Source organism: Hemicordylus capensis, chromosome 1, assembly GCF_027244095.1.
Source record: "Hemicordylus capensis ecotype Gifberg chromosome 1, rHemCap1.1.pri, whole genome shotgun sequence".
Classification (NCBI taxonomy): Eukaryota; Metazoa; Chordata; class Lepidosauria; order Squamata; family Cordylidae; genus Hemicordylus; species Hemicordylus capensis.
Genome location: NC_069657.1, coordinates 272,600,670 through 272,672,758, shown reverse-complemented (window position 1 = coordinate 272,672,758; position 72,089 = coordinate 272,600,670). Strand labels below are relative to the sequence as shown.

The window sequence follows — 72,089 nt, the reverse complement described above, 5'->3', positions numbered from 1 at the left end:
CCACAGAGGTGGGTCTGGGGCAGCCCCGAACCCCCATTCTAGCCAATGGGAAAAAAAATTTTCTTCAGAAATTCACCAATAATACTAGGAGCCACCAATTGCCTTGGGATTTTTGGGGTGGAGGACACCCATGGGTGGCTACCACCCACCCCAGCTTTTTTGCCCCTAAGGGCTCCACATTGTGAGTTATGGGCAAAAATTTATTTTTTGAAAAAAATTTGTAAAAAATCAGAGGAAGGTCCAATCGACTTGAAATTTGGGTGGCAGGTAGAACACAATGTCCCCTTCAAAACCAGCCACTTTTTGTGATCCGAACCGGTTCGGTTCGGATCCGAACCGGTTCGAAACCGAACCGGACCGGGGGGGGGTGGTCTGGCAAAACCAAAACCGAACCACCCCGGTCCGGTCCGGACCCGGTTCGGACCCGAACCGAACCGGGAGAACCGGTTTTATGCACATCCCTAATGGGGGCTGCTGAAAGCATAGGATTTCCGTTTATAGAAGTAGAAACCACACTTCCAATAAGACAGTACACAGCAGCAGGGATTCGGGGTCAGGATTTGAGGGTGGTGATTGCCTGGTTTTCCTTTCCCCCATGCAGGAAGATATGCCCCTATCGCCCACACTCAATGTAATTGTGGGATTGCCCCACATGGGTCTGCCCCGATTTTTGTGTAAAGCAGAATATGGGGTGCAACTGAAAGGCCAGAAGGGTACATGGAGGACAGGAACTGCTGAACCCTGCTCCCGGAATGGTTCTCCTCCCACCCCCACAAACACACAGCGATGCTTTTGTCCCAAGAACACCTAGTGCTGGAGCCCAACTGTGGGGATGAGGAAGGGAATGCCTGGATAGATAGATTGTGGAGGGAAGAGCAATGGCCAGGGGGGAGAATTCTTGACTCCCAGCCCATCAGAGGCGTAACTATAGGGGGGGCAGGGGGGGCACGTGCCCCGGGTGCCATCTTTTCTGGTCACGTGGGGGGCACCGCCATGACAAAAAAAAATTTTAAAAAATGTTTTTAAATTTTTTGTTAATACAAATGTTTCCTGCTCAGTGCAGCAGCGCTGCAGCAGTCAAGGGAGCACGTCGGCGCCCCCTCCCCCACGAGCGGTCCCTTCCGCACCGCCCGCGCCCCCCCCACTGCTTTGCTGGCGCCTGCCGGCCAGTCAGTGGCCTGGCTTGGCGGCGGGCACTTGTGAGGAAAAACCTAAGTATAATGTAGTATGTGGGAGGGGGAGGGGGGGGCGGGGGAGTGCCATTTCAGTGCTTGCCCCAGGTGCTGTTTTCCCTAGTTACGCCTCTGCAGCCCATGCACCCCATAGCCCTTCCAACTGTACCTCCCCCTTTAGAATTCAAAGGAGAGGCAGGTCTGCTTCCATTTAAGCCTCAGTGTATTGAAGCACCACCAACAGTAATTAATAATAACTAGCTGGGCCAGGTGCAGAACATCTGTGCCTCTAGTTCTCCCCACCAGGCCGCCCACACCCACCACCATTTCTTTCCCCCGCCATCACCATTTTCACCCGCCGCCCCCACCTTCTCCCCCCTCCCACCTGCTGGTGCCATTGTTTTCCCACCCGGCCACCCACCTCTGCCACCGTTTCCTTCTTTCCTCCGCCAACAGCCGCCGCCGTTTCCTCCCTGCCCACCCACCACCCCTGCCTTCTCCGCCTGGCCGTGGCGCTGTTGTTCTCCCAGTGGGCTGGCCAACACTGCCACTAACTCCCCAGCCAACCAGCCACCACCATTTTGTTTCCCCCACCCATCCCCGTCGCTATCCTATCCGGCAGCTCTCCAATCTCTTGCGAGAGCTGCCACACTTGGGATTAGCCACGGGCATGCCTTAGCGAATTATATATAAAGATGATGATGATGATGATGATGATGATGATGAAAAATGCCACATTTATATAGTGTTCCAGAGTGTTCAAAATGCTTCACAGCCATTATCTTAGTAAACCTGAAGGCAGGACTTAGGCCAGTATTATTTGCCCCTATTGCAAATGAAGCAGGGGACTGAAGGCTGAGAGACTGTGGCCACTGAGTGAGTTCAGAGCATAGATGAAATTTGAATGGAAGAGATCCTAAATCACAGCTCAGTCACTTAACCAAGAAATAGTGCACTAGATCTCAGTGCACATGTCCATTAGGGCACTGAATTGTTTTACTAATCCAAGGAGTTCATAGTCCTAAAAGTAGCAGTACCCATTTTTCTTTCAAATGAAAAGCTGTCAAATATTCAAAGGCTGTAGTTCAACATACTGTGGGCAGGGGAGAACCACACGCATCCATTTAAAGTGCATGCATATGAACATTTTAAAAAGAAAAAGAGACGAAAGTTTGGGGCGGTATACAAATTAGATAGATAGATAGATAGATAGATAGAATTAAGATATGGCCAACATGACATGCAGCGTTATGAGCCAGGCAGCCTGACTGACTGACTTACGTTATTAGACAGTCTGCAAAATTTAAAACAATATTAAAAAGTGAACACAGATTTAAAATCCACAAAACAAAAACAATCTCATAAAACAAGTTGTCAACAACAACAACAACAACAAATATCTAAAACAAATGTGTGGGGGAACCCTGGTAAAGGGAGCAGGGAATGAAGGTAGATGGGCCACTGTCTGGGGCAGAGAACATACCGTGACACAGCTTACCACCTTGAGTGGGGTACCAGCTTCCAGACCTACTGTTAACATAGGAAGCTGCCTTCTACCTAATCCAACCATTGGTCCATCTAGCTCAATATTACACAGTCCACAGAGACTGTCAGGTCTGCAGGCAGGAATCTCTCTCAGCCCTGTCTTGGAGATGCCAGGGAGGGAACCTGGGACCTCAGATGCTCTTCCCAGAGCAGCCCCATCCCCTAAGGGGAATATCTTAGAATACTCACACATGTATTCTCCCATTCAAATGCAAACCAGGGCAGACCCTGCTTAGCAAAGGGGACAATTCGTGCTTATTACCACAAGAGCAGCTCTCTTCTCTGTTCAGCAATGGGTGTTAGATACTAAATCTTTCACATGGTGAATAAACAGATTCAAGGTCTACAGTACAAGAGGCCTTGAAATTTGAAAGCAAGCTTGCGGAGTGAACTTCATATCTTACTAACCACCAAGAGTGCAAACATTGGCACTTTATTTGATAGAATCCATAAATGCATATGAATTTGTGTCCCATGTGAATATATTGCTACTGAGCAAAGAGACACTTTTTTAAAGTGGTGATTTTCTTTATTAAGCAGAAGGAGAGCAACTGGCCCTAACCATCCCCAGCACAGCATCTCTCCAGTGGCTGTTGCTGGTGTCTATCTTATGTTTCTTTTTTAGATTGTGAGCCCATTGGGGTTAGGGAGCACTTCTATCTATCTATCTATCTATCTATCTATCTATCTATCTATCTCTATGTAGATATAGAGAGGCCTTAAAGGCCAAGTTGAAGACAGATCATCCTGGAGAGAACCTATCTATGTGGTCGCTAAGAGTCGACACTGACTATCTATGTAAACTGCTTTGGGAATTTTTGTTGAAAAGCAGTATATAAATATTCATCATATTTATATTCATAATACTGAACAGCCAAAGCCCAAAATAAAAACAGGAAAGACCAATACTATTTGTTTTAATTGTAGATTTATTTGTTTTATGACATTTGCATCCTTCCTTTCTTCCATTACAGAACTCAAGATGACAAATAAATAAATAAATAAATAAATAAATACAGGGGGTTGCCAAGCATCACTCATCCAGGCACTTACTAGACCTAAACCTGCATAGCTTTAGCAATATGTCTGTATCGTATGCTATCAGACCATGGCCTCAGTCAGGACATCTTTACCTGGGGTCTATGGACTCCCCAGGGGTCCATGGGATAGGTCCAGATGGTCCATGGAAAATCTTTGCTGCAGTGAATTTACTTTGCTTCCTGGAGAGACAAAACAAAGTTCTTGAAAACAGCTATCCAGAGAACACTTTTTCTCTCTAATTGTTACAGGAGCCCTATGCAAATGTACTATAGGAATGGGGCCAGGGCCCATGTATAATATTAATTAATTAATTAATTACATTTTATATCCTGCTCTTCCTCTAAGGAGCCCAGAGTGGTGTACCACATACTTAAGTTTCTCCTCACAACAACCCTGTGAAGTAGGTTAGGCTGAGAGAGAAGTGACTGGTCCAGAGTCACTCAGCAAGTATAATGGCTGAATGGGGATCTGAACTTGGGTCTCCCCAGTCCTCGTCCAGCACTCTAACCACTACACCATGCTGCCTCTGGGCCCAATTGATCTTGTGGAGAGTGGGCAGTCTGTAGGTGTGAAAAGGTTAAAAACTCCTGCCTTAGATGGAGATTACATTGCAGTTTGCAGTGGCTCGTATGTTTTGAATAGTTTCTGCAATAAACATTTGCAGAAATTAGACACTTGGATCAAACATTGAGGTCATTCACACAATCAAAACCTGTGTTTTACCTGGGTTTGGGAACTGTGTGTGCTCCCAACTTTTGGTTGTGTGGAAGCAAGGTAGGAGGAAAACCTCGGAAGCTTTTCATCCTACCTTGCTTCCACACTATCAGTTCTACCCAGGTTTTCCAGGTTTTTACCTTGCTTCCACACAATTGAAAATTGGGAGCACACACAGTTCCCCAACCCAGGTAGAACACAGTTTTTGGTTGTGTGAATGACCTTATTGTTTCATTGAGTCTGTTACGGTTTTTGTCTTCAAAAAGGAAACACAGATAGATCAGTTTGAAATAAGGTACTTTTGCAAATATAATCCATCATGACAGCTCAAGACCCAATTCAGGGCATGGTTAAAAAAACAAACAGAAACACACCACCATGATACAATTGGGTGGCGAGAGGCAAAGGAGAACAGGGTGCTTTACTTGTAATAGTTCTGAAGAAGAAGGAACTTCTCAGCAGATTCAGTTTGTCACGCAAAGATGAGGAACGCTGCAACTACTGAAATTCCCTGTTTGACACAACAGTCAAAAGTACAGGAGCTCTGTCCTCCTTTGCCTCTGGCCAACTTGATGTATATGTAAATATAAACACAATGTAAATGGGATGAATTAGTGGGTGGCGAAGTTCACTCTGGAAACATAAGGAGTGTACTTTACCACCTGCCTGCCCTTCTCCCTCATTACCCTTATCTCACCATTTTGACCAACCCTGAAATTAGAACTGGAAAACTGCTTGGCAAGGATAAAACTCCAGTTGAGTGGCAAATGAAGAAAGACTGGCCGAATTTGCATGTAAAATGAAACTGCGTGTCCCTTCTTCTCTGGTTTCATTAGAATGTGGGCAACTTATGTTTAGTTTAGAAATGGATCCAGTTTTCCTCCCCAAACTAAGTTAAACCTTAGGTTTTCGCTTGGTTTTGCCACCATTAACCCCATTTATGCAGTGCCAGCATTATGTCTGAACGCTGGCACCACAGTTTTCCCCTCCTGCAACTGGAGTTGAGGGAGGAAGCTCCTCCCTCGCTCTAGCTGCTATTGCTGCCAGGGCTATCCTTCAGAAAAAGAAGAAGCCCCGGCAGCCAGTTCCCCCTCCTCTCTCTAGTTAGCAAGACTGCAGAGAGGAAACTCTCTATTTTATCTGAATGCAGACGAGAGAGCGGGAGGGAGGAGAGTGCGGAACCACAAGTCCATTGGGCCTGTGGTTCTGCATTCCATCTGAAGGTGGCCACTGCAAAGGACCAGTAGACCCACTCTGACGTAATGGTTGTCACTGAAAGAATCCCCAGATCTCAATCAGTTTTTTTTAAAAATCAGCTATAAAAACATCAAAAGGCAGATTAAGCAAAAGAGTTAAATAGAATAATCGGCACAGTAGAAAAGACAATGGCTGATCTGTTGCACAGTGTTACGTGACTGGTTCCGATTGTCCCTGCTGCAGGTGTCTGTTGGCAGACTGGCACAGAAGTGTAAATATACAAATAATCAGTTTTGTAGTGTTTGAGACCACTTTACAGGCCCTAGCAATCTCGTGCATGAGTATGCAAATACTTATTGTATTTGTACAATGCAGCTTACATTGTTTCCAGTGTAAACTGGAAACAGTGCACTCCTGAAGTGCCAGCTCAGAACTTTAGTATTTGCATACACATACTCATGCACGAGACTGCCAGGGCCTGAAAACTGGTCTCAAACACTACAAAACTGATTTTTGTATATATTTTATTGAGGGGCTACATAGGTGAGGAACAGAGCCAGGGAAAGATAGTGAAGAAATGGCTTCCAAAAGGTAGCAAAGATCAATTGGGCCCAGAAACAAACTTGTGGCCAATAAAGATTAGATCATTCTGGAGTCACATGCTCTGTATGTCAAGTGCTCAGGCTGGTTCTAGGGTGAGGAGGAGGCCCTCATCAAGGTACAATCTGAGGGACCCCCACCTCACCGGGCTCTTCCCCTGTGCCTCTCTGGAGCCCTACCCAGGCCAGATTGTGACATGCTGAGGCCCTCAGCTATATCAAAAGTACAAGGCCCCATAGGATTCCAAAAAGATATTATTTAACAAAAATTAAAATCGAACTAATAAAACTTCATTTTTACTTTGCAAAGTTTTAACAAAAAAACTAGTAATCTAACAATAACAGTTCTCTTGCAATAAGCCTGTTTGCATTAGGAATACCTTTAAATTAAAGCACATTGAGGCTGTTCTCACCAGCAGCCAAGACTGGGCAAGGGCAGCTAAGATTTCTGGGGGACAGGACAATGAGTCCCCGCCAGGGGCGTAACTACTGTTAGGCAAGGGGAGGCGGCTGCCTGGGGTCCCCCAAGCCTCGAGGGGCCCCCCAGAGAGGCAAGTCACATGAGGCAAGTCACATGACTATATATTGTGAAGTGTGTGTATGTGTATCAGTGAGGGGCTCATTTTAAAATGTTGTCTCTGTGGGCCCACTCCAGCCTTGTTACGCCCCTGGTCCCAGCCTCAGAGCAATAAGCCCTTCGGCACGCTGCATGGGCCAGGGTTGATTGTGCAGCAGCGCAGAGTGTGTTCCCACCAGGACAACAATGATTGTCTGGGGGGAGGGGAAGGCAAGGCTCAGGAAGCCTTCGCCCTGCCTGCCCACCCGGTAGGTTGTGTGAATGGCCCTTCACGTAAAACTTGAAATGTAGTCGTCTTTTTGGATTCAGAGACTCTTCATAATGTAAGATCCTAAGCTGTAGCTTACTTAGTTTGTGCCTAAATCCAGCACTGTCCCTGCCCTTTTGGTGTTTTGGTGGTGTTTACCCTTTTTGTATTGGTGGTATGGGAGGTTTGGCAGGCCTGCTGTTGTGGAATGAGGGGAAAATGCCTTTTCTGAAAGCTGCTTTGTAATTACTTTGTTCTCATGGAATGGGAAAGTGTCTTTACAATCCAGTGCCTTTGTAATCGTTCCATTCTCCATTTTCCGAGATAGAAACTGCTCGAAGTTTTAGGGCGGTGGTTCAGCCGCAAAGCGCGTGAGACAGAACTCAGGTTTGCACTGGTCAAGAAATGGTTAATAGAGTCTACAAGCTGCAAGTTGTTAATTGTAGCTTGTTAAGGTCATAAATATTGCCAGCTTGGCTGAAATGTAGAAAGAGGCCCCTCTTCTAGTATCTCCTGATAGCCGAGCCTGAAAAATAACACCTCAAGGACACATCTGGCTAGAGAAAGGAAAGGGAGACAGTTTTGCTTATCAATAGGTAGTAGAAAAGGCTCGACTGAAATAGAGAAATGTTTGTCTAATTAGCAATGATTATAATATTTGTAAAATGACGGACAATGATGCTAATCAATGAAGATTGTATCCACTGAATGTAATGATGCTAAAGTATAAAAAACCTGAGACAAAGGCAGCTGCACTCAACTCTCTGGCAGGCCGTGAGGCACAGGGAGAAGCCACCAGCGCTGGTTTTGGTAAATAAAGGTGATTTTGCTTCCTTCAGTCATCCTTGTCGTCTGGTTTATGAGAACTGGGTTCTCCAGGTAACACTGTTGCTGCAGCTGTGAAGGAAGAAGCAGTGGTGTTGATGGTGCGTACTCACTAGTGCCACTAATTCCCCCCCCAATGGCCCCCAACATAATGCAGTGAGGTGACCCTATTTTGTATTGAGGGGGAAATGGTGGGCACCCTCTTTTTGGTGCCGAGGCAGATGCAAAACTAAAAAATTGCTACACTGCCAGCACTTGCCACCAAACTAAGGGGAGGGGCACCCACCCAACCATAGGCTGAGCCCAGTTCTCCCCAGGGGAGCAGGACAAACACTGGGCCTTTGCAACTGCCCAAAGGTGTCAGTTTGTGACACTGGCCCACATATGCCAGTTAATTCTCTGACACATTTTGAGCCAAGTGAAGGGTAAAGGGCAAAGTCTGCTCTCTGTTTGCATGCCCACGATTCACTCAGCATGGGGCGGATCTTGAATGAAAAGGGGAAAGCCAAACGCCTTTCTTCCTTCACTGGCAAGCCTCTGGTGCAGCCATGGAAGGCAAATACTCCCCCAAAACACACACACACACTTCACTGGCACCAGGCCTAGCAGCAGATGCTTTTTATATTGTGAACTGCCCAGGGACTTTTGAGAGAGAGAGAGAGAGAGAGAGAGAGAGAGAGAGTTCTTCATGGGTTCTTCTTCTTCAAACTCAAGGGTTGTAGCGGGCTTCTCAGCCTCCAATGATCCCTGGAAGGTGCAGGGAATGTAGATGTCACAGTCCTTCCCCCCTCCCTCTTGCCACTCCAACTCCTTCATATTACCATTAAAAGGTCCACTGACAGCAGATTTATTCAGCTCCAATTGGGAATGCATGTTTCTATTTTCAGCAGGAAGAGCCCACAGCCTGACTGTCATTCAGCTGGAAACCACATCAATTGCCCTGCTGGGCTGCACCTACAGTCTTTTTTTTTTAAAGCATGTTTTGAAAGCATTTGTTTAAACAGGAAAGGTTCTGAAATATCCATGCTCTCATTTTCCATTGCACCATAATTGTAACTGGCTGCCACCATTTTCTGCACCAAAGTTTTGTGACTGATTAAAAGATTATGATATCTGGCAGAGGCCTTAGGAGGTCAGAAGAAAGAGCTATTAGGTGGGAAATTCCCAAAACGTGCCTCTGCTATGGAGCCCAACTACATGTGTAGAAGCTTCCCCTACCCCTCCCTAGCCAAACAATTTTAGCTTCAGCCAGCAAGAGTGAGCATGGCAACAAAAGAAGAGTTGAGTGATCTTCACACTGGCCAAATTCAGACATAACAGGAAGACAGAGTTGCCTTCACCTCCACTTTCCTCATCACAAATACGAATTTGGGGAAATGGAGTTTGCAGCAGAAAGGGACCTTCAGTCGGAGTGGAGTTTCACCACTGCAAACTCCATTTTTTTCTGAGCCAATGTGATACCCGAATGCTGGCACCTCAGTTCCGGCCTCACAGAACTGGAGATGAGGGAGAAAGCTCCTCCCTCACTCTGGCCTGATTGGCTGTTTGGGCTGTCCTTCTGTCAAGAAAGGAGCCTGCTCAGCCAGCAACCCCACCTCTCTGCAGACTTGGCTCCCCCTGCTAACTGGGCAAAGAGGCACCTTTTTAATGTGGTGATTCTCTTTATTTAGCAGGGGGAGAATAACTGGCCCTATCCCAGCACAGTACCTCCAGTGACTGTTGCTGGTGTCTATCTTATGTTTCTTTTTAGACTGTGAGCCCATTGGGACAGGGATCCATCTTGGGGGCACAGAACCACAGGTCCATTAGACCCACAGTTCTGCTTTATGACTGAAGGTTACACCTGTTTTTCTAGTGGGGGGTCACTGTGGCAAAAAACAAAAACCTTAATTTGAGGGCGATCAGGGCCGTAGCAAGGTCTGAAGTGGGCCCAGAGACAAGATATTAAATTGCACCCCCCCCACCCACTGAAGCTCAGTGGGGCGTAGTGGTTAGAGTGCTGGACTAGGACCAGGGAGACCCGAGTTCAAATCCCCATTGAGCCATGAAACTAGCTGGGTGACTCTGGGCCAGTCACTTCTCTCTCAGCCTAACCTACTTCACAGGATTGTTGTGAAAGAGAAACTCAAGTATGTAGTACACCGCTCTGGGCTCCTTGGAGGAAGAGCAGGATATAAATGTAATAATTTTTTTTTAAGGTTTTGTAAATTGTGGACGATGCAAGTCATTTAATGGTACTAGAGAAAGACATGCTGTTCTGGTAGCTCCAGGTCTGAACACTCACATCAGTTTCGGAAGATGAATACAACTGAAGGAAGCCCAGGCGGGTGCGCAGCTGGGGGAGTCAGTCATGTGACTTGCCTCTGGGGGGGGCCCCAAGGCAGTTGGCCCCCAGACAACTGTCTCCCCTTGCCCTATTATACTTACGCCCCTGAGGGCCATTCTTCCCATGTGGTGACATTGACCCCTGTGCATGGCTTCACTCCCAGAGGAGCTGTGTGGAGTAGAGCATTGGCCAAAGTTTCACATAGGCCTATAAGTCAGGGAGCCACACTTAAGGTCAATTGGAGCCACCACTGGAATACTGGAATAACTCCTGCCTGCCAGATTGTCTACTGAACAGCTGTAGCCCAGCAGGCAAAAAGCTCTCTCTCTTCCAGATAGAACAAAATGCCCTGACCAAAGGTCAGCCTAGCCCAGCAGCCGATTTCACATACACCCATTTCACACTTGGTACTTGACACTCATACAATCTGTTAATAGTGTACACAGGAGCCCTCTTCAGACCTTACTCACCCCGATGGTGCTCATGCTTACAGCTGCAGAAGTACAGAGGAAGTCCCACCCAGGAGCTGTCACTCATCCCCTTCTGCCAGGCTCTCACAGTTATGATGCTATTTGTGTGAAGGTGGGGAGCACCATAACCCTGATAGCCAGCACTTCTGTGAACAGCAGCCTTGGGTGATCCAGGTTGCTGCTAATGGAAGCGCCAGCCATCACAGTTACGCTGCTTCCCCCTTCACACAAACAGCCCCATAACCATGAGTACCCGGCAGGAGGGGGTGAGTGACAGTTCCTGGGCGGGACTTCCTTCCCACTTTAGCAGCTGTAAGCATGAGCACCCAGGGGGTGAGTAGCTTCTGAAGAGGACTAGGTACAAAATGGTAGACAGATACAGTTATCCAACTGTTAATGTAGAACACAGATACAGCAGTGCACTTTCTCTCTGTTCCATGCATTTGAGGGATCGGTACCCAGATTCCCTTTTAAAATGAACACACATACCGTCATTCACACAAAAACATGTACCTGAGTACAGACATCAGGAGGCAGGTACAACATAATGTCTGAAGAGGGCTACTGTGGACAGCCGGATGCATCAGGGAAGCCCACAGGCATTTCAGTTAGCACAGCAAGGCCAACCACTGCTTTGTCCACAGAATGCAAAGGGCCTGAGGCTGTTGAGATCCCCCTCCTCCCCCCCCAACCTGCTTGCCCCCACATGACTCCAGCACAGTGATAGGTTTCCATGGTAGCCAAGACATCAAAAGCTTTTCACAGGACTCTCAGGAAGTGCTTGACCCAGCAAAAATAGATAGCCTGTTGACTCACAATTGATTTGTTCGTTTCCAGCCTCGCAAGCAACTAATAGACAGCATTTTGTTTATTAATTCATTAATAAGCACTGGAACTTAAGATTTCCAAAATGGGGCTGCCAGGTTGTAACCAGAACAGCCATGCTGGATCGGATCTAAGGCCTATTTAGTTCAGCTTCCTGTTTCCCACAGTGGCCCACTATTTTAGAGTTGCCAGGCCCCCCGGAATTCTGGGTATCACCCAGATTTTAAGCATCTCACTCAGATTGCTTAGCCCACCTGGATTTCAGCTTTCATTTTAAAAGAAGATGAAGAAACTAAGCTCTAACCTTTGTAGAAGTGGAGTTATGGAGCAAAACATGCAGTCACTATTCTGCTTAACCGCCAGACTAGGATTAAGAGAGGAAGAGCACAGGAGGCTAGCTGGGAGGATTTCACTTTCACAAGTACAGTAATCCCCTGAGGAATGTTGCCTTGTTTGTTATCAGCAGGGGATCTCTTTCAGGCAGTTGAGAAGATTGCTTGCTTTTGATGCGAATCATGACCTGCCTACCAGGTTGTGTATTTTAACCTTTCAGGACTTTCCTGGCTTTACATTCAATGCATGCCTACTTAGAAGTAAGCGTGATCTTCTCTCAAGTAAATGTATACAGAATTGCAGCCTTAAATAAAAAGCTGTGTTGTTGTTGTTGTTCTATTGCTGCTGATAATATGTCAAGGAAAATGGTCAAGCAAAGATATCTTCCCCAGCTATTGTTGGTAGATATTCAGAGTAAATACAATTCAACTGGAAAGTGCAGCTGCTAATTTGCATATGCAAATTATTTGCAAGCCAATTCACATAATATGCAAATTAGGCACCCAGGTTTGAAGAGCCAGAATATGGCAGCCCTGTACCAGATGCCTATGAGAAGCCCATAGTCAAGAGATCAGGGCATGCCCTTGCTCCCCTGCAACTAGCATTCAGAGGCCTCTGAGTCTGGAGGTGGCATATAGCTACCAAACGAGTAGCTATTTATAGACCTGTCCTCCATGAGTGCTAATGGTTGCTTCTGACATAGATGGCTCTCTGTGGCAACTCGCACCCAGAATCCTCTGCCACATCCCAGGGAATTCTTGGGCCACACTCTTAATTTGTATGGCAAATTAGCCATGCCATAAACAACTTGTAATTCTCTACTCGCTGCCACATAGGGACATCTTTGCCTCACCTTGGGCAGCCAAAATCAGTGACACTGCCTTGCCATTCCCAAACTGGGGCAGCACATTAAAGCAAACTGAGTGTGAGGCTACATTCCTCAAACTGTAAAACAACTTGCTGTCAAAGGGGAAACACCTACAGTTTCTACATTTTATATAGGAGAAGTAAGTATAGTCCACAGAAGAGGCCTTGACTGGTCTGAAGTATAGAAGTTCCTCACCCACTTTGGGCCCATGAGGCCTTCTGTATTCACATGGGAGAACTGCAGAGGTAAAGACAATCTGGCTTAGATGTAATCACGTATGAGTCACTCTCCCCAAAATGAAAGACACAGCCTGTTTTCCTTACAGCCTTGATGTACAAATAAAAGGGGAAGAAATGGCAGAACCTGCACAGCATATGCTCCTCAGACCTCAGAAGGCCCTACTAGACATTCTATGGCTAGACAGAAATCCCCACTAAGCAATGTGTCTGCTGGTGCTCCAGACATGTACTGTTAGAGCCTCCACTGTTGCATCAGACTTATTTTAGCTTTACCACAAGTACAGTAAGCAAGTTCAGGCATTTATCTTCCTCCCTCCCTCCCTCCCTCCCTCTCTCTCTCTCGTGTTCAGTCACCTGCCTGCCTTCCTGTATAATATAAAAAGCACAGCTACAGGATGCATGAGGTGCCTTCCATATTTGTCCTAGAGCTGCCAGCCCTCCACAAATGGCCTACAGTCTTCATAAACTGGCATCAGTCTCCAGACTATAGTGGAGTCAGAGGGCAGCAGCATCAATGCTGGAAGGAACCAGCCGTTGCACAATCAGTGTGGCCAGTGTTCCTCCCATTGTTGTAAATGGGAGAAACAGAGGTAACGTGAACTGCAGGATCTCTTATTCTCTCCAGTGTGCATCATGGCTGCCTTCTGCCTCTGCAGCAGCCCCAACATTGAGTGGTCCAGCTCCGTTCCAGTGCACATCACGTCAGCCATTGCACCCATTCTTAATTATTCTCAGAAGTACGGAATTATAGTTGTGCTCTTCACAAACAAAATTTCAGAAATCAGACTTACAGTAGTTCATGAAAATGAAATGTCTCAATTTCTGAAACAGTGTATTCGGATTCCATTATTTGGTTGCATACTAAGAGCAAATTTGAAGGAGGAGAGTGAAGAGCAAGGGGTTGGGGTGGGAGCAATGCAGATCATGCTACGTGTGTGCCTGAAGGGGAGAAATAAGAGGGATTTAACAGGCACACACATCTGTGTATGTGTGCAATACTCCCAATTTTAATTCATGCATTTGTTTTCAGACCCCCCCACCACCACATTCCAGGCATTTTTGAAGCAGCATCACTGAGGGAAATATGTAGCTGTATCAGAAGCATCACCATCATGCAAATGAGTCTGAAGACTACTGCGACCAAGACCTTTGGTATGTTTATAAATCTAGTGCAGGTCCTTTTCTGCACTATCGCATGGAAAAAAGATGGCACTCAAAGTCAAAAAGACACATTTATTCATCCAAGCTTTGAACTAGATCTAGTATGGGTTGTTTTTAAATTATTTTTAACATTTCAATTCTTGTTTTATTTATTATTCATTCATTCGATTTCTATACCGTCCTTCCAAAAATGGCTCAGGGTGGTTTACACAGGGAAATAACAAATAAATAAGATGGCTCCCTGTCCCCAAAGGGCCCACAATCTAAAAAGAAACATAAGATAGACACTAGCAACAGTCACTGGAGGTACTGTGCTGGGAGTGGAGAGGTTTTAATTCATGTTATTATTATAAACCACCTAGAGACATTTGGGGCAGTTTATAATATGTCAAATAAGATAAAATAAGATACAAACAAAATTATTTCAGTAGGAGTAGGATTTACAGTGTTTGAATTACAGGGGAACAAGAGAGGGCCTGGCCTTCTTAGTGACTATTTTTAGAAGGCTATGGTGGGGCATTATTTGGTTAGAAGTGGGGGGAGTAGAATTGCTATGTCCCCCGGAACTTAGGGTCACCCCCGGATTTTGGCTCCTCCATCTAGCTGCTAAATTCCAACCAGATTTACATGGATTTCAAATGCGCTGCCCGGATGCCCCGGATTTTACTCTGGATCCGATCACATAGGAAGACAAAGAAGGAGGGGCAAGTATACAAATCTGCCAAATAAATGAATTTAAAAATGCAAATTGGTTGCTGCATCTGGATTTGGGAAGCTTGAATTTGGCAACCCTGGGGGGCAGGGAAGAGTCTAGTGATGTCACTTGGATGCTGCAGCACTTCCCTGCTCTGAGGTGGGAGCTGGACTAGAAGACCTCCAAGGTCCCTTCTAACTCTAAATCCTTCTACAAACTCATTCATAGAATGAAGTCATCATGATTCTTTGAATTCATTAAAGCCCCCCTTACCCTCCTTCCCCATATTTCCAAGCACCAGGCAGGAAGCAGCTTTGATGGTGCAATTTGCTCTCTATTTTGGTTGTGGGGGGGAGAGTATATTTTAGGAGCCTCCCTTCTTCAGTTCCAATAGAAGCTGCCTGCTGCTAACACATACTTCCTCCTGTGTGAATTTATCTCTGTTATGCAGGCAACGGCCAATGTTAGCAGCTCCTTTTGAAGGTGAAGAAGGAATCCTAAAGTGTACATTACGCCTGGCAAAGAACTCATTGCTTGGCACAATTGTTTCCCCTCCTTCAAAGATGCTCCTTTTCTTCACTGTCCTATATTTAGATGTGAGTGCTGTTGGTTTACAGTAGTTCACAGGGTCTGACTAAGGCTAAATGCTAAGCCTGCCCATTTGAACTGTGTTGGAATGGATCCTGTGATGACTGGGTTGTGGAGGGTTTGCCTTAATTACCAATGTACTCATTTTCACGGGAACTTACTTGTTGGACTCCAGTGGTTTACAGTGTGAAACGGTGCGGTCAGCGCTTCCCAATGGTTTTAGATCATTTATACTGCCTGGTAGTCATGGACAGCAAGATCTTTACAGCATTGTGCAACCTGAACACTATAAAAGTGGCTGTGGGGATGACAAACATTAATCTTGCCCTTAAAAAATAAACCCATTACACACACACACACACACACAGCAAGTTGCAACCCTTTCTACATCTTGTCTTTACTGTTAAAAAAACAGGACACAGAGAGGAAATTTAACAAAAGGCATTGTGACTCTGCAGGAAAAGCCATATACGGGCAAAAACGTGTATTAAATGATGGAGCCATTTAATACAGAGGGAAAGGTGAGGCAAGGTTCTAAGAGAAGCAGGATTGCACCAGGTCTGCCCACCAGAGGCTCACTCTGAGCCAGCAGCACACAAAGCTTGCATTAGGCCAGTGCAAATAGGTCCAAACTGTCTTGTTAATCCTCCTGAAATTGGAGAAATGACTGGACTGTGCAGCTCAGGCCTAGATTGCATTGGATTGTATACGCATGGACTTTATGTAATTTGTTGCATCCTATTCATGAACATCCAGAATGCCAGGGGCAGGGCTGACACACTCCCTGTCAGCAGGGTCATGCCTCTGGTCTACTTTGGCTACAGCTTCATCCAGATTATCCCAGATGTTGCCATTTACTGCAAATGCAGAGGCCATGGCACTGCTAACTAAAGTGTTTCTGAATCTGATCCAGTACATTTTCTCATACTTTTTGGTTAGGAAGTGTCATCAGGGATTGTCTGCATAGGAGTGTCCTAGTGGGATAATTGCCTACCTTTCCCAGTGACAATTTCCTCTGATCCAGTTGGATGCCACAGCATCCAGCTCAGCACACATCCAGCCAACATGTACATGTACCTTATTAGAATTTGAATGTGCCATAATTCAAGGGATAGGCATATTTTAGTCTATATGAGACCGAAATAGGGGCGTAGCGAGGTTCCTGGTGGCCAGGAGACAAAGTTCAGCCAGGGGGCCTCTATCACGTGTGCAAAGCATGTGCATGCCCCACCTCCCCAAGTCACACACCCTGCATCTGATGTCAGATGCAAGGGGGCAGGGCAACCTAATGCAGCCAAGCCTTCCCCTCCCTGTTTCTTGAACTCACCGTTTGGTGAGCCAATACAGAGCAGAGTGGGAGGGTGGCCACCACTGTAGCCAGCAGCAGCACCGGGCCACCGTCTTCCTCTGGTGGGGTTGCCGGGGATTGGGGTGGGCAGCCCCTCATCTGGCGGCTCCTGCATGGCAGCCAGGGGATGGAGCAGCAGTGAGGCATGGTCCGCTGGGAGGAGGAAGTGCGGGGGTGGAGAAAGGAAGTCTCAGCATGCTCCTACCCATTGTCCGGGCGCTAAGCACCACATGCCCCTAGCTGCAGGGCACCAGTGCCTGTCGCAGAAAGGGCAGCAGCAGGGCATACCCCGAGCCTTGTGGGGGCCCTGACCCTTCAGGCCTGGAGACATTTGTCCCCCCTTGTCCAATGGATGCTACGCCCATGCGAGGGTAAGGGTTTCAGCCTATTAAACACTTAATGCTCCCCCACTCTTTCATCATTCTCTCATAAGCAAAATAAGAAACCTTAAATGTGGCCTTTCTGTGGTACCACAAAAACACACACACTCATATGGCATCACTGGGTGTATGTCACTTGATATCTTCTCTATAGGAGTGGGCTCACACAAGCATGCTCAACACTATATGACTGTGGCATTATGAGTGTTGACTATGAGTGTGTGAATAAGTTCAAACACCACAGAAAAGACCATATAGCTTTGGAGTACCAGTTTTTCATAGCTTATTGAAAGGCAAGCTGTGATTGGGTCAGAAGGGCCTCTTTTCAGAGGGTATTCTAAAATTGTGGTGCTGCAAGGGAAGAGGTTGCACATTTGGTTGTTCCCCAACAGGGAAAAATCCTATACCTGAAAAACAAGTACATCAGGAAAAAGGCTACTAGACTATGCAAATTCTGCACCGGCAGCTTTATATTTCTTTAGATTATTGTCTTTATTTTCATTCATTCACCCTTCTTCTCCACCAAAACGGGGGCCAAAGAGTGGGTGCATTGGGGTAGGTCACCAGATTTCACTGAGGGGGGAGGTTCCAAATAAACGGTGCCATTTCAATTATTCTGCATTTCTTTGGCGGGATAAATCAAAGGCTGATTCAGAGCAGGCAACAGGCATATCTGAAATATTCCAACCCCAATGGCTTGTGAGAGCTAAGGAATGTTGAGAGCAGAGAAAGTCTGACCTACATGACCCACTGAAAGTAATTTATTCCTAGGCCCAAAATGATAGTGGAAGAGCCATGGTGTCAAACACAGCCTGACGCATCCCTGTTTAAAGTTAAGGGTGAGAATTTAAAGCTCCCTTTGGCCATTTCAAGTGTTAAAGGGCAGAGGCAGGGAGGGGTTTCCAACCCTCCTCTGCCCTCTCAGCCCATCCCTGCGTCTATGTCTCTGTTCCTTGCCAAATCCTTTTTCTTTTAGTTGAGCTCTGATGCCAGTTTATGAGGATATAGCCACCTAATAGTGCAGCAGGGAAATGATTTGACTAGCAAGCCAGAGGTTGCCAGTTCGAATCCCCACTGGTATGTTTCCCAGACTATGGAAAACACCTCTATCAGGCAGCAGCAATATAGGAAGATGCTGAAAGGCATCATCTCATCCTACGTGGGAGGAGGCAATGGTAAACCCCTCCTGCATTCTACCAAAGAAAACCACAAGGCTCTGTGGTCGTCAGGAGTCGACACTGACTCAACAGAACACTTTAGCTTTACTAGATGCCAGAATTGAGCTCATCAAGGCGATATGTGCCTGAGAGGAGGGGCTACAGAGGGGGAAATAGCCCATTTGCTTTAAATGGCATTTCCACACCCTACCTTAGATGTGATTGGGCATTCCTTCACTTGACTAAGTTGTCACGTGTAGCTTGGGTCTTACATCTAAGGAGCTCAATTAACATTTTGGTAGCTTTAGATAAGACAAGCCTTCTTGGTGTGATATGCCTCTGTTTATCTACTGGCTTACATGTCCTGCAGCACAACACAGGCATTGCAGAACTTCCCACACTGCTCTAGGGCTCCAACAGATACAGTGATGCCTATAAGTAATTCTTCTGCCAAGACCTTTTTATTACACAAAAATAAAATAAAAATAAAATACCAGATGTTACAAGTTAAAACAAGAATACTATAAGAAAAGTATAACTAGGGGAAGGCCTGCTGGCATTTTAAAAAGTCTTCCAATTATGTTTAAAATTAGCTAGGGAAGGAGTAAGCCTAACATCAGGGGTTGGGGAGTTCCAAAGCCCTAACCCTAACCCTAACCCAGGGGCCACCACCGAGAAAGCTCGCCCTCACATTATCGACCACTGTGCTTCAGAAGGCAGCAGGACATGTGCGAAAGCCTTTCTACATGATCTCATGGACCGGGCAGAACTGTGTGGGCGTTTCCAGCTTGCAAAGGGAAACAGGGAAAACTGACTCACAGAGAAATCTTGCCTCCTTTTTCTTTTTGAAACATTTGCTGGTTTCTGCTATCAAAAGTACAAAGAGAAACTTTCACAAGACCTGTGCGTTGGTGGATGGAGAGAAGGCATAGGGGGTGGTATAAGAAGGATGGGAAAGAAGCATCGTCTTTAGAAAGAGAGAGATTTCTTAGGAAACACAAAGGTAACTGACACTTTATGAGGATTGCATTGGTCATTATTGTTCCTCTTTTGTGCCTATGAAAAACATGTTCTGATAATGTTAACATAAATCTGGAGTGAAATTTGGTTTCAGAAAAGAAAATTCTTTTGCACATGAAAGGAAATGTTGATAAAGAAAATCTACAAACAATCAATACTATAGAAAAGAATAATTCCCAGATCTCTTGTCTTGCCTACAGAATTAAAGTAATGGTTTTAAATTGTTTTAAGTGGCTTTATGTTGTAAACTGCCCAGAAACTGAAGTTTGGGACTGGTCTACAAATTTGAAATATAAAATAAATAAATGGTTATAATACCAATTATGCCTGAGTGCGCCCATGAAGTCAGCGAGGTTGTAGGGAAGGGAAGTACTGAGGGCAGTGGGTTCAGGTGTGTCACCAAGGATCCAAGCAAAAATAACAGGGCTGAATTGGTTGCAGGTCAACATTTGAAGTTTCTGGTTAATACTGTCTTTATATTTATTTATTACATTTTTATACTGCTCTATCCAGAGGCTCTGGGTGGTGTCTTGGTTGTTCTATCCAAGTGTCAGGAAACACAAAAGTCCTATCCAGAGGTTCAGCGCTCATGCTTACAGCGCTGAAAGTGGGGGGGGAAGTCCCTCCCAAGAGCTGTCACTCCCTCCCTGCAGCTGGCTGCTCACAGTTATGGTTCTGTTTGTCTGAAGCGGGAAGTGGCTGGCGCTTCCTGAGTAGCAACCTGGATCGCCCAAGGCTGCTGCTCATGGAAGTACCAGTCATCACAGTTATGGCACTTCCCCCTTCAGACAAATGGACACATCACAGCAAGCAGCCAGTTGGAGTGTCAGTGCTGGGACAGGACTTCCTCCTCACTTTCAGAGCTGTAAGCCGAACATCTGAAGAGCTAATGTGGTGCTTGACTGAAAAGCAATTCTGAAATACTAGAATAAGAGAAACATTAAGGAAGATTATCAGCTAATATTGATGCTAGAATGTGAAAGAACTGCAAGGAAGACAACCCTGATTGATGACATAGGAATGGGGTGAAATTAAAGCACACAAAAAGGGCTTTTCAGGGACAGAAAGCGGTTCTTTCAGGAATTTAGAGAAAGAGAGATTCAAACAAAGAGGCTGAATATTTATATACCACTTTTCAACAAAAGTTTCCAAAGCAGTTTACACAGAGAAATGATAGATAGATAGATAGATAGATAGATAGATAGATAGATAGATAGATAGATCCCTGTCCCCAAAGGGCTCACAATCTAAAAAGAAACATAAGATAGACATCAGCAAGTCACTGGAGATATTGTGCTGGGGGTGGATAGAGCCAGTTACTCTCCCCCTGCTAAATAAGGAGAATCACTATATTTAAAAGGTACCTCTTTGCCAAGATAGCAGGACCGTCCCTCGTTTGTTGGCTGATCTGCTTGATACCATGGAATATTCTTGAATAAGGAGTTAAGGTGGTGGACCACTGTGTGAACAGGATGCTGGACTAGATGGGCCTTGCGCCTGATCCAGCAGGGCTGTTCTTATGTTTAAGGTGCCAGCACAAAGATCCTAAGTCAGGGGAGTCAAACTGTGGCCTTCCAGCTGGTGTTGGCCTACAGGTTCAATTATCCCCTGACACAGTCGCCAATAATCAGAGATGATGGGAGTTGTAGGTGTAAGTTTGACACCCCGTTCTAACTGCTATTGAGTGGTGCAGAGAAGGAAAGAACCAATACTGTTGCAAAACTGAGTAACTGCAAGGTTGTATATGGATCAATAGTGTGTGAGAATCACATCTTTATAGGTGGGTGTGAAAGTGCGGGGGGGGGGAAGGTGAAATAGTAGTGTAAATAGGTTGTGCAGGTGGTACAGAAAAGGCATAACCAAAACAGGTTAATGAAGTTTGCAAGTCTGCAGTTTAGATAACACCACCACATTTTGCAAAACTAACACTCCAATAAACCCCATGGAGCAAAGCATTTCTTTGTTATGTTTTATGACAACCCTACATTTTAACTGTGCTTAAGCAAACTCACAAGGTGGTTGTGATGAAATAAAGAACATGAGGCAGACAGGATGGAGGAGTACGGAATTCTCGCTCAAAGATCAATCTACATATTACCTAGGATTCAGAAAAAGAGTGAGTCTGTACAGCTGGTCTTTCCAAACGTTATAGCATTACTCTGTCCACAGTTCACAGTTTTAAACAAGTTGCAGTGATCAGTTATCTGTATTGCATGCACACCCTCATCAAGAAGTTGAGCTCACACCTTATCAAGAAGTTGGCACACAACACTGCCAGTACCAGAAATGAACTACATCACAATGGCAAAGTTACAGTTGATTCCTATCCAGTGCTAATCTGCACAGCAGCAATCTTTAATCAATGAGAGCTTTTAAGTATAGAATAAAATATTCCATAGCCAACTTCAGATTAATCAGGAACATTGACAAGCAGAAACTTCAGTTCATTCAGAATTCAACAGCTAGACTGTTACAGGAGTGACGATACAGAGAATATGTGACTCTACTGTTGCACCATCTACACTGGTTCCTGATTTGTTTCCTGGTACAATTTAAGGTGCTGGTTTTCTTGCAGATAAGAAATCTTCCATTACTCATAATGCTGCCAAATTTTGTGTGGCAGCTGTCAAGATCCACCAACAGCTAACTTCTGGCTTTGTTTCCTAGATGCCACTACAAAATGGCTACTGTGTTGGTGTATATTGTATGACTAAATTCTTATCTGAATGTAGTACTATTGGTTTGCATATACGTCTGATCAATGATCGTAATAAAGCTATTCATTTATTTAATGAATAGGCTATTCATTTATTCAAGGTGCTGGTTGATACCTTTAGAGACCTAAATGGTTTAGGGCCCAAATACCTAAAGGACAACCATCTCCCTTATTTATTTATATACATTTATTTACCACTTCACCCAAATGGCTCTGGGTGGTACACAGTAATAAAAACAAAACCCACAAATCAATCATTTTTAAAACAATCAATAAATAGAAAACAATTTGAAAAACAGTTTAAAACCATTAACCATTAAAACATTTAAAACAGTTTAAATATATGAGCCTGCAAAAATGCTAAGACCTTCAGAAGAGCTTCTGTTATGGGCTCCACCATGATTAGAGGTTTGATTGGGAGTGACTCAGGAAAGAGTCTTTTCAGTGGTAGGGTCTAGGCCAGGGGCGTAGCTATAATTGAGCGAAAGGGTTCAAAGAACACGGGCCCCCAGCTCCTGAAGGCCCTCCAGATCCACCCCTCCCTATTTTCTTCATTATCTCCCTCACTCTGGGGGGCCGCCAAAGAGAGGGATGAACACGGTCCCCCTCTCGCCTAGCTACGCCCCTGGTCTAGGCTATGGAATGTGCTTCCCCTGGAAGCTCAACAGCCACCTTTATTAGCTTAGCTGCCTTTCACTGGCAGGTGAAGACACTTCTTTCAGAAAAGCCTATGGAGTCTTATTAGTTTTTCTGACCTGTCATTCTTCTGCTGCTATGAATAATTTGTGTGGGTTCTCTATAGTCTAAGTTGTGTTTTTGTTTGCTATTGTATTCTTTTATATTATCTTGCATTGATTGTTGTTCACATACTGAAGTGGTATATACGTGGTATTATTTCTTTGTTGTAAACTGCCCAGAGATGTAAGTTTGGGCGGTATAAAAATATGTTAAATAAATTTAATTAATTAATTGATCGATTGATTGATATAAATTAAATTAACAAATATAAAATAATATAAAATTAATTAAATTAATTATAATTAATTAATTAATTAATTAAATTAAAATAAAATAAGGGCTGGCTACAGTCTCCTTCTTTCCTAAGCCAATTTAAAAGCTTAAAGATGAATTTTCTTTCCTGTCTGTATCAACACTAGCAGGAGATAGTTTGTGTGTTTTTGTTTAAATCATAGGGCAATCAATACCGCAATAACTTTCTCTCTGACAATAAGAATCAGGACAAGAGAAGGTAATGGTGCTCAATACAAATCTACATGAATCTATCTTTTAGATCTGGATTTTCCATAGATGCTATTCCGCAACTTTTTTCATCATGGAAGTCAATTGGGAAAATCTCACGTTCCTAAGTTTGATTAAATGGAATGTTTAAGATTATCTTTCTTCCTAAATATGAATGGTAGCTTTTATTTATTAAACAGTAAATTAATCACACTTAGAAATGCTTTAGCCACCAGTTGACAGCTGTCATTGCAAACAAAGAGTACAAAACCATGATGCGGCAACCGGAAAGAAAAGAGAGTATCTGTTCAGCAGACCAATGGGTGGGAGACAGTATCTGGCAGCCATTAAAAACAGGGAGTCAAACTAAGCCTGAACCCCAAAACCAATTAAAAGGAGGTTTTTTCGATGAACCCAAACGGAACCCGAACTGAACCTAACATCTCTTGATTGCCTTGAATCTGAAGTGAATTCCTAAACACAAAAATGTGGTACCCAGTTCAAAACTGATTCAATAACTGGGTGATTCTTTTGAGGGCTGGTGAGTGTAGCATCTTCTTATGGCTGCATAATTGGGCATACTCACTTTGTAGATGACCTTGGTTCTTGGGCCTCTACACACACACACAAACACACACACACACACTTAGTCAGGATGTTGGTCATTGATTTCAGTTGTGCTTAGTCATAACTAACTAGTCCGGATACTTTGTAAAGACATATACATTATGCTGGCTTTTCAAACTAGGGTGAATGCACCCACACTTTGCCTTGGTCTTTCAGCTCAACATTGGGCTTTGGTGGGGGGACTTTGTCCAGGCAGAAATTTAACAGGTGTGGTTTCCCATTCACTCGCTTGAGATGCACCTGATGGATTTCTGCCTGACATTTCTGAACAAGGCACAGTGCTCCCTGCACATGCCACCTACTACTTATAAGGCTTAGTGAGTGTAGCAGCCAGACAGTGAAACACCCCCTGCAGCTTTTCACTAGTTCGATATGTCTACAACCTAACACCATAGAGCATATTCAAAACTTGATTTCTTCAGGAGAAGAGAGAATCAGACATGTGGTGCTGCTGACTAAATGACACACAGAACAGCGAGTAACAGGAGCTGCATATCTGAGCAGAGACACCTTGGAATTTTAGCCGCAGTAAATCTACCTTGTACTTTTCAGCTGATATTATGTTGAAGTTATCTGAAAGATGGGTGTCAGATGCTTGGACAGGGGGCGTAATTTCAGTGTTTGCCCTAGGCGCTATTTTCCCTAGATACACCTCTGGATGGGTCAAGCAATAGGTGGTGCTGGGGCCTCGAGCGGAGGCAGGGGTGACCAGGTTGCAATGCAGGGATTGCATCTTTACCACAATTGCTGTAGAAGAGGTGGTGGTGGTGGCTGTTGCTGCTGCTGGGCCTCCTACCCTATGCCCTTCCAAACTCTATTGCTCAGTGGACTGCCAACCCTCCAGGACTGGCCAGGGGTCTCCCCTCAAATAGGCATCAATCTCCAGTGAGTTTTCCACACCCAGCTTTTAGTTCGCATCTCCTCCGGAATGGAGGATGTGTGCGTTCACATATTGGCCAGATTTACCCCAAAGTCCCTGTGAGCTATCAGGGAGTACTCCAGACATAATTCAGGGTTTTCCTTGCACATTAGAGCAGAGCCTGATTTATGTCCAGGGTTTAAAAATCCACTTTTTTGCATTGGTTTTGGGGGGCAAATTCAAACTCGCAGTAAAGCCTCGTAGTAAATTCATGGTAAAGCTTGCTGTCTGAAAACCCTCCAGGTGACTACAGAAAGGAATCCTGGAGATTTTAATGGCTTGATATTGTAAAAAATATTGTGGGGTGTGGAATTCAGGAATACCTTCAGTCAGAGTTGGCCACCAAGTGGAGCATCTCTCTCACTTGGAATCCTGGTCGCTACTTGCCTCGGAGAATCTTCAATAAAAAGTCTATTACTAAAATGAAACACAAACTCTTTGCCTGAGGGCACCTGAGAGTATTTCTGAATTGCTGATTAATATTTTCTTTTATCTCTTCTCTTCTGCATTAGATCCATTCCAGACTTGGCTTTATTGAATAACCATAGATTTCTTATCTGCTGCCTAGAGTTAATTACTCCCCTAAGGCTGGAGTCCTCTGTTTCTCCAGAGTTTCCCCCATTCAAGCTAGTGGACTGTTTGAGAATAAATGCATTGAAAACTGGACGATCATGTGTCTTTTTTATCAAATGTGTGTCTGGATTCTTGGAGGTGTGGAATTATCTTTAATTAGCATTCTCTTTTTGTTCCCCGATCCTTTAGGGCAACATATTTCAATTTAAATTAAATGTAGAAAGAGGCTCTGCTTCTAAAACCAGAGATACAACTACATCAAGTCTCCATGTGCACCGTTTAACAACAGGATTAGTTGTGAAGAAGCTAGTTTGGGGACCTCAGAAAGCTTTTATTTTATTCTATTTTTATGCTCCACCTTTCAATCTAAAGGATCCCTACGGTGGCCTACAGCCCTATCAACATATTATGTTCAGTACCTGTACAATCTGTTGCTGGGACATCTAAGAGGTTAGGTGTCCTTTATAGACTACATAAGTAAAAGGCAGCATAGAAGAATAAACATTAACTACTCCTGCCAAACAGAGAATACTCCCAAGACAGTCACAACCCCTTCTATTTCTGATGAGAAAGGTGCCTAAACTTTTCACCATGCTCAGGCACAAGCAACACATGCACAGCAGCAGTAATATAAAGTAAGGTGTGCTGTCAAGTTGGTGTCAACTCCTGGCACCCACAGAGCCCTTGTCTTTGGTAGAATACAGGATGGGTTTACCATTGCCATCTCCCGCGCAGTATGAGATGATGCCTTGCAGCATCTTCCTATATTGCTGCTGCCCAATATAGGTGTTTCCCATAGGCTAGGAAACATACCAGTGGGGATTTGAACCAGCAACATCTGGCTTGATAATCAAGTCATTTCTCCACTGTACCATTAGGTGGCTTACACCAGTGATATACTGCAACATTTTTTTGGGCATGCATACTTGTGTTATTTTAAAAGGAGAAAAACAACAACAAGGAGAGGGGAGTTAGACGGTGCTCTGCTTCAGGCAGCAAAATGTAATGGACCAGCCCTATGTATGCCACTGTTGCCACCTTCTTTCATCTTCATGTTTCAGTTCATAAGCTGTGCATCCTATACACAAATGAGATATTATTCTACAGCTTGATTGAAATCTAGCCTCAGATCATACAGCTATCATATGTGACCAGCCTGGGAAATGACATTGTCTCATGGGAAATGTGGTGGCAGAGGGAAGGGAAGTAGTATGTGAGTAATCCAAGCCTGTGATATACTGTCTGTACTTGGAAAATTGTTTTAAAATGTGTAATCCCACAAACTCATTGAACCACAGCATCTATTATATTTCTTAAACCCTCTTTCTTTGTAGTCCAAAACATCCTGCATTGAACCATAGCCTGTTTACTTTCCAGATACAGTGGGCTGAAGATGACAGGCAATTGATTTAATTATTAAAAACTGATCTTTTTAAAAAAGGATATATTTAGATTGACAGTCCATTCCCTTTTGAAGGCTCAAGGTAGTAACAGATTAAAAATTAACCTAACCAAATAAGTTTGAATCTAGTTAGAGAAGATAAAACATACTCTTAATAACCTCTTCGCCCCTGCTAACTAGGCAGAGGCACCTTTTTAACGTGGTTATTCTCTTTTATTTAGCAGGGGGAAAGTAACTGGCCCTATCCATCCCCAGCACAGTACTTCCAGTGACTGTTGCTGGTGTCTATCTTCTGTTTCTTTTAGATTGTGAGCCCTTTGGGGACAGAGATCCATCTTATTTATTTTATTTCTCTCTGTAAACAGCTTTGGAAACTTTTTTTGAAACTCTGTATATAAATATTTGTTGTTGTGTTAAAACCCTGACCCCAGGAAGCCAGTGCAAATGGCAATGGGAATTTGCACCAGCACAGTGTTGCTTCCAGTGACCGGAAGGGTGCTTAGAGATTATGCCAAGTGTGATTCTAGACACCAATTCATTGGGCCCAGATCAGTATCTAGATGAGGGAACACTGGGAGATCCATGTAAACCATTCTGAGCTTTCTAAAGGAAAAATAGGATATACATGAATGAGAGTGTAGTGACCAGTCTCCCCTCCCTCTAAAGAGTTAACAGGAAGTGAACCCTTGTCTTGACTGACAGGCTGGTAAACTCCAGGGCTCACCCAATCAGCTCCAAGGGGGGGATTCTGGGGGAAAGAAAAGAAGTCTGGGCAGAGAGTGTGGACTAGCAGAAGGTCGGATGCCTCATGGCGGAGCTGCAGGTTGATCTCTCAGGGTGAGAGATCTGCAGGAGGCTTGTTTCTCGAGTAGGATGAGTCCAGGGGCATAGCTAGGGGAGAGGAGGCCCATGTTCACCCCTCTCTCCGGAAGCCCCTCGGAGTGAGGGAGATAAGAAAATAGGGAGGGATGGACCTGGGGGGCCTGGGTTCTTTGAACCCCTTTGCTGAATTATAGCTAAACCCCTGGATGAGTCAAGGAAAGGGGAAGCCAGGACTTTTTGTTTAGTCAGACAGTGCATCAGGAGTTTATTTTGCTTTTGTGTGTGTGCTTTACATGTCCTGAAATATCAATTCTTTGCAACTAAGTAACTAAGTTTTGGTGTATGTCACCCCAGCATCATTCAGGGAGCTTTTGAAGTATTCTTGTAACCAATTAAGTATTCTTAAGTGTATCTAAAAAGCTAAAAGCCTTAGACAGAACCCATCTGTAGTAATTGAATAAAAGTTTTTTCCCCTTGTTCTTTTTACAAGCCTCAGCAGGTTGGTTAGCCTCAGCAAAGGGGCGGGGGGGTGAGATAAGGGAGATTTCTCTGGTGCAGAACACATCTCAAAGACAGCTTGGCCAAATTAATAATTAGCTCCACATGCAGGCAAAACATGACTTTTTCTTTAGTCTTTCCTGTTAGCAAAAAGAGGGAGCCGATTTTTTCATTTGCCCATTACCCAGCTGTAGAGGGACCTTGGACTAAAGCACTTGATCCATTGGTCCAGTTCTAGGCAAGTCTTAGAGTGCTTGGTAGCAGCAGGAACCTACCAGAAATTCTGGGTTTACCCAAATCTTTTCTTAGCTTTTCTGGGTTTGGAAAGTTAAAGATTTTTAAACCAGCCAGTCTGCTTCTCACAGCCCAGGAAAGGGATGATTCAGTATTAAAGTCTCCCCCGTGCTGCAGAACTGGTTTAGACCATCAGGGAGATTATCCATTAACCTGGTCTGAGTCAGGAAAGGAAACAAATTCCGCTACCCCTAATCCACTACAGCGAGATATATGTTGCTTCTGTGATGTAGTCACTGTTAGGTCTCATGCCACTACACTGATATCTAGATCACTGGAACCACCAACAAGCACCACACCTGCTAGGAAGGAGCTGCTGCCGGCAATGGAAATCTAACCTATTATTAGATTTAGATATTATCACCATCATGGCATGATCACATGCCACACGATCTGCCCATGGAGAGAAGCAGCAATTCAACTGTTCAAATTAGTTCTCAGTAATGTGATAAGCATCCCTGGAGAAAGTAAGCACATCTTACTGCAGGAAGCCAATCACATTCTCCACAGTAAAATATGCAGCTGTCTTACACTGAGTCAGACCCTTGGTCCATCTATTGGCTCTACCCCGACTATCAATGGCTCCCCCCAGGATTCAGAGTGGGGACTTCCAAGGATTTTCAGGAACTAGATTACATTTGGTAATCTAATACTCTGTACTTGCAAATGGCTACAAAAGGAAGATACTGTGAACCTAGGCACACATTTGAAGGAAAAGTTCACAAATTTCATATTTTAAGGAATTCAGTACTCACTGCCTGGCCCTTACTGTCCCCTTACATCAGTGGCCAACATGACTTGAAACCACCCCCAAACACATATGGGCTGTAGGGATCAGATGTGCTAAGACTGCATGCTCGATCCTTGAAAGCAGAGCTGTCAGGGTACAATATCATCATCCGAACTTATTGTCCCTGCTCAGCACATGACAGTCCAAAACAGGATCAAAAGCCAATTTGCATCTGAGATCATTTATTCCACTCAAGCATCTGCTGTCATACTTGATACACAATGTTCTGACTCAAGTTGAGAGACTGATAACTGCTCAAAGAGTGGAAAATACAACCTGACTCCTCCACACCCTTGCAGGCATGCACACTTCCCTGATCTACAGATTTTAGGTTGTACTAGATTTGCTCCACAATAGGAGGAGGGGTGAAAACAAACAAAACAATTACAGGTGATTGAGGGGATGGTGATATGTATACAGGTTTTAAAGCAAACACATACAAACATCTTGACCCTGATCTCCCCCCAAACTGAATTAGATGTATCAAATCCAAAAAGAAAAAGAAACCAAAGATGTCAACTGCTAATATACATCCTGACAAGTGAAACAAAGCCCTCTTTTCATGGAAGGATCCAGCTGAGGCATGCTGCTACTTCCTTTTGAAAGGAGTATCAAAGGGGGAAAAAAATACCTGGCAGATTAACGGCAAGTACCTGCCTGTTTATGACAAACAGGCTGGATGTTAATAAGCAATTTCAACAAAGACAAAAAACTGAAGAACGTTCAGGAACACACTCACACATATACAACCCTTTTTCTCCAGCCCTAAATGCTAATCCACTGATCTCCACTTAGCTTCTGAACATCAGTTTCTGCATTTCCAGAGCATCCCTGGAAAAAAAAGCCTCGTGTTTGTTTTTGGAAGCACTGCTTGAAACCAAAGGTTGCTTGTGAGTGCCGCTGCCAGTAGCATTGATACTGCAGCAGCTTTATTAGATTTGGAGGGACTCTGGCAAAATGCTGAAGTCAATGCAACCTATGAAACAGTGAACATTTTGATCACTGTGGATTTTGTTTGGCAACACTTCTGTCTGCTTTCCCTATCTGTTGGGGATACTGCAGATGGAGAGAACTAGCAACAGCAGGGATAAACTCTTCTAAAGTGTGAGAGTTATGGCAAACTGTATACAAAGATAACCACTTCCAGAAGATGGCTGTACTGCCTGAGGGGTAGCTGTGTGCTTATTGCAGCAGAGGCAACGAGGCGGGCACCCTAAAGACTAAAGTATTGTGACATACACTTTTGTCCATGAAAGGTTATGCTGCAATAAATTGGTCCCTAAAGTGCCACAAGCCAGTCCTTTATGTTCAAGAGTCTAGACAAGACCAGCTTGTTTTTATCGTACTTGCATCTGCTGGTTTTCTTCTCATATTCAAAGCAGTTTTGGAGTTCAGCTTCAGCATCTGAGTCATAACGTCTTCCCCACAGGCCGAGGGTACTTCTATTCATGCTTGGGAAAGTGTATGGTCCCCATGGAGCTATTGACTATGGGAAATGCACAATGCCGCTCTCTACAGTTGCACCCTCTTCCTCAGAGTCTGTGTGTGACAAACTCCAACTGAAAACTAGTATGACTGTGAAAAGAGCACACTAGGCCTGTTCATCTCCATCTTCCTTGTGTATCACAACACCACTCACTAGCGGGCATAACAGACTCGATCCACTCTCAGTAATGTAGGCCAGCAATACGTTAGTGCAGAATTTATGTCTTAAGCACATGTTTATATTTTAATTTGTAGGAGATCAGTTGATCCATTCATAGATTCCTATCAAATTTCTTCCAGTTTCCAGACACATGGGGCATACCTTTAGATGCATTCTCAGTTCAGCTAAATTTTAGGAAAGCTGCTTCATAAGGTAGACCAGCCCTGCAGTATTCGCTGCCCTTACTAATTGCTTAGGACAATAAAATCATCCGAGGAGGGGCCATTGGTCAGTGGCAAAGCACGTCTTTGCACACAGGACGGCTCGTGTTCAATCTCAGGTATCTACAGCTTGAAGAATCAGGTAGCGGTTGATGGGAAAGATCTCTGTGCAAATCTTTGGAGAGTTGCTGCCCCTGAAGAGTAGGCAATACTGAGCTAGATGGACCGACCCTCTGATTTAGTAGGAGGCAGCTCTTGTCGATTTTGCTGCCCAGCTATGCACTTAACCTAGCTGCACTTCTGGATCTGTAAATTCTGATCCTTGTACATCATGTTGTTTTGACTGCTGAATTATGGAAATGCTTAGCCAAAATTTCTGATCCAGTTAGAAGCAAGGTAATTCCAGTCACCCATTCCAGGGCAGCACGTTTACATTGTCAATTATCAGCTACCGTCTTCACATAGCTGGTTGTGCTAAACAGTGTGGTTGCAAAATCTCTCACACATCTGCATGAGCTCACAGTCTGACTCAAGACTTCATTGCAGAGCAGGCGTAATTCAGTCTGGGAACAGACTTGGAGCTGCTGGATACTTATCACAAACAGGCCATGGCAAAAAGAGGTTGCACAATTTCATTTTTGGTTTATTTTTTTTTAGAGAGTCTAATCCAAAAAGCTGCCTCTTAAAGTAATGAGCTTCAGTATTACAGCTTGGGTGCAATTTTCCCATAGACATGTTTTTACAGCTGTGGTTAACATGTGACTAATGCTTACAATCAAGTAACCACATAACCACTCCTTAAAAACTGTGCAACTTCATTAGTAAGTTTGGAGCGGGTGGGTAGGGGGGAGAAATATACCTAGCAACTTCTGAAAATGTAGAATATGCTTCTCAATTACTTTTTTACTGGCTTAGCTGTGCACGTTACTATGAACATTAGGTTTGGCTATGGTTACTGATCTAAATCCAAGGTGGTTTCATTGTGTGATTTTTTTGGTCATAAAGCAAATGCCATCAAACATTAATAGGAGTAATAAAGCTAGCTCACTTCTTAAGCAGACATTCCTTCAAATAAAATTCTTTAAAAATTCAAGCTACCCCATTTGCAAGTAGACCACCCAAATCCAATCATTTTGTCTACTTGTTAAGTATAATGAGGAAAAACCTTACACACACACACACTCTAAAAGGTGCTTTAGCTCTTCAGCACTATAGTTCATAACCTTAACTATAGGGGAGAAATCTATTTCTTGGTCAATATTTGGGCATACAAAATGTAGATAAGAGGTTTGGCAAGAGTCAAAGCTAAGCCAAGAAAAACTACCAGCTCATCCCACAACTTTGTTTTATGCCCAGAAACCAGTTCAACACAGATATCCATCTTACAGGAAGTTTCCCAGACCTCTGCTGAAATGGGGGTACAGAGGAAGACATCCTCTTCTCCCAAGGTCAAGATGTGCTAAAGTAAGGTTTGTTTTACTTTTTAGGACAGATCAGTACCACCCCATTTTATGAAGCCTGTGCATACACTTTTGAGATATATGCACATGAATGCATAGAGCAAGGGAAAGGCCATGCTCTAACTGTGTACAACAGGGGCCCCTAGATCTTTGCTCTCAAGTGTGTGAGCTTTACTCCACAGAGTACATTATGGCATTCAAATAAGACATCCAGGCCTTCTGCCATGGATACAGTACTAATGATTTGGGAACATTGTGTAGGCCTGCAGTATAGCAGTGTTATGAAATTTTTGTACCACAATAAGCTGCTTGGGAAAGAGTTATCACACAATAGACATGCTTTTTTGGAGAAGTATTTCCAGTTTGGTACCGCAGGAATAAGCTGGCCAGTTCCTCTTAGCTAGAGTTCCAAAGACGCTTAGCTGTACATAAATTCCCTCCATCACATATAAACATGGTAATTTCCCCAAGTCCACACAGTAGACACTTCACAATGATGGGGTATTGCCACGAGTTACGAGTTGCAGTAGATAGAATACCGATATAGAACATGGAGTCCAGAATTCCTAACACTAAGGGAACATGGTTCTGCCCCATCCCCCTCAGCAATGATTGCATGGCAGGTTGTACTCCAAGGGGACAACCTCTGCCAAGGAGTGCAAGTCTCACCATAATAAATCCTTACTACCCAAACTTCCACAAAGTAAGCTGGTGCTTCAAGAACTCACAATGCAACATTTTCCAAGTACAGAGGAAAGGAAAAGAAAGATTGTGCCGTCAAGTTGGTGTCGACTCCTGGCAACCACAGAGTTGTGGGTTTCTTGGTAGAATACAGGAGGGGCTTACCATTGCCACCTCCCGTGCAGTATGACATGATGCCTTTCAGCACCTATCTATAATCACCGCTGCCCAATATAGGTGTTTCCCATAGTCCGGGAAACATACCAGCAGGGATGCAAACTGACAGCCTCTTGCTCCCTAGGCAAGTTGCTTCCCTGCTGCGCCATAAGTTCCCTTCTAATAAGCTTCCATATTCAACCCAATACTGACAATCACACCTTGCTTTTGGAGCTACCAGTCAGGGGTAAAAGAGGGTAATACTAGTGGGTTTACCTAAGAGACAGCATGAAGTGTTTGCTTCCTTGTTCAACGCACACCCTTCCCATTCAAACTAAATAGGCTTTTACAATTCCATGGGATTGTTAGTATAGCAGCTCTTCCCTTTCCCCATATTCTGCTTTCCCAGGGCTTTGAGCTCAGTGACTTGACTTGTTTACCATTTAGGCCCTGGAACAACAGCTTTTGTGAGCAGATGTGTACTAGCATGGCTTCCTTGTAACCAGAGGCTGTAGATGTTCTATGAGTGTGCACGCACATAAGCTCTATGCCAGCAGGACTTGCTTTCAGGTAGACATGGGTAGGGTCAGTGGGTGTGCATTTCCTCTACTGAAACCAACACATTTTTATTTATTTATTTGAAACATTTGATATACCGCCCACTCCGAAGACTCTGGGCGGTATACAAAAACACATCTACAGAATAGTCAGCTGGGCCTAGCATAGTTCTATGGCTTGGCCCCATTTGTCTAGCTATGGTTATCACCTTTTAAATACTTATTCAATTGCAGCTAAAGCCCTGCATAGTTCCAAGATTAAATTGGTTTGAGGCGTGGAGGTTTCATAGGCCATATCTTGCTTCGGAGCCAGTGTATTCAGCTTGCCTTTTGTGCTGAAAGATAAGCCTTGTCAATACACAAATATGTAACTCCACATTTCACACGGGTAATTCCAAGGTTGTTTGAATATACCTGGTATTCTGAATATACCAAACAAAATTCAGTTGAAAAAAAGATTTGGGTAAAGACACAAGACAATTTAATTTGGCAGACTGCCTTTTTATTGCATGTGTATGTTTATGGAATACAAAAAGAACCAAAATGAAGTAGTTGCATTTGGCAATTAGCAATTCATTTGCATCATTTAAAGATACAGGATTCTAGTTTCCACTTGACCATTAAAAACCCACTAGTTTTTGTTACTTACCCAACAGTAGCGTTTCCTAATTCCAATAAGGTAAATGTCTTCTCACAGATAAAAAAGACCCAGTGACACTTAAAACCTCATTGTAAAAAGGCAGTTATGGATATTTGCTTTGTATTGAAAGTGAAGAGCCAGCCATGTTTAAACACCAAAAAAGAGTTTTAACCCAGCTATTTAACAAATATCAAGGGCTTTTTGGCAAGGAAAGATGTGACCAACCAATTGGCAACTAACACAGTTATGGTTTATCTGAAAGATGTATTGTTCCCCACCCCTCCCACAACCCCAAGCATGGCACTATATATTTACAATGCCTCACTGTAAACTCATCCTTTTGCCTACACCTTTGTTAGAAACAAAAGTGCCTTGCAAGCTAACAAGTGTAAATAGTGAACTAAGATATGGTAGATGTGTTTTCTCTAAAAAAAACAACCACCCCAAAGTCTTTATAGAAGCTGTTTGGCATAGACCATTCACAGCCATATCATCCTGTACATTACAGAAGTCATACATCTATATTTATTTACTCTATATCAGCTACCTGTTTCCAAAAGAGTACCTCCTCCCCCATCCAGTATACAGTGTACTTAAAAACAATGTTTAAATACTGCTTTGGAAGTGCTGACATTCATTGATTTGGTCCCATTAATAGACAGCCCAGCAAAACTCCACTTTACCTTTTGGGCTCAAAGGAGATGAAGGCACACAACATCATTAACTCCCTCTTCTACACGGAATAGCTTCTAAAGACATTTGATCTTCAAACTTCGTTAATGCTCTAGCACAGGTTGGATCAAGATAAAAGACAGCCAGGTACATAACAGATGCTAACTCCCCTAGGCTCTGCATTTCGAGCTTATGCTCACAGAATTCATACTACAAAAAACACCAATCTAATAGGATTCTAGTCCATGGGACTTGGCAGGCGCCGGAGTCCTCATTACCCTTTAACATGCTCCATCCTGTACATTGCATGTTACACCCAGCATTCTTTCTAGGTACTAGATGGTGGAGAGAAGTTGGGAAACCAAGTGGAGAAGTAGCTGCTATGAAAAACTCGATGCAGAAGAGGTAGATAAATGGTGGCCCTGGGACTCCTACATCGCTCTGTACACAGCAAACAGATCCCAACACAGTCAGTAAGACCAAAAGAAATTGGGAGAGCATGTACTTCTCATATACCCAATCCCCAGGCGTCATCTCTATGCTGCTTCAGGATGTGAAACAGTGTATATAAGATTTCTGCCCTCAAATGCTGGAGGGATCTAACTTCTAACCTGGTACGAGCCATGGTTTAAGATCTCCACCATTTTGGACAGATCATTGTTACTGGAGGTCTTTCCCTCTCGTACCACTTTCATGTTCAGCTTCAATACAATGACTTCGTGTTATTCAAAGGAAGAACAGTTGAAAGCCACACAATAGCCTTTAAAAAAACACACATACTTGTGGCAAATAAAGGATGGGGAAGGAGGTCTTTAATATACACAAGTTATACCTTACTAATTTCTTGACATTTTTCTGGATGTCAAGACTATTTACAATTGGTTCCTTATTTCTCCTAAGGAGTCCTTAGATAAGACAAAGGCAGTTCCTCTGTCCCAGCTTTACAGGTAATTGTGCAAGAAAGCAGGTTAGCGTATTAATCCAGGTTGACTTTGGAAAAAATCTAGAAGTTCCCAATGGCAAGGAGGCAGAGGCTTAACTCAGTCTTATGGCTTTTAGTTTCCCCCCCTTTTAAACGCAGTGAGAACTCATGGTGTCCAGGGACAGAAGAGAAATTCAAGCAAAAGTGTCCTTAAGTTCAGTTAGTTCATGCATAGAATTCTTCTTGTTTGTGTGGTTTTTGATAACCCCCATTTGATTGTTTTGGTTCATCCAATGAATAGCTTCCTTCATCTTTTTTCTTCATTCTGTACAGCATGAACCCAACTAAAAATCCAGCAAACAGCAAGCCTACAAATCCACCAGCGATGACCCCTGTGGAAAATGCAAAGATTAATGTTTTCAGACTAGGATTGTGAAGCAGAGAGCACACACTTACTCTTCAAACTAGAACACTCACCCCCAACCAGAGAGGCTCCATCAAGTCAGTGTTATGTGAAGGAGTCTAGATGAAGCAATCCATATTAGGGATGTGCATGGAAACCTTCGGCGCCGGCAGGGGTAGCGCTTTAAGGGCGGGGGAGGGTGTCCTCACCCCTCCCGCCGCATTTCCCCCACCCGCGTGTTGTTTTTTTAAGCCCCTTGGGGCGGCAGCGTTCCTCCCTGCCGCCCCGTCTTCCCCTTCGGCCGGAAGTCGCGAGTGTGCGTGCGCCTGTTGCGTGCGCCCGCCCTTCTGCCGTGTGCACGCGCGCACACAACGGGCGCACGTGCACTCGTGACTTCCGGCCGACGGGGAGGCAGGGAGGAACACTGCCGCCCCGAGGGGCTCACAAAAAACAACGCGCTGGCGGGGGAAATGCAGCGTGAGGGGTGAGTACACCCTCCCCCGCCCTTAAAGCGCTCCCCCCGCCGGCGCTGAAATGCCCCCATTGCCGAAACATTTCGGAGGCCTTCATAATGGCCTCCGAAACATTTCGGGCACATCCCTAATCCATATGGCCACTCTTTGGGGGTTATTTTTCTCCAAGCTTTTGGAGAATAGGTCATGGTCACACCAAAGCACAATTTTCCAAGTTCAAACATTTGTGGACATACCCAAAACTTTGAACATAACCTTGATTCAGAATTTGAAGCAACTTTAGCATGCAACTAACTGATTTACCCCCTTCATTGAAATGTTATACAGAATACTATCAAGCATCCCATATGAAGGCCTTTGTCCATTTAGTAACCTTTGTTGCAAGGAAGAGACAAAAATGTTACTGTTCAATATTTCTTACAAAGAACTTTGGCTATTGCACAAACCTTTGGCTACTTGTTACCAGCTTAAGATGTATTTGCACAGCATGATGAAAAAGATTCTGCAGCAACGTTCATGTTGCAACAGGAGCCAAATCCCTGATATCCATACTTTTACCACATTACAAAGAATAGAGTTATCTACGTCACACAGGGAAGTACCAGTCTAGCCGATGTGAACCAAGACAGTACTGGCCACTTCACCAGTAGAAGTTTTAGGTAAGGGTTGGGGGAGAAAAGAAAGTTTGCTGAAATCATGTAGTAGGACTTCTACATACCTCCTAGAACTTCTTTCCTATCCATTATTCCTGCAGATTTTGCATCATGTGTTCCTGTATCCCCTGCTCTGTTCTCTGGTTCAGATCCCTTTGCTTCTATTTTGTCATCAAGTAGGTTAAATGTGAAGTCACCCTGCAAAGGGGGGAAAAGCCATTTACATTTCTTCCCACTGGTTTCAGCGCATACACCATTTTCATACAGTTATGGATTCTGAAGGTGGTCCCCCATCTGTTTTAGTTCAAGAATCATCATGCCATGCAGCCTAATGCCCAAGGACTTGCACTGTAGTATCTTAAAATGTTAAGTAGTATGGCTAAATAGTAACTCAATTCTTACCTGATCACCAGAACCATCTTCAGGTGATAAAATATCTTCTTCAGGCAGAGGAGAAAAGATATCATTATGAAGAATAGTGATGCTTGTAGTGGGACTGGGAGCATCCAAGCTAGTCTCACTCGTTGACACAGTGTGAATAGTCACTTCTTTATCACTGTTAGATAGATAAGGGTGATCAGGATGGATTTCAGGCTCAGCAACTCTGACTGTGCTAGAGGCTTGAGAGGTTGTGATTCTGACTGTGGAAATATGATGAGTCACTGGGATTTTTGTCGTTACAACTGCTGACCTTGTTGTAGCTGCTGACCTTGTTGTAGCTTGCTCAGCAAGTGAGCCCATCTCATCTCCAATAGGTACTGCTGGCTTGTCAGTCACCAGATCGCTTGTTTGGAGTACAGGGGTGCTTGTTGGGGATACAGGTACTCTTTCATTGTCTTCTATAGGGCTGTCTGCTGTCTGAACTTCAGGTTGCTGACTTGGGACATGAGCCGACACTACAGAGATTGATGCATTTGTGCTTCCTTGTAATGCAACAGTCCGGGGAATCACAGGATGCTCTAGCAAAGAACCTAAACATAAAGGACTCATTTTAGCCAATATACCAATATCCTCAGAAGTTCCCTCAATAGATTCGTTGAAGCAGCAGGCAAATTGATTTGCAAAGAGACACCTTTTAAAGTGGCGATTCCCTTTATTGAGCAGGGTGAGAGCAACTGGTCCTATCCAACCCCAGCACAGCATCCCTCCATTGGCTGTTGCTAGTATTTGCTTTATGTTTCTTTTTAGATTCCAAGTCCTTTGGGGACAGGGGACTATCTTATTTTGTATTATTTATTTTTAATATGTAAACCATTTTGAGAACTTTGGTTGACAAGTGGTATATAAATATCCATCGGCGTCATCGTAGTAGAAGATTAAACCTGCCCACTCTCGGACAACTAATCATGGCACTCCTTACCACAGACTGTTGGAGGTCTGTGAAGACAATACTGAGCTAGATAGACCAGTGGTCTGACTCAGTATATGGCAGTTTCCTATGTTCCTAAATTATAACACAATTTCATCTCCTAGGCTAGCTAGTACAAAGGAGATGCCAAGACTGAGCTACAAAGCCTGAAGTCCCTAGTTTGAATCTTATTTCTGCCATGAACTTGCTAGACAGCCTCAGGCAAACTACTCTCCTCTCATTGTCATCTCAGATATGGAGATAATATATACTTTACAACAATCCTGTTAAGGATTACAACAATTGTGAATTAAGGACTTTGAACTCTTTAGTTCCCAACATTCATTGATAATAGCATTTGTCTAGTGCTGAGTTGTGTTGAAAGGAATTATTGCTCAAACCTAGTAAGCAACCAAAATTGCTTAACAAAATTTTGGTAGTTAAGTTTTAAATGTGCCATCGAGTCAGTGTCGACAACTGGCGACCACAGAGCCTTGTGATTGTCTTTGGTAGAATACAGGATGGGTATACCCCGCCATCTCCTGCACAGTATGAGATGATGCTTTTCAGCATCTTCCTATATCACTGCTGCCCGATATATGTTTCCCCCATAATCTGGGAAGCATACCAGTGGGGATTCAAACTGGCAACCTCACATTTGCTATTCAAATTTCCCCACTGCGCCATTAAGTGGGCAAATTGCTTAATCAAGTGGCCAAAATTGCTTACCAAAATTTTGGTAGTAAGCAACCAAAATTAAACATACCTGCACCAGAGCCAGAGAAAGAGTCATCATCATCACCCGATGAGTCCAGGTCTTCAGGTGGGAGACTGATGTCAGTCGTTTGCTTTAAAACAGAAGACAATGGAAGTTTTAGAACGTGTTCCAATAGTTTCTGCATCATTGTTACATGTTACCAACTGTAGTAAGTTATGTTTGCATAGGGGAGGTGTACTCTGTGCACACTCCGGAAAAAGGGCCAGGCCATCCAGTGTAGAGGATGCAGGGCAAGATTTTGCCTTCACCACACTTGTGTTGTCATGAGCAGAACTATAGCCCTCCCCGCAAAGTAAATTTAAGCAGTTAATGACACCACCAAGGTTGAAAACTAAACCTTGTCCTAGTGCCCAACAACCTGCTCTTATCTACAACCAGCAATGTGCGTTTGGGCAAAGACTTTCAAGTTCCTCCAGTTTTTCACTTGCTAATAATTTTCCATCTCATATAAGTGTTCAGAGCACCCCACTGCATTTCTTGGACACACCAGCATATGACAGAATATTGGGACCTGGATAGAAACTCCTTAGAATGACCAGATCAAGAGAATGTGTATATTATTCTAGCTTGCTGCATAGAATTCTAGATAGTACAGGTTTTGGAGAAGCATAGCAAACAATTCTTTTGCACAGAAGCAAGTCACTAAGAAGATTCAGAATCATGCAAGAGGCACAGGAACTTATTTTGCACAAGACTACCATCATCATGCTTGGTATACTAAAGTGCCCTTAAGATGTCACCACAGCAACATGGGAGCTGTTTTTCTACAAGTTCATCCCACAGTTCTGTGGTCAGGATCTGTACAACTGGCCCTGTCCATGGGATGGTGAGCCTTTCAGTTTTACAGTGACATGCAGAGGATCCTATGAAACAGCTCCCACATATAAAGAGTATCTGACACATTGCAGGTTTTGAATTTAATCAACTTGTTGTGAAAGAGGTGGCAAGTATTTAGTGATGATTGACACATGGTCAAGGAGGAATGTTTGCATGCCACGAAGAAGGTGCAGACTCTTTGAACACTGAAGCTCATTTGGGACATTCTCCATGACCATCTGGAAACTCCATACATGCAGCCTTGGACTGCATGATAGGAGAAAGGCAGGATATAAATGCAATACACTATTTTCAGGATATTTGGTTACATTTGATCAACAATTATATAATGAGAAACTGTATTACTATTTGACACACTGAAACATGTTAATGCCAAGCTTGTTCCAGGCTGGCTAAAGAGCCAGAAAGTGTTAGAAAGCTAGTGCTAGAGATGCCGTTACAATCACCGCTAAACAGTGGCTATGAGAGGGCAATTGATTCCTTAGGTAAGATGTCTTATTTAATTCATTTGAGAGTCTCATGCCCCCTAAATCCCCTTTTTGGAAACATCTGATCACCTACAAAAATGCAGTCTCTCATATGCCCTGATTTAGGTAGGCCAGGGAGTAATGGCAGTGTCATGTATATGGTTTGGGCTAGTTTTCTTCATGTTGTGCCTGTGTGTGTGCATGATGTTCTTCACCAGACCAAGACAAACACACACACCCAGATATCTTGGTTATTTTCTCTATATTGTTTGATTGTGCCTCTCACCATGTTTCCAAGTTTGTCAGCATGTTATTTAAAGACTCCTATCTTTCTGAGTCTTTCTACTCCAAAAAAATAATTTTACAAGTTGCGAACACTGATTTCACCATTCAAGGTTTAGTAATAGTTACCAGCCATTACACTATGTTTGGTACATATTAAAACATGATTTCTAAGACATATCTTCAAATCTGTGCATTGAGTGAATTGGTTGCCCACAACCCTAGCTCAATTAATGCTGAACAGCAGTCACATGCGACAATGGATGCATCAACAATACAGAAGCCCAGAACAGCTTCAGAGAATATGGTGCCACCTTGCCTCAGAAGGAAACTATTATTTTGGCATTATTTTCTACTGGTGTCCTTGGCCCTACAGAATTTACAAGGAGATTCTTTTATAAGAGGGGTGTGTGTATGAGAGGGGGCTCTTCAAATGCCTTAGGCAGCTTATGCTGAGATACAATTTTGTTGCAACATGGAAAGCTAGTTATGGAACACTGCTTTGGTAGACTAGATCTGTTCAGGTGGGAGGAGCAGGACAAAATTCCCAGGAGAATCTGATAAGAAACACCTTGAAAACAATGCATTCAGTAGTTCTGATTCCCAGACTAAGGTGTGTTGGGAAGCCAGTTCAGATGTCAGATGACTACTTCATCTTCTTTCCCAATCCAATAGCTATTAGTGAAGAGTTTTAAACAGCAGACTTCTTTAGCTATAACAATACAACACAGATTCTACTCTAGTTTCCTGTAGAAGCTTGTTCTAAACAGGTGTGCCATTTGTTAACACAAAAAACCCATCCTCAGTACTGGAGGTAGCTAGCCACAGGGGAGACCTCTGGTAAAAGGTGCAAGCTTACAGACTCCTCACAAGCTAGCCAGAAGTGCTTGTTACCTCAAAGCTACAGGCAGTGTGACTGCACATGCATACCTTAAAAGGAAGCATTCTGGGTTCTAAAACTGGATCAGATGCTGATAAGGGAAAACCTTAGTCCATAAGCTGCTGCCAACTAATAATTTACTTTCCAATCCTTGGATGTTATTCATTCATTCATTCGATTTCTATACCACCCTTCCAAAAATGGCTCAGGGCGATTTATACAGAGAAATAACAAATAAATAAGATGGATCCCTGTCCCTAAAGGGCTCACGTTCTAAAAAGAAACACAAGATAGACACCAGCAACAGTCACTGGAGATACTGTGCTGGGGGTGGATAGGGCCAGTTACTCTCACCCACTAAATAAAAAGAATTACCATGTTAAAAGGTGCCTCTTTGCCAAGTTCGCAGGGGTTGCAAATCTCAAAAATGCAAATTTTAGAGATTTGCATTTAAGGTTTTTTGGTGTGCAATTTTTTTGCAAATGGTTACGTTTCCCTTTATTAAGCATTAGACAGCCACAAGCCACATCTATTTAGTGCTCAAAGTGATAGCAACCTCAGAATCCCCCACACACACTTTGTAGTGTAGAAAGCTGGACCCTTTGTACAAAATGCATGCAGCTTCAGTCTAATTCCAGGTAGGACTTGCTGGATCTTTGCCAAATAATCATCCCTGGTTGGGTTTCCACTATCCCCAGAAGACTGAAACAGCCATTCCACACTTAGATCCCTGAATGTTGCCTGAACCTTACTAACAGCACTGCATGTTTACTCCAAAGGAAGATTCAACAAGCAAGATTGCAACCCAAGTGTTTTTGTTCTACACCAGAAATATATTTTTTTAATTCTCCCTTTTCAAGTGTTGAGTGCTCTGAATATTCCAGAACACAGGCAAGAAGGGGCAAGCTTACTCCTCATGTGTCATTTGGGTTAGAAGTGAGAATTCTAGAGCATTGCTCTTAGCACTGCAGTAGCCCTTCTGGCCACTAGAGGCACGAGGACTTATGTTAATAGGTCTCTCTTGGTCAGTTAAAACTGTTCAGTTGTCAAAGGCTAGTGCCTGTTTGTTTATGTTGTTCAATCTCTTTCCCCATGTGTGATTTTTAGTTTAATAAATTTTGTTTTTTTGAACTCAACCTACGTCTCCAGATAATCTATTGGGCTAAACTTCTTTACCACCAGAGCATACTCTGTGTGAGGATTTTAATGTTTCTCCTCACAACCCCTCAACAAGTTTCAGGAGTAACATGTGGGAGAGAAGAAATAAATACATATGTGCATTCTTCCATCCTTCCCTGTACAGAGAAGAGACGACTGATGTATGGGAAAGTGCAATATACACATGCTTCCTTTTATTATCACTTCCCTGGAATACCTAGAATAGCAATATACTAGACTGCTGTTCCACCAACTGCATTAGATGAATTGCTCCTTAATGCCTACAGCATTGTTGGCAGCTAGTTAGAAAGTTCTGCTTGCTTTATATCTTGGGCAAGTAATTATGTCATGGACCAAGACAGAAGTGTAGCCCAGATATCCAGACCATACTTCACCACTATATCTACATCTTAAGATTCCAGACTTTGAAGGGAATTTGGAGATGTTTTAATCCAGCTCCCTGTCCAGTGCAGGAATCTGTTTTAGCATCTGACACATGGTGGTCTGGCCCCTCTTTGAAAGCCTCTAGCAAAGAAGAGCTCACCAGAGTAGGAGGCAGATTGTTTCACTGTCAAGCAGCTCACAGTTGATCATTCCTAAGATTTCCTTTCCAAAGAGGCAGGACACTTGCAGTTAACAGCGATGAAGAAAGGCACACTGTATGATATCACTGCTAGTGAATCAAGAACATTTCCTGTCGCATTCAAGTATAGACCTGTTGCTGCACTTTGTCAGAAACACTAGATTTCTGCATCTCTAAATATTCCCTTTGAGTTATCTGGCAGCATGTTTTGTAGGTATAAGAGATGCTACTTGCCAAGGAGTTTAGCAATTCCTGTGCTTCAAGCAGGGATAGCTACACAACTACCTGCTAGTTTTAGTTACACTAATATGTAAAAGGTTTTAGAGTCCAAGAACATGCAAGGAGATGAGAATACCTACTTCTTGCAGAGTTCTCACACTGAGCAAACAGTTTTGTATTCTAGTTACTCCCAGTGCAAAGTATTAGAGAGCTGTAAGATACTTCACTCAGCTATTACGACAGCCCTGAGTAAAGTACTTTACCAAGGCACTTTACTCAGCTGTAGGCAGTTGCCTGAAACAAAAGTCCATTTTTTAAAATTAGGTCACTTATAAAAGCAGTCTCTTATCTTACAAATAAAGAGGCGAAATTCTTACCCATTGGGGTTCTGAACAGATTTTCTAGACTCATTCTAATCCCCTTCCTGCTGCACCCAATGATTCCACCCCTTGCAGAAGTTTGGGGGGAGAATACTAGACTGAAACAAGGTATCCCAAGGACAGAGTTCACCCAGACAGACGGTCCTGTTAGGGCGCTGTCACTTCAAACTGTAAGTGGAAAACAGTATGGCTAAGTGTTGCACCAAGAAAAATTACCTGTATATACACACTTTACCTTTACAAGACATAGGAGAAATTCTCACGATCCACCAAAAGCGGGCTAAGGGAGCCTAGCCCCCTTTTGGAGGATCGTGTGCTACCAAGGGAGCCGTGCAGCTCCTGGCAACGAACCCTCTTAGCCCGTCTATTTGATCGTGTGTTGCAGTGGCACGGCTCTGCATCACAGCAACACATGAAGAGACCCCCACCGGGAGGCTGAAACAAGCCTCGTGGCCCTGGGGGTCTCTCCAGGAAGCCCCACACACTTGCACGGGGCATCCTGGAAATTCCACCCAGGGCTGCAGGAATGATAGTCTGCAGGGAGAACGGGCTAAGTCCACCCTCCCCGCAAACCCCATTCAGGCGAGTCTCACTGATCGTGAGACTCGCCTCACTGTATATCAGGGAGGCAGCTAAACTAGAGTTTCTCTCAAGTATTTAGTTTTCTAGCCACAACAGTGAGTATTTAAAGTCTTCAAATAAGAGATTCTGCATCTTAATCTGATCCAGTATAGTCCATACAGGTTTTTATCAACTCCATGATTAACAATTAAATCCTGGGTATTTAAGAGAGCGTCTTCTTTGCTACGAACCACACCACCCATTGAGGTCATCTGAGGAGGTCCGTCTCCAGTTACCTCCAACTTGTTTGGTGGTCATACAGAGATGGGCCTTCTCGGCTGCTGCCCCAAGATTGTGGAATGCGCTCCCTGCTGAGTTACGATCGTCCCCATCTCTGGCTATTTTTAAAAAACATTTGAAAACCTTTTTTTTAACCCAAGTCTTCTCAGGTTTTTAATTAAAAATACTGTTAATTTTATGGTTTTTAAATTATTGTATTGTTTTAACTTGTATAGACCCAGTTTATACAATGGGGCAATGTTATGTAGAGGTATAACACTAGCATGAAGCAAGCTATGCAGTCCAAGCAATCTTCACACAAGTCAGTCAGTGGATCCACCAAATATTAGGAGGCAGATTTTTTTAAGTGCAAGTTAGCTGGAGTTGAAATATAGGGTTTTTCCTTCCCTTTCACAGGAAAGAGCTTAGAGTTGTCATGACTGGTTTGTGTTCCAAATGAAATCCTTTAGACTACCACTATACCTAAGACTACCACTATATTTAGACTTTATTTTTATATATTTATTTTTTATATATTTTATATTTATTTAGACTACCACTATACCTAAGAGAGCCAGTGTGGTGTAGTGATTAGAGTGCTGGACTAGGACCGGGGAGACCCGAGTTCAAATCCCCATTCAGCCATGATACTAGCTGGGTGACTCTGGGCCAGTCACTTCTCTCTCAGCATAACCTACTTCACAGCGTTGTTGTGAAAGAGAAACTCAAGTATGTAGTACACCGCTCTGGGCTCCTTGGAGGAAGAGCAGGATATAAATGTAAAATAAATAAAATAAATAAAATAATGGCACAGTGGAGAAATGACCTGACTAGCAAGTCAGAGGTTGCCGGTTTGAATCCCCACTGGTATGTTTCCCAGACTATGGGAAACATCTATATTGGGCAGCAGTGATATAGGAAGATGAGGAAAGGCATTATCTCATACTGTGCGGGAGATGGCAATGGTAAACCCCTCCTGTATTCTACCAAAGAAAAACCCCAGGGCTCTGTGGTCGCCAGGAGTCGACACCGACATGACACTTTACCTTTACTTTATACCATCTGTGGTTTGCTGCCAACACCTGCCTTCTACACCCTAAACACGTTAGCATATGTCTGGCCAGACAGCCAGTTGCCCTTGGAAGGGAGACACCACGTAGTTTCCATGCTGATTCATGGCTTGAGGTATTGCTACCTCTCAGACACTGCAAGGTAAAACTGGACACTTGATAACATGATGCCCTTCTACAAAAGTCAACTCTTGTGATCAAGGTCTGATAAGGAAAGATGTGTAGACATGAACAGTCCTCATGGTCAAGGCTGTGAGAGGACTAGAAATTTTTTATTTTATATTTATATTTATATTTATATTTATATATATATATATATATATATATATATATATATATATATATATATATATATAGGGACTTCCCCAAAGGCTTAATCCCACTGCTTAGCCAGTTCCTGTAGAGCAGAAGATTAGTCTCAAGGTTTTTCCATGGAAGAAGCATTCACTATTACTCCCAACAATTCCCTATACCATAGTTTAGGTATAGATAATTGCCTTATGTCATTGCTTATATCAAGCTTTGTCTTAGCAGTTTATCAAAGACAGTAAAGCACAGATGGGGAGAGCAAAAAACAGGGAGAGGCAGTTCCTTTGGAACATCTCCATATACAGTGCGAACAATGAAGGGCTGCACAGCCCGTGCAATTGCCAATGGCAATCTGGGGAGATTATTTATACAACACTTTTCAACAAGTTCAAGCAACTTACAGAGCAGGAAGAATGGGAAAATTAGGTGGGCAGCAGAGACTCACACAAGTTTGTGGACTAATGAGATCACAAATGCTGAAAGAGTGCCAGATTCCCAAAAGTTAGATCCAACTTCTCTGAAAATGACACAGGACATGCACAGTCTGTACAAGTGAAGCTTGTACAGTTCTTGATGCCACTATTACTTACAGAGGGTGTGGAAAGTGGTGAATCTGCAACTCAGATATCAGAGAACATTTTTGCTTATTCCACTGCCATGTTTTATTCAAGTACCACCTGCCATCGAGTTTGTTTCGACTCCTGGCAACCACAGAGCCATGCGGTTTTCTTTGGCAGAATACAGGAGGGGTTTACCACTGCCATCTCCCACACAGTATGAGATGCCTTTCAGCATCTTCCTATCTTGCTGCTGCCTGATATAGGTGTTTCCCATAGTCTGGTAAACACACCAGCAGGGATTCAAATCAGCAACTTCTTGCTCCCCAGGCAAGTTATTTCCCCACTGCACCATTAGGTGGCTACACATGCACAAACTGCTATAGTGCTTACCCACTCAGGACAAACATTGCAAGAAACATTTTATCAAGAGAGAAGAGGCTATGAAGATTGTTTCCCAGGAGTCTTCCTTAAGTTATTAATCCCATCAAATGATGGATGGGTACTGCTATCAGTTACTACAGAGAATACTTGATTACAGACTTGAAATAAGGTTACTACATAGCACATACCCAAATTTGGGTGCATATATGGTTCCCAAAAGTGTGTGTAAGCTTCTTTTCCTGGTCACCTGAATGAAATTCCTACTCCACACAGCAAGGCAGGTGAATGATCACTTTCAAGTCTGTATTAGAAGCATTATCAAGATATACTGTGAGTTCCCTAAAATTGGAACACACCTTATATAAATCCATTCCTATTTACAGTTAAGGAAGCACCATGTACAATTTCTGAGCTTCTATAGGAGAGCTCTATATACAAATATTTATTTATTTTTTACATTTCTTATCCCACTCTTCCTCCAAGGAGCCCAGAGCGGTGTACTACATACTTAAGTTCCTCCTCACAACAACCCTGTGAAGTAGGTTAGGCTGAGAGAGAAGTGACTGGCCCAGAGTCACCCAGCAAGTCTCATGGCTGAATAGGGATTTGAACTCGGGTCTCCCCGGTCCTAGTCCAGCACTCTAACCACTACACCATGCTGGAAAATATGTAATTTCTTGATGCAGGCCTCCCCATCAGGATCACTAGACAGCTTTGAAATAAGAGTGATGTGGCATATTACAATCCATTGTTTTAAGAACTGTGGTATCCAAGAACCATTTTTAATCTCCAATTCTGCAACTCAGATTCATAGTTTGCCTGCTTATGCACCCAGATTTCACAGCTCTTACTGGAATGGTTCATGTACGGCCATTTAATTTAGCCTACTGACTTACGAGCACAAGTTCTCCCCACAGCCCATACAGGGCTTCCCTGCAAGCCAAAAATTAGCACAGCAAGAACAGGACCTGGCTGTGCTAGGATTATTATTATTTTAACTGACAGGGGGTGATATGCCTTTTTTTTAAAAAAAACACGGTATATGTAAAAAAAAATAATGAGTACACATCCCAACCCTGCCATCTGAAGTGGCAGAGTCCACTCCACCAGGGTTGCCTCTCTTCTTCCACACATGTAGACCAGGCAGGCGACAGCCTCCAGAAACAAAGCCTTGCTGTTCTTTTAATATTATCAGATTGAAGCAGGATTCAGGCATTGTTTTTGGTGACTGGTCAGTCTATAGCTAACTCATCCCCTTCTTCCCTCTGATTCACTCCCTAATTCTTCCAAGGCTCAGATGTTTAATTCTTTAGTGATCTGCTATCTCTGTTTTGTATGTGGCATACAAGTTTCATTGTGCCCCAGGACCAAACCAGCTCATAAGCAGCACATTAGTCATCACCTCATGATTATCCTCTGTGGCACAAGGACAGAGACAGATGGTTAGCATGAACACAATTATGGGTGGGGAGAGAATATGGCAGGCTACAGCATTAGAACTCAATTCTGTAGTCTTAGGAAGAATGGTATTTAAATACTACATGTTCACTACTCTTCATGAATATTACCCAAGTAATCTCTCCCAGCACCTTGAAAGCTTGGCTAGTGTTCTTCCTATGCCAGGGCTTGGCAAATCCCAGAGGGCTTATATGATGCAAATACCTCACACCACCATAACCTCTCTAAACATACAGAAATAGCATGTCAGGAAAGGCTAGGCTAAACGGTTTCATGAAGAGAGTGTCCCCCACCCCAATGGTGTGAGTGTACAAATGTGACATTCTAATATAGTAAACTTCAAGAAAGGTATACACACTTGCATACATTTTATATAATGGCCAATTCACACAGAGCATTTAGAGAGTTACCTTGATAATTCTAACTGCAGCCCGGTAAGGTAGGACAATAATAGCACCCCATATTGCGTTATGGGGTACTAAAACGGAGGGTGTGTGGCTTTCCTACAGCTATCTAGCAGTGTGGCTAGCTAGCCATGAGGCCATTGCAGGGGAGCAACAGCAGGAGAGAGGGCATGCCTTCACCTCTTGCCTGTGGGCTTCCCAGAGGTATCTGGGGTCAAGTTCAGGATGCTGCACTCAATGGACCTTGGGCCTGATCCAGGAGGGCTGTTTGTATCTTCAGTGTGGCTGAGATGAGATTTGAGCCAAGCTGTAGAGCTGCACCCATTGCACTGTCTTTCAAGTGGCAACTTTACAATTTGAGCATATGGTTTCTGCCATGAATGTGTTGACACCACATCAGACTTGATGATGCCTTGTATAATTGCATCAGGGCATTAACTGTAAACCTTGAAGGTTGCCCCTGGAAACAGTCAGCAGAAGGTCCTCTGCCTACGCCCCATGGTCTGTGCCAAGTGTAAGAAGCTCACCAGACTGTTCAATGTCACTCACTTGGGGATTACCCTTGTTCAGCAATGCTTTGCTCAGTGGCCATCAACAGATAACCTTTGAAGTTGAGCACAATGTGTCCTGGAGAGTGAATCCTATATGTCTGTGTATTGCATGTTGGTGTTCCCCCCGTGAAAGAGAGCTGGTGGAAAAGATATCATTGTGTGCTCAAGGATGGAAAGGAAGCAACCTTGACCAGCTACCAACTCTATTTGCAGGACAAAGACAAAATCGATATGTTTTATAGGCCTAATGCTTGCTGCTAATCTAGGGAACTCCATGGTGGGGTGGGCATGGTGGAGCGGGGAAGACAACAACATGGGTAGTGATCTGCAAGTCGGATTTTTCTGTGTGACCAGTTAGCCCACGGATCTTTCACCTTCAGTCCTCCCCATTTGCAGCATATGTCAGGTCTTGTTTCATTTAGCAAATTTTTCTTTGAATCTAGGAATCATCTGAAAAATTAGGAGGCAGACTGTGGGCCACTAATAAAAGTGACGAACTTTTGCGACTTGGTTACAAACATGCTGTAGAATGAAGGTGAATAGGTTTCTCTCTCCCTCTCCTTTACAGTAACGTACTTAGAACGGAAACAGGACTTCCTGGGACAAAAATGTCTATTAAGCAACTCTGCCTTTGAATATCATTGTCTAGGTGCCATGTACAGTCAAGCCAAAGCTTTACCACTCAATTCTGCCAAGTGTATGAATGGCTCTACTCATTAATGGGATGCGTTTCCCATATGACTGCAGCAATTTAGCTATGTCACCAGGAAGCCACCATGTTTGGAATCTGGATGATAGTACTAATCTGCCCATAGACTCAGAATATACAGCAACAATCAACGTTTTGTTCTTAGAAACAAGCATGTTTTCTAATAATTCACATTCAGGAACTCTACTGAAGGTCTAAGTGTAATGTTTAAGATAAGCCTTGATAAATCTTTTTTAGATTTATGACTCAGTCCAGATATTCAGTCCATTGCTGAATGCTGATCCCAGAAAATGAAGACTTCAAGTTACCCAATAATCAAGATGCTGGACAACATGTCCCAATGTCAGCTGATGGATAACAGCCACTGTAAAACCTTTTGAGAGCCTTAAATTTCTGTTCTGTTTACCACTGCAGTTTGGCCCTCATACTTTGGTTGCATTTGAATTTCAATGCTTTTGCTAAATGAAACAGAAGTGTACATAGGCACATGATGTTGTGCACAAGCACATGCTTCTCTGCAGTGGACTGTGGCCTTTATTCCAACTGTGGCTTCAACAGAATTCCAAGTCACCACAGCTATGAACACACCACTATCTTAAGACCGGTCTTAGCAAATACCAGGCACCAGGGAGCCATGGTGCCTAGACTAGCATATTCAGAGATAGTTATTTAATAAAGCTAATCTGTCCCTGGCCTAGCCCTGTTGCCCTTCTCTTGTAAAGGGGATTGAGAGAAGCCCATTTATCATGCCATTTGACAATGTCTGTCACGAAGACTGGTAATGGGCTCGCTGGTAGATCCAATGAAGGTGTGTCAAGGGATGTCTTAAGATATCCAAGTGTCTTATTTTAGGACTTACATTACAACTGGGAAATTCTGCACATTCAGTGTGGTGCTTGAATTCAGGAGGTATGAGTAAAGGACAACCTGTTTTAGACAACTGCTCGCAAGTGTCCAGCAGGTAGGGATGTGCTGAATTGCGGGACACATCCCTTTAAAACAGAGGGCTTACACAACCCTTTTAAAGCGGAGGAGAGAGGGTCCATACCTGCTCTTCCTCTGCTCACCATTGCAGTCATCCTGGCACTGCCCCCAGCTATGCCTGCATGCCAGCAGGACATCTCCCAGCTGCCCCTGTGCAACGCATGTGTGCAGGCATAGCAGGGGGGCATGCCAGGATAACTGCAATGGTGAGCAGAGGAGGAGCAGGTATGGACCTACTCTCCCCCACTTTAAAGGGGCTGTATAAGCCCTCAGTTTTAAAGGGATGTGCCCTGTGATTCAGCAGGTGGTTTACAGACGTGGCTTTCCCCTCAAATCCACTCCTGACTTGAGTATGCCAGTCCACATATTCGCTGGATTTAACCCGACATCCCTGCAGGCTATCAGGAACCAGGACACACAGGACTTTGTTTTTCTGGCTTAGCTAGAGTTATATCTGGGATTAAAAAAAATTCTCTATTTCCAGCAGCTTTTGAAAAAAACTCCAGTGCTTCTGCTTTCTCCAAAGGTCTTGATGGAGGTGCTGATGGCTATACACAGGAGGTGCTGATTGTTATGCAAATGGTCCATCTAATCCCTCGAATTTCTCGAATCTGTTGCAAAGCAGATTCGCTCTTCAGATACGCCGAGGCATAGAGCCATGTGTGAAAAGCCTCCAGAAATCATGATTCCGAATCATGATTCTGTACATCCCTACCAGCAGGTATCAAGCAAGTTTACAGCACATTTACTTTGATAAGAGTTCATATGCTGCGGACCTTCTGGTGGAGCTGGATTCTCAGATCCTGAGCAAAGTTACATTAGGATTTCAGAACTAGTATTAACTCCAAGTGTAAAAGACACAAAAGCAGTATTCTAAGGTTTCCACTTACAACACAGCAAGTTAAGAATGAAATCTACATTATCCTGCTAGCAAGTATGAGCAACACCACAGTTTAATGAATGCAAGTATGCCAGCCACCTACATTTGCCAAATGTTCGCCATTATAGATATTTATAGACCCTGGATAAAGATAATATTTCATTGAGTAGATTAGGGCAGAATTAAAGAGTCACTACTTGTTGCGACAAAAGGAGGATTGGGCTATTGGTTAGAGTGGCGCAAAGTACGATAATAGTTAATGGATGACAGAAGCTAAGGCGCAGAAGAGCATAAGTGTTGCTTTTAATTTTTAAAATGTATAACCAGCATTTATTTTAAAAGGTTTTGCTTTTTACTGGAAGTGGTTTGCCACCAGCACTAGAGGGGGAGTTTGATAAGAGCAGATGTTTCTGCAATTTTATCCAATGCATAGGAAGGGATATTGCATGCTCCGCGCAATTACTTTAGGGCCCATTACACAGGAAGGGATCTTAAAGGCTGCTCCAATCATAGCAAGGGCCTGAAGTTACAGATGTTTAAATCATGAGCCGTTTTGGGACAGGCAGCCATTTTTATTTTTCTATATAAATGTTATCAACTTTTCTCTTTCAAATTTAAATACTGCTGTTCAGCAAAAGTTGTTAGTGTCCAAGACAGAGCAGAAGCAAGTTGAAGCAATTGCTCCCCTTCATGCCACCATGGCAGAGATTCCACACCAAGCCTTGAACCAATTCAATCTGTTGTGACCCAGTGTGCAAAAAAAAATAAAAAATTACCCCTTCTTCAGGTGTAATGGATCTTGCAACTCTAGCCATGTGTCACTTCTAGCCTTCCCTTAAAGGACAGAAACAGGGTGGGGGTTCTGTCAAGCAAGTTTTGAAGAAGGATCCAAGCCATGGTTTTAGATGCACATTCTGGTAAGACAAGGTAATAGTACTGTGTGTTCACCAGATAAGTGAAGGAGTGCCTCACACACAAACTGTGCTGTCCACATGAGTTTATTTCCTTTTAGAATGACAACTCTCAACTGAAAATAAGAGTAATAATACATGTTTAAGTCCCACTACGGCAAAGCAGACATTAAGATAAGGACTGTCTTGAACAATTAAGGGGAAAGAGTAATGTAAAATACCAAGAGAAGACAAAGTTTACCCACTCAGCTTAGCTTGCAGAGGGGGAGGGGGGCAATCATGACATGACTCCACAAATATAACTACACTAACTTGTAGTGTGCTCCAGTGGTTTATGACCCTTTTGCCTAGTTAGCTATCACACAAACTGTTTGCCCTGGAACAACTTCCAAGTTGGCACTGTAAAACTGAACAGCTAACCACTAGAAACACCCGTGTTACTTTTAACAAGTTTTAATTCTGCCTCCCAAATTACTTCCTGCTTTCACATGTTATAAGTTGTTATCTTTGTAGCCCAGGACTTGACAAATTCCAGGAGCCATGGTGACTAGAAAGTTAGCCATGATGCTTAGGATATTCAGAAGCAGATTTAATAAAATCTTTATTTGTTCCAGCCAGCCCTGTTTCCATTCTAAGTTAGTTGTAAAGGGGATAAAGAGAAGCTCATTTATCTCCCTCACAATGTCCCACTAGGTTTGGTAATTTTGTCATGTCCATTGTCTGGTTCCTAAATTTTGGGGAAAGCTCCTTATAGTGATCAGACTCCCCTCCTCCTAAAGAATTAGCCGGAAGCGAACCCTGTCTTGAGTGACAGGCTGGTGAACTCCAGGACTCAGCCAATCAGCACACCAGGTGGGTGGGACCTAGAGAGCTGCTGCCAGGAGGAAGGGAGTTCTTTGTTAGAGGAGGACATATGGCCATGGAGGTTGGCTGCAAGAGAATAACTGCAGATTCTTGAAAGACAGGAGGGTAGGAGGCTTGAATTCTCAACAGGCATTTGGTGAGTTCAAGGAAAAAGGAAGCCAAGGCTAGTGGCTTTGGAAGTTTAGGGCAGGAGAAAGTGGTTTAGTAAGAGATTGTGTTAGATTTTCTGTTTCTTTGAGCCCCTGTCTCATTCATATATATATATATATATATATATATATATATATATATATATATATATATATATATAAACTCTATTGTATCTGTTATGAACGTGCTCCTGATACATCCACCCAAATTGGCCCATAAACATATCCCCATCCTTATGTATGCTGATGATATGGTGCTTATGTCTTTGACAGCTGTGGGTTTGAGGCAGGCACTTTCATTACTTAGTTCCTTCTGTGCTGCGCAGTGTATCGAGGTAAACCACCAAAAAACGAGAGTATTAGTTTTTGCTAAGCACCCCAAACAACATACATGGCAAATAAATGGTCACCCATTGGAACAAGTAAAAATCTTTAAATATCTTGGTGTGGTTTTCCATGTTTTGGTCAGTTGCGAGGCATATTTAAAATTACATCAGGCAGAATGCCCAATTATTATCGACTAATTCAATTAGATCTTTTTATTTCATAAAGGGGACTTTATACATTTCGGCACCCTATTTTGTAATCTTATTAAGTATTCTTAACTGAATCTAAAAGCTGAGAAAGTCTCAGACAGAAGCAGTCTGTAGTAATTGAATACTGGGGGTTTTTTTGTTTTGTTCTCTTTACAAGCCTCTCTGAGTTGGTGTTTAACTCAGGAAAAGGGGAGCGAAGGGGCTTTACTCTGGTCAAGCAGCCTCCACTCAGTTTTCCTTCCTGCAAGAAACGCAGTTTTTAAAAAGCTGGCTCTCAAGTTCAGATTTAGTAAATAAGGAACAAGCTTGGGAAGTTGTTTCTCTAGGGAACTATCTCCAGAGCCTTTACCGAAGTTGGAACAGAGGTGGCCAGAGTTTTTGACATCAGGCCAAGTAGCCTCCTACTGTCAGGCCTCAAATAACTAGAATCTGTGCGATATCAATATGCAAGGCACATCTATGCCATCTTTGTAGCTGTGGGAATGGTTGTGCTAAAGCAGTTTTCCACAGAACACAGAAGGAAATAGAATCTTGGTACTGAGGTCAACAGTAAATTTCTGGATGCTGGACAAGGGTTCAAGAGTCCCAAGAATGACATTCAGAAATGTTATTTGCATGGCATCACAGGAGCCTCTGAGGAACCAAGGATTCGGGGCAGATTTATAACACCAAAGATTAGTGCATGAAGAGGCTTCACACTTAAAAAATCTTAGCTACAGATACAGGTCTGCCGCAATAAGGTATTGTCCCTGTACAGGCCTCTGGTCTGCTTATCCTTTCCTATCAAGTGTGTTGAAAACCACCAAGTTAGCAAGAAGGTTCCTAAATATACACAGAAGCAGTGGTGGCTGGTCAGTAAGGGCAGGAGGGACATCCCACCCCCGACAAAAACAAATAAGCTAATAAAGGATCTGACCTACCAGCAGCCAGGGAAACCTTAGAGCAAGGAGCTTCTTCCAGCCCCTCATCCCCTGCCTTGTTTTGGTCTTACTGGCTGGAAGAGCTGCTACTCAAGCTGCTCCAGCCAATCAGATTTCTAGCAGGCTCCTCCTTGTACTGCCCCCAGGAAGACTAAAGTAATGGGTCAAAATGCACTTCCTGTTTGCTTCAGCAAGTATATATGTCTAATACATTTTCCCTTCCTGGGGTAGTGCCAGGAGGAGCCCCCTAGGGATCAGACTGGCTGGAACAGCTTGAGTAGCAGCTGTTCTAGCCAGTAAGACAAAAACCAGAACTTACAGGCAGGGGAGGAGGGGCTGAAGGAAGTTCCCTGCCCTGGAGCATTCCCTGGCTGCTGGTAGGTCTGATCTTTTACTAGCTTGTTTGTAGGGAAGAGGGATGCTATCCCTACTTTCTCCTTTTTGTCCCTCATTCTGCCTTTTGCCTCCTTTCTCCCTGCATTTTGCCCTGATGTTTTTTCCTTTCTGCCTTCTTCCCCCACCCCACAAAAACCTGCATTTTCTACTTTTACCCCTGCTTTTCTACTCCCCCCCCACTTTTTGTTTTACTCAATGCTGGCAGGTTTGGGTAAATACCCAAACACACTGGCATAGAGGAAAGGGTGGGGTGGTGGTGGTGGAAGTTGGCTTCTGCCTCGGTGACCAGGTTCCCCCCTGCTCCAATGCCCACCAGCCGCTACTGCACAGATGCTTAGTCACCAACCTTTGAAGACTATAATGTGCTAACCAATGTTCAGATTATCTAGTACCACCTTCAGCTTTATATCATACCAAACTAGGTCAGCTAATTTCCCATAATGCCTAGCAATTCCAGCTGTGGGCATTTTCCAGAATGGACCTGTTTAGTTATTGGCAGAAACTAATGCATTGGTTCGCTCAGTTACTTTGCGCAACACTGCTGGCAAGCAATTTTAGTCAAGCTGTTTAAAACAGATGTTCTGTTTGTCAGAAACCCCCCACCAACCAAAACTCCTCAGAATCAATAGTAGCTTAAGAGAACTGCCAGTTTTCTTCCTGCGATTGCTGTGCATCACTAGATGAGTACAACAGGTGCTCTACAAAGCTTTATCACTAAAATCTTAAAGACAATGCACCACCTTCCTTTCTTCTATATCATGAATAGTGGGTGACAGTATGTTTTGGTTGTGTAGTATGCCAACCTTTTACTGCAATGCAAATGCTGATGGGCAAATCTACAGTGGTCAGAGGCAAGCATGCCTTGCACAAGATCAGGGCTGCTCAACTTCGGCCCTCTTGCAGATGTTGGCCTACAACTCCCATAATCACTGGCTATTGGCTGCTGTGGATGGGATTATGGGAGTTGTAGTCCCAAAACAGCTGGAGGGCCTAAGTTGAGCAGGCCTGCACAAGATCTTCTCCCAAGAGTACATTGTTCCGAGGGAATATGTTCCAAAGCATTCACACGTGTGTATGTTTTATGCTTCTAAAGACCTCCACCATTCTTTATAAACTTTCACTGACTGAACATTCATCAGAAGCAAGAATACATAGCTCCATGAGTTCGAGGGGTGGGGATACAATTGGAAATAGCAGCTATCCCTTCCTGGACACAGTCACTTTGGATAGAGTGGGGTAGGACTCGTGTGTTGGTGTGTTTATGAGCCTCTTTGGGACAGGGAACTCTTGCTTACATAAAGGAAAGAGCCCACTTTATGCAAAATGCTTTGAGAACAGTGTTGAAAAGCAGTATACTAATGCAACAGATGTTGCTGCATGAAGGCAAGGAGTTGAAGAACCTGAAAATTCTCCTCACTATTCTGAGATACCAGAAATTGCTCTTGTGTACCCTTAAGATAGCCACCAGAAGGAAAGCCAAGTCTTCACAGAAGAGCTCTGAAGGCAGTAATACATCTTCCTTGTTCAATTGCTAAATTCTTGCCATGCTGGCATACAAAGACCGATGCCATTATGTCATTTTTTTGGCTAGATGACACAAAGTACATGCTGAAGCTTGTGTTACATGCTTCTCAGAACTAGATAAACACCTTCAAGGGCAATTCTCATTAGAAGTGAGCTTCCACCTACCACCTGCGGCAATTGGGTGCCCTTTACAAGAAAAGGGTTGTGCACTAAGGATTTGGCCCTGCTTGCCCAGCGTAAAACAGGACAAGATAGCCGAGTACAAGCAACTGGTGTTGCTAAAGCAAACACCTAAAGGCAAGTGGTAACAAATCCAACTCCCTCACCCCACCCCCATACTTAGATAAGCTCCTTGTTACTAGCTAGAGAGAGACTGCGACTTGTAGAAATACCCAGGGAGAAGAAGTTTGAACCAGAGGCCTCACATATCCAAGTCAGCTACTCCATCCACTATGGCTCTCAGACATTTGAGCCAACGATATGAGAGTGCTACAGTTAACAATCTAGGCAATTTTCTAAGCACATTAATGCAACACACTTTGACAGGTGTATGTGTAAAAACACATTTTATCTTGTTTAATAGTTTCTATTCTCAATTATGTCAAGAGCACTGTACTCCCCAAACAACTATTTTCCCAATTAAGGTAAGCAAGCCTGATCTCTAATTAACTGCTGACAGAATCAAGCTACATCTGTAACCCTTGGGAAATTAAGAATTTGGGCATATTCTGTGCAGGAGACAATGAAATAGTTCTATTTGGTCTACTGTCTACATTAAGTATGTGAAAGTTGATCTGGAATGTTCAATTTAAACCCAATTCTACAATCAATGCTTTGTAACTGAAATCAGATTTTACATCAAGTAAATCGGCAACATTGCAAGACAAGGAGAATGTTTACCGAGTTTGGAGTTGTGCATGCTAAACTAGACCTTCAAGTCCAGCAGAGAAGCCATGTTTCCACATAACTATCAACCATCTTTATTTCTTCAAATATTCTCAGAGTTCCACACTTTACTGCTAGAATATTTTCTTTAAGGAAAGAGAAATTGCCAGGGTACTTGCAGGCTTTTCCTTTCTGAAATCTTGTGGACTAGAATCTGTATGAATAAGATGTGGTTTTAAAAGATTCTACTAAATCTGGTCTACTAAGTATTCTGTTGTACTCTGCCCCACACTATCATATCTATTCAGGTTTTCAAATCTCTATATTTCAAGATTTTTCCCCAGTCAAAGAAATGGGAGGCTTGATGTGTGAGCACTGCAAGATATTCACCTTAGGGGATGAAGCCGCTCTGGGAAGAGCAGAAGGTTTCAAGTTCCCTCCCTGGCTTCTCCAAGATAGGGCCGAGAGAGATTCCTGCCTGCAACCTTGGAGAAGCTGCTGCCAGTCTGTGAAGACAATATTGAGCTAGATGGACCAATGGTCTGACTCAGTATATGGCAGTTTCCTATGTTCCTATGTCCCATTGGCTTCAGGCATTGGACTGAAGGTGCACGCACCAATTACAATTTGATGCAAGAGGTGAACACACCAGGTAAATTCTTTGTTCACCCAGCTGAAGATGACCACAGTCATTTATCATCATAGTTACTGATGTAGAGCTTTAAGTGTTGGCTAGTGATCAAGGATTTGAGCAGAGTTTTGCTTAGAATATCTTCAATGATAGAAAATGCTACTTCAGAAAGAAAACGCTACTTCAAAATAAATATGCATTGCAGGAAGCTTTGCATTGGCCATGCTTAGGACTAGTGAGGAAGCAGGAGGGAAGGTTAACAGGAACACCAGATTAGGTGCTAGAACAGAAAGGTTAAGAACTTAAGAGTGCCTATAGCAAGCTTTATCTGCAATATTATGCCATTTTCCCTGTAGAGATTGTACAGTGTAGTGTCAAGATATTGTAAGTACAACAATTCTTCTTCAGATGCTATCTCCAACCAGAGGTTAGCTATCATTAAGGCTATTCTGATTTCGGATGCCGCTGCTCTAAAAGGTTGTCAGGATGTGCATCCAAACCATTCCCACAATGGTTTAACATTTTAACAATAGTATAACAATATATGCTCATTATGTTGAGTTGCCTTTTATTAATATCTGCTTTCAGGGTCAAGCAGTGCAGTTGCCTGAGCAACTTCAACTTTGACCAGTTGAGTGTTGAAGCCAATGTTCCTGGCAACTGCAATCATTCTGAGGGGGCAATAGGTCACATGCTGGAAAGAAGGCTTATGGAGCTCTCTCTGTACCAGAGAGTGTGTTCTCTCTCTGTACCAGAGTTTACATAAAGCTTCCCAGAACAGGTAATTGCTTTGACCAAAGACCTCAGTAGCCATCCACGAAGCATCTGTTGCTGACTGTACTACTCCAGTTAGTAAGTGGGCTAACTGAATGCTCCCCACACAAGTTTCCTGCACATTCAAAATTAGCTTTTTGTAGAGAATTTCTAGCCCTGCAAGCTGAAACAATACGATCCAACAACAGAATCATCATATTGGACTGCTGGCCATGATGTTAGAGACTGATGTATGAACAACTGCTTTGAATACTCAACTACCATTACACTCATTTCTAATAATTCAGCTACTGCACCTTGATTACTAAGCCCAGGTGCAAAAGCAAGGGCATGGTTAGAAATCTCTTCCAGTTCTTCTAGATTAACAGCTTCTCCCCCACACCCCAGCTAAAAGAATAGAATTATGCCAGAACGTGCTTGAGGGTTTTGGCCTAATTTAGTTTAACAATCTGTAAGCAAAGCAACATTAACCCTATTGAAAGTTTTCAGCTTTGTCTAGGATCCAGCAATTTCAGATAAGTAACCTTATCAGGTGTGCAGTGGTAACTAATGCTAAAGGTTTAGGAAAGAAGTGAATTATCTGGCTCCAACTATATGAATCACCAACACCACTGTGAAAATTATACAGGCGGCCCTCACTACCCATGGGGGTTCCATTCTGGCCTACAAACATGGGTAATAAAACCACAGATAAAGAGCCAATGAAGCCCTCCTCACGATCAGTGAGGAGAGCTGCCACAGTTAACTGCAGGGAAGGAGGGTTTAACCTTCCCTTCCCTGAAGATGATTCGGGGAGGGGGGGTTCTCTACGTGGGCAGCTCAGATGAGCAGCAGCTCTCCTCCCGTCCGCCCACACCTCGCCCGGCAGCTCCGGGGATCGAGCAAAGGGAAGCGCTGTGAGGCACCCCCCTCAAGCCCCAGTATTGCACTGTGAAGTCCACTGTGCATTCCTGGGGTACCCCCTTCCCCTGTGTGTCCGCCATGGCTGCAAGCAGCCACAGCAGACACACAATCAGAAAAAAGGGGGTTAGTGGAGCACACACCTCACTAACCTTGTTTAAGGGAGGACATTTAAGTGGATTTGCTGCCGTGAGCCACACAGCTCCACTGCTGCACACAACCAGCTGAAACCGGGCTGGGCCCCCTTAACCCGGTTTTGGTTGGTTGTGAGAATCACCTCCTTGAGTCAATAGGTATGGGGGCAGAGGTTAGGTTCCTTGAGGTTCAAAAGGGGCTTAAAAAGCAGGGAGGCAGAAATAAGTGAAATAAAGTACTGTACCATGCTTTCCAGCAATGACCCCAAAGCCTCCAATTCTTCCACAAAAAACCACAGGAAAAGAGTCAGAAGTCATTTCCAGCCACCCAGGAACCATGGATAAGCAAATTTCACCTTTTTTTTTTTTAACCATGGATAACATTTAGGTCTCCATTGCCCAACCACGGATATACAAAACTGCGGGTGCCGGGTACACTGATAACAAGTTCCCCCTGCATGCCTTATTTGCTACACAAGACTAAATTACATCAGTTCACTCTGAAGCAAGCCACACTGAAATCAATGAGATTTGCTTACTTGAGAGTATGCTTACAACTTTAGCACACCAATATCTAAATGCCAGTAATTAAAAAAGATATGTAATTTTAGGAAAAACTTTAGAGTACATAAGTTGATTTTGGCATATTGTGTGTCTTTTAAGACAAGCCATGAACATGTCAGTTTGCATATAAGCAGTACATGAGAAGGAACTAGTTGGAGGATTAAATATCTCCCTCTCAGTAAATAAAGGTGACAGGTTTGTTGCCCAACATACCATTTGAGGCAGGAAAGTTCTAGGGGATTACAGTAGCTGCTTTAGCAGTACTCCATCATCAAGACCTTTAGTCAGTTCCTTGATTTCCATGTATAGGGAGGAGGTCAGAATCTTGAGTTTGAATATCAGCAGCATTATATTCAAGGAACATACACAAGTGTTCAACAAGAACACAGTGCTTTCTGACAGACAATATTCAAATATTACAACCTAATGTTAGAATTAGACAGCTTATCGTGGGAATGATTTATAGGCAAGTCAGATCTAGCAACAGATCTATCTTGTTGGGTAATTATTCACTCTACGTGTGTGACACACACACACACACACGGAGATTCAACAGATGAACATGTTCCAGATGTGCATTAGTACAACCAAGTAGTTTAGCCCTTGAAACAGCTTATATATTTTCCTGTTTATGCACAGTAACTAAGGTTGAAATCCTAAGAATTCAGAAGTAAATTCCACTGACATTAGTGGGCTTTCAGGGGAATTGACACTTGCATGTTTGTCACATGATCACTGAACTAAGCAATGATTATCTGCATGTATGAATGAGCCATGCCAGAACTCCAGAGAGAACTTTAATGCTATATGCCATCATTGCCAATGTAGTGAACTTTACACAAATTCACCTGAAAGCTATGAAGCACTGAGCAACAAAAAATGCTTCTTTAATGAATTTCTGAACCAACCACTGCCATTCAAATAAATATGGTTCAGCTGACCACCCTGACAGTCCTTTCTGCCTTGGCCCAAGAACCAACACAAAATAAGCAACTTTTAGATATCACAATTTGAGTTCAACTCCTCTTTTTATGGAAAAGATACATGCTGCAATGGTGTTTATTCCAATGCACTACACAGTGGACGTCTTTCAAAAATAAGCACTTTCTACAATTATTAAGTTAAGCTAGAGACACTGGGAGTGGCTCTATTCAGTAAAGGAGAGGCATGGTTTATTCAGTGGTGACATCTGCTGGTTGCAGTGCTCCAGAAAGTCTAGTAATAAAGTACACTATATTCAAACTTGGGAGCCTATTAGTAAGTTATCTGCATGTTCAGAGGAGCTGCAGTCCCAGCCATCTGCTCAAGATTTCAGAATCTTATTTAGCTACAGTTATAGCAAGAAAATACTGTCTTCAGGTTGATTGGGTGTATAGATTAATATAGAGAATTCAAAGGTGTTGTGCTCCGCATGCATGAAGTTCCAAGTATAGTATAAGCACGTATTTCCAACGTTTAATACTGTAATTCTATAAACCCCTACCTGGAAGTAAGGCCTACTGAAGTCAGTGTAAACATGCTTAGAATTACACCCCTCCCCTGCCAACTTCTTAGATATGGTACAGAGAAGATCCAACAGTGCTCAACAAGCAACGTTTATGAAAGGAGGCAAGGGTAAATTTTGAATCTTTTGAGCCAGATTTCAGTCACAAAAGTTACAAGGAAAAAACAAGATATCTTTAATCCATACAGTTTGCCATCCGTTGAAAGGCACCAATGTAGAAAGCTACAGACACCTAACAAGCACCTATGCCCTCTTGATGATACAGTGTGGGAACAAGTTAATCTCTATGCTCAATTATGAGGGCAGTGGTGGGGGGAGCTCTGACAAGTTTCCTGTCTGCATTCTAGTTTGTAAGTATCGGTTTTACAGCTGGTATCTGAACTATCTGATTATACTTGGGAGATGGGGGCAGGGGGGAGAGAGAATTACCCAGCTTATGCATTAGGCACAGGATTCTTGCTTGTGCAAGCAGGAGCGGAGGCGGGGGGCATCTCTTTGAAGACCTATTAGTGTTCTGCCTCCAAACTTGGGTGTTGAGCAGTTCTGTGGTTTCAAGCTTTTTAGAAACTATAGCCCTACCCTAGTTGTTTGGACCCTACATAAAGAAAAGACACTTGTTTCTCTAACTTGCCCTAGTATCATTCATGAGAACAGAATTCAGCTCAGATGGTTGGGACATGAGTTTAACACTATTATGCATGCCTCTGGCCAGAGAATGGCAGCCACAGGAAGCATTATTTGGACTAGTAACTGCTGTGGTTACACTCTTCTCTCAGATCACTACCACCTGCAATATGACCAAGTTTAACTCCTCCACACAGCCTCATAAGTGAAGTATCACAAGGCAGCATAGTACAGTAGAAATAAACTAACATTTGCATCAATGTGACCCATTTTTCAGAAATCACCGTTTCCAACTAGGTAACTTTGCAAGTGCATAGGACTGCTAAATTACACACTTGTATTCCTTCACAAAAATACTTGCTGCACAGAAACGTTGTAAGGTGTGGAATGGTGCTTACTGCATCACCACTGCCCTTCAGGTTAGCCTACCCAAAGGGGCTGCTGTGTCAGGACGACAAGCCAGATCAGGGATTGCAAGTGCTTTGCACATCAAGGCATATGAGCAATTATTAACAGAGATAGTGGGGGGTGGGCACAGGGCAGTCTACAAGTGGGTTGGGACAATGACCCAGGGCCCCATGGCTATAGGGTGCCCCACACTGTAGCATTGTGATGGACACTCTAAATCTGGCAGAGCCAGAATGTTGACTGATAAGGAGGGGACCACAAGCCATTTTCGCCCTGATTCACGCAAGAGCAAGGCACAGCTCTAGAAGAACCGGGCGCGCGCACACCCCGGGGTGGGTGGGGAGAAGCACCATCATGAAGTAGGAAAGGGTTTATTTTTATCACCTGATGTCGGGAGCGGAGCAGGCTCTGCTCGAGTTGAAACCTGTCGCAAGAGTTAAAAGCCAGCGAGCAGGGATAGAAAGGCTACACCACTGCACCGAACAAGGCAAATATCCGGCTAACTACAAGGAGGTGGGGAGAGAGACGCGCGCAGCTCAGCGCCAGGGGAGCGGCGGGGGGGTGGGGGGAGGCTTTGAGACTGAGGGAGAAAAATTCCAGTCAGGTTATGAGACTCAGTGGTCTGGTTTGAATTAAGCCTTCAGGGGCAGCCTCGGCTGGATTCGCCCAGCCCACACAATAGACTATTGAGCCCCCTAAGCTGGGCTTTTAAGTCACTGCTCGTCCTCAAGAACCTGTTGAAAGGGAGGGCGCAAGGGAGCAGCGAAGGGGAAGGCGAGGGGGGCGCAAAAAAGGGGGGGCGCTTCACGTGCACTCTGCGCCCCTTGACACCAGCTAGAGCCACTTCGGAGGCTCTGGAGAACGAAGAAGAGGTGCGGGGCCCTCCTCTTTCTTCCTTTCTCACAGTTCGTTTAGCTCGGGCCGCTGCGTGGCTTCGAAAACTTGGGCTTGCTCCCATGCCCGTGAGGCTACCAGAAAGGGGGGGGGGGAAGAGAGAGGGGAGGGGACTACTCCAGGTTCGCAGGACACCCTTGGAGACTCCTTTCTCTCCGCCAGCCTGACCACGTGCACCCGTCCTTTCCAGGGCACAAGCTCCGCGCCAACCCGCCGCGCCGCCCGAGCAAGCCCCCACCCCGCTTTCCTCTCGAGCTCCTTACCGTCAAGACCGCCTGGAAGCCAAAGGCCAAAGCGCACAGCGCCCCTGCGAGAACCAGCCTTGCCATAGTGCAGCACGACTTTGGGACCGTTCCTCTCGCCTCGCTCGCCCCTGCAAAAAGAAAGCCCAGGCAGGATGGACCGCGGACTGCCTTCTAATATCGTGTTCCAATGGAACACGATTCACCTATTGCCGGGCCCCGCCCACCAGGGGGACACAGCCCCGCCCAGGCCCGCCACGCCCCCTCCCCCGCAGACCATAAGGAGTGCTTCCTCCATGATCCTCCCCGGCTTTTTTCCGAGAGACTGACGACACTCCCTGCTTCATCGCCCTTCCCTCTCCGCATTCTACCTTTCTCTTCAAGAGCCGCATCGTCACCTCCACGAGAGATTGCTCAACTCTCTGACTTCACACGGCCCTGCCTGAGAGCCATCCGAGTTTGCATTGTGGATTTCTGACCGTGCCGGGGGCGGCTTTCATCTCAAATTATTACATATAGCGGTCGGGGAAACAAGCCAAACAACAAAGGACCGGGGGCGTGGGGACTGTGTTTGTTTTCCCTTTCCTTAACAACCTTGATCCAGAAGGACCAAGGCACTTGAGTCCGATTACTTGGATTTTAAATTGATGCAGTTGCAAAAACTAGCTTTTCCGGTATGCCCACTCTCCGTCGCGATCATACCGACTTGTAATATTCCTATTGAACCGAGTCGTGGATTAGTTAACAGATCTTGTTTTCTAAAACTAGAGACACCAAGGCTCTGGAGGCTCTCTGCATAACCCCGGAGGAGCTAAAAACTGTGTAATGTGATATCTTTTACTGGACCTAAGGTTGCCATGTTGGGTTTTTTTGGTTTTTAATGCCAAGGCTCCCGTCCCTTTAACAGCTGCCTGGTTTTGCCGGTAGGGAGATGAAATGATGCGAGAAGCTTCGCCAGCTGTCAGGTAGCTCTTAAAGGCACACAAGAGCCGCGCCAGAAAACGTTGGCAGGTCTAATTGGGCTGGGCGGATGTCGGAGTTTTTGAGAGGCAAGCCAAAGGTGCAAGACCGATGCACTGAAGAAAATCAAGGGACAGCCGTGTTCTCTATAGCGACCTGTTTACAAAACTCAGAAAAAGGCCATGTTTCGAAGCACAACCTCAAAATACAAGGAGATATTTATTCCACAAAGGTTGAACTTGCCTAATGGGATTATTTGCATATCTTCCACTTTCACCAGGCAGAAATTCTGGATTTCTTTGCTTTATATATCTGGAAGAGAAATCCAAATTGCTTTGCATATAATGTTGAGGGTGGATCGTTCTGCATACGATCAGAGATTTAGTTTGTTCTTTTTCTTTCTTTCTTTCCTTTTGAAAAACTGTAGATAGGTAGTCTCCTTTTATCTGGTTAGTTATGGAAGGAGACTGGAAATTTCTAACAGCTCTGCAGTCTGACCCTACCCGTGCTTAACAAGTAACTCCTGCTGCTTTCTGTGTGACTAAGGCCTAGGCTACACATGCAGCAAAATTAGGTGGTGGCATGCTGAAGTACAGGGATGGACCGCAAAAATCAGGCTGCTGCTGGCAGAGTCATAATTTTTTGCATGCTCCTCAACATAAAAAAATCCCTGCAAACAGAAAACTAGCACAAGAAAGGGCTGCACTAAAACCTTTCTCCCTGAAGTGCAACTTGCTTGTTTGCAGAGCCTTTTTTTTTTACATGGGAAGAACTTTCAAGAATAGTATCCTCCACCTAGTCTGAACTACAATTTACCCTGCCCTCTCAGTGCCACCACATTCTGTTATGTGTGTCGATTAGAATGTTGCTTTCAGGGAAACATGCAGCTTCATATTCACCCATCCTGCTATCAGGAAGCAATCTTTGCTGAAAGTAAAAGGCAGAGAGGGGGAAATGGCATTGTCTGACATGGCTGTGTATGAATGCATATTTGACTACAAGGCTCTAGGAAGGAAGGTGAAGAGCCTTGAGGCTCAGGTGATGTTTTTGTCCATTTTTCCTGTTAAAAAAAAAAAAGAGGACTATAAAGAGAGAGGAGAATACTTCAGGTGAATGACTGGTTATGGAGATGTCAACAAGAGAGATTTGATTTTTGGCATAGCTTCCTTGATGTATTATTGGTAGGAGATGGACTGTACCTCATAAAGAGTGGGGAAAATGTGTTTGGCAGAAGCCTGACAACCCTGATCAAGAGCTGTAAAGTAAATATTTCAGGAAACAGAGGCAAAAGCCCAAAGGTAAGTAGCAAGGTAAGTATTGAAACCGGGACTTTAGTGCTACAGAAGAAATTGAGGGAGTTGTGCAGTTGCCTAGCGAACCCCATAATAAAATAGCAGAGACACTGAGAATCATCATCATTATCATAAATAGTATGATTATTGTTATTACTTATATACTACTTTTCATCAAGAAAAGTGGTTTATAGAGTAAAAGAAATGGCAAAAATCTATACACATTCAGAGTATGGGAAGATACTTCAAGGATGCAAGAATTAATAGACATGGGGGACTTGAATATTCTTGGTATCTGTTGAGAGACAAGCACTGCTAAGCAAGGCATGTCAGGAATTTATTGGGGATTTGATGCTTAGCAGAATTTGCATCTTAATAGATATCAGAGTAGCTGAAGTCCCCCATTTATTATAGTATTATTGTATAGGAAGATAAATTCAACCTGATAGGAATAACAGACTCAGTGGAATGACTCCCAGGATTGTAACTTGTTTCAGAAAGGATCATCCACATTGTCTCCTTGGTTTGGCAGTCTGTCATAGATTCCAACTACAATAAGAAGAGTGATTCCAAGATTCCAAGTACAATAAGAATGAGGCTGAAGTAGTGGGAATACTGGAATTCTTGTTAAGTGAAGTTAAAGGTGAGCTTAATCAAATGTATCTTGGATTTCAGAAAAGCTTATTTTAATAAGCTCAGGGAAGTGTTAGGTAAGATTCCATGACGAGATAAATTAATGAAGAAAGGAGCTCAAGTTGGGTGGAAGTTCCTGAAGGAGGAGATCCTAAAGTCTCGGTCACAAACAATTCCAATGAGAAAGAAAAATGGAAGACATCTAAAAAAGCCAACGTGACTGCACAAGAAGCATAGTGATGAGCTGAAAATAAATAAGGACACATATAAGCAATGGAAGGAAGGACGGGCCACCAAGGATTACATGTAGCCCAGGGACAGGCAAGCTAAAGTTCAGCATGAGCTGAGGCTGGCAAGGGATAAAAAAAGAGCTTTCCCATGGAATGTTTGAGGTAAGAGGAAGGGAACAGTAGTCCCACAGATCAATAAAAACAGTGGCTGACATGAGGAAAATGACTCAAAGAAATACCATTGCAACGAAAAGGACAAGTTAGGCAATGAATGACAAAGCAAAGGCATAATTGCTCAACTTTTATTTTGCCTTCTCCCAAAAAGGGCACTGTGTGCATCCTCACGAAAGCAACATGGATGGTGAGGGTTCAGGAGTGATGAGGTGGCCAGAAAACACTTATCTACCTTAAATGAGTTTAAGTCTTCAGGATCAGATGAATTGTGTCCTAAGGTTCTAAAATAACTTCCTGATGTACTTTCAGTACTTCTGCTCTCACATTTGAGAAATCCTGGGTGAGGTACCACAAGACTGGAGAAGAGCTAATGTCCCAATCTTCAAAAAGGAGAAAAAGAGGATCTGGGAAACTAGAGACTGGTCAGTTTGACTTGAATACCAGGGAAGAGAGCAGATTATAAAGCAGTCCATCTTTAAGCATCGTGATAACCGTGCAGTGATTAGTAGAAGGAAGCATTAATTTGTCAGGAATAAATCTTGCTAGGCTAATCTTACCCCTTTTTCTGATCAAGTTACTAGTTTGTGGGAATGCTGTGGAGTACTTTCATGATTTTGGCAATGCATCTGACAGCTTGCCAGGAAAATCTGGTTACCAAACTGGTCAGATGTGGTGTGGGCTAGACAAGAATACGATTTGATGGATTAACTGTTGCTTGTAAAATTGTACAAAAAAGGGCTTGCCTCCTTGCCGAATTATATGGAGGCTTATACGGTGCTGTTGTAGGGCTCTTTCCTGGACCTGGTACTCTTCAACATTTGTATCAAAATACATGGGGTGGCAGTAGTAGCACATCTGAAAAATAGCTCAGGTTTGTAATAGGTCATAAGCTGAGCACAAGTCAGCAATGGTGTATAGTTTATATATTTTAAAAGTTAATTAAAACTTTAGGCTGCTTTAATGGAACCATCGTTTCCAAGTCTCAAAAAATAAGTTACACTTTATTCTGCACTAGTTAGACCTCACCTGGAGTCCTGTGTCCAGTTCTGGCTGCTGCTTTTTAAGAAGGATCTAGATAAACTTGATTGGGTTCAGAGCAGGGGCAACAAAGATGGTCTGGAAAACAGCCCCTATGAGAAAAAGTTGAAAGGACTGGGTATGTTTAGCCTGGAGAACAGAAGATTCAGCGGTGGGTGGGGACATGACAGCTATATTCAATTGCCTGAAGAGCTGTCATCAATATGAGGGCAAAGATTTCTTAGGAACATAGGAAGTTGCCTTATACTGAGTCAAACCATTGGTCCATCTAGCTCAGTATTGTCTACTCTACACAGATTGGCAGTGGCTTTTCCAAGGTTGCAGGCAGGAGTCTCTCTCAGCCCTAGGCAAAACATTCAGGGAAACCCACTCACATTTCTTAAGAGTGTGTGGTAGCCAAAAGAGTGTGGCAGGGAGTAAGCAAGCTGTTAGAGTGGCCTGATTTGGAAAAACAGACTTGGGAAGAACTAACCTCGGGTTTGAGCGATAGAACCTCCTTTCGAGGTCCCAAAAAGAAACCTTCAAGGAAACGAGATGGAACGGGTGCCCTCATACTAGGGAATTGGAACGTTCCCCTTCTCATAATCAGGTTAGTAAACCTGTATGTCATTTATGCAATGCTCGTGCATAGGAATAGGGAGGGAAGACACGACCAAGAGGTTCACGCAGATGAGACAGTAAATCTCTTCTGGAAAAGTTTGTATGGTTATGTGCAAAAAGACGAGTATCTCTTCTAAACAGCAATGGGACAAATTGTGGAAATGGACGTCGGATGTAACCCCCCCGATTACCTGATGTGCCTTTTAATCCCCAACCCCCGAGTTACAGTACTACCCCCATATACTTCATAATCTTGTGTGTTTCCAAATCCTTGTGTGTAAATCTTTGTAGATATCATGTACAAACAACCACTTTGTATATAATTGTGCTTTGGCATCGTACTGTATGCTTTGGTAGTTTGTTGGTTCAATAAAAAAATCTTGTCCTATTAAAAAAAAAAAAATCTTGTCCTAACTTGGAGAAGCCAAGCAGGGAACTTGGAATCTTCAACATACAAGCATGCAGGTGCTCTTCCCAGAGTGGCCCCATTCCCTAAGTGGAATATTTCACAGTGCTCTCACATGTCTCCCATTCAAATGCAAACCAGGGTAGACCCTGTTTAGCAAAGGGGACAATTCCTGCTTGCTACCACAAGACCAGCTCTCCTTTTTTCTCTCTTGTCTCAGAGGGCAGGGTAGATCTAATGGGTTTCAGTTACAGGAGGGTAGTTGAACTTTAGAAGAAACTTAAAAGAAGTTTGACAAAAGAACCAATTTCCTGCATTGGTGGGCTTTCTCTAGCTGGGTGGTCTTCAGGCAGAGTTAGATAACAACTTGTTGAGGTTGTTCCACCTCTGCTTTTCCTGCATGGAGCCAGAGGTTGGACTAGATGGCCTACAAGAACTTCTCCAGTTCTGTGAGCCAGAATCCAAAGATCCTTGCTATTATAGACAAGCCTCGGGGCTTGGGCCTGCCTAGGGAAGTTTGTTTTTTTAACTTCTCCCCACTCCCTTAGAACAGCAGACTTGCATGCTATTTGCCAAAAGGGACAGTTGCTCAAGAAAGACAAGTTTGAATCCCCCTTGGGCAAGCGGAACTAGTTGTACAATGTTTTGGATCCTGGCCTGCAACTTCTATGGCTAGTCTGTCTTCAGAACTGAGCTTACATTTACTTGGAAGTGAGCCCCATTTATACCAGTGAAACTTTGTTTGTTTGTTTGTTTGTTTAACACATTTTTATACCACCCAAAACCTACGTATCTGGGTGGTTTACAACAAAATAAAAACAGAAAAAGTTAACATTAGTTAAAACAAAAAGTTTAAAACATTACAACAATTTAAAATTTTTAAAACAATATTTTAAAACTGCATTAAAACCATTAAAACAATATTAATTAAAAGCCTGGGTGAACAGATGCATCTTGAAAGATCTTTTAAAAGCTGTCAGAGATGGGGAGGCTCTTATTTCACTAGGGAGCGCATTCTAAAGCCTCGGAGCAGCAACGGAGAAGGCCCCTCCCTGAGTAGCCACCAGACGAGCCAGTGGCAAATGCAGACGGACCTCTCCAGATGATCTCAGTGGGCGGTGGGGTTCAT

The 72,089-nt window shown here is 43.6% G+C and overlaps 1 protein-coding gene across 2 annotated transcripts; it reads right to left on the bottom strand.

Annotated features, from left to right (window-relative positions):
* Window positions 1-34,402: 34,402 nt before the first annotated feature.
* SDC1 (syndecan 1) lies at window positions 34,403-65,819 on the bottom strand. 2 transcript variants are annotated; one of them, XM_053285972.1, is made up of 5 exons: window positions 65,649-65,819; window positions 39,804-39,885; window positions 38,092-38,660; window positions 37,755-37,887; window positions 34,403-36,552 (listed from the first exon to the last, which is right to left on the bottom strand). In XM_053285972.1, the coding sequence occupies exons 1-5, from the start codon at window positions 65,712-65,714 to the stop codon at window positions 36,386-36,388; spliced, it is 1,017 nt and encodes a 338-aa protein (XP_053141947.1). In that variant the 5' UTR covers window positions 65,715-65,819; the 3' UTR covers window positions 34,403-36,385. The 2 variants fall into 2 exon arrangements, with proteins under 2 accessions (XP_053141947.1, XP_053141948.1); XM_053285973.1 differs by lacking the exon at window positions 65,649-65,819 and adding an exon at window positions 56,148-56,210.
* Between the last annotated feature and the right edge of the window lie 6,270 nt (window positions 65,820-72,089).

Coding starts and splice junctions, on each gene's coding strand:
- SDC1 (XM_053285972.1), bottom strand. CDS start 65,714: ATGGCAAGGCTGGTTCTCGCAGGGGCGCTGTGCGCTTTGGCCTTTGGC. Junction 38,661..39,803: donor TTTCTCTGGCTCTGGTGCAG/GTATGTTTAATT, acceptor CTTTATGTTTAG/GTTCTTTGCTAGAGCATCCT. Junction 36,553..37,754: donor TAGGAAAGAAGTTCTAGGAG/GTATGTAGAAGT, acceptor CATTTTCCACAG/GGGTCATCGCTGGTGGATTT.